Source organism: Vigna unguiculata, chromosome 11 (assembly GCF_004118075.2).
Source record: "Vigna unguiculata cultivar IT97K-499-35 chromosome 11, ASM411807v1, whole genome shotgun sequence".
Classification (NCBI taxonomy): Eukaryota; Viridiplantae; Streptophyta; class Magnoliopsida; order Fabales; family Fabaceae; genus Vigna; species Vigna unguiculata.
In genome coordinates this window covers 28,577,155-28,643,721 of record NC_040289.1, presented here as the reverse complement: position 1 = coordinate 28,643,721, position 66,567 = coordinate 28,577,155, and the positions used below count along the sequence as shown (strand labels likewise).

Genomic DNA, 66,567 nt, shown 5'->3' with positions numbered 1-66,567 from the left:
AATAATTGAAATTGAAAATTTTAATTACTAGAATATAATGTACCTTCCTCATCAGATTCATTTTCACTCATGAGAACATCTTTTCCTTTTAATTTTTTAACACCTACAAACACCAAATGTAGAATATTAGATGAGAATTCACAAAAAATACTAACAAAAAATATTAATAAATTTGAGTAACTTACCTAGATGGTTTGAGTTTCATATCCAACTTCTTGTACACATCAAAGCCTCTATAGTAATATGATGAAGTCGACTACGGTGAGAAGTTAATATCTGACCACCAGTACTAAAAGCAGATTCAGAAGCTACAGTTGTTATTGGAATAGCTAAAACATCCCTTGCAATTGCTTGAAGGGTTGGAAACTTTAACCCATTTGTTTTCCACCATGATAGGATATCAAATTCTTGTGTAACCGGCAAATTATCTTCTTCTAAGTAATAATCCAACTCTGTTTTCATAACTGTAGTTCTAGATTTTTTCTTTTTTGCCATAAACTCTAAAAATTCATTCGCATCATTATCAACATCCTTTCCCAACTCCAATGATGTAGCTCTATAAGAAGAAGTTTCATTCTTTTTTGATTGATATTCCAAAACCAAATCATAGCACATTTGACGAATCCTACTAAGTTTCAGATCAAAATCATTACCATACAATTTATAAAAATAATATTCTAACATGTCCATCTTGTACCTTTGATCTAAAACTGAAGCAATTGCCAATATATCATGAATAACACTCCAGTAACTTTCAAATTTCTTTAACATTTGTATTGCCATATTTTGAATGGTTATCTCAGGAGATTTAACCCAATCATTTATTGCAATCTTGATCTCACAAATCTTTGGGAAAAAGATGTTGGCAGTTGGGTATTTGGAGCTAGAAATGATTTCTGTGATGTCATTAAATAATTTTAGCCTTCGACAAACATCCTTTGCAAATTCCCACTGCATATCAGTTGGCAAAGAAGTATATTGAGCTTCACGTTGCTTTAACCTAAAAAACACATCCTTATAACATATGGCAATATCAAGCATCTTGTAAGTAGAATTCCATCTAGTTGGGCAATCCAAACTTAACTTTTTAGTGAAAGAAATTCGCAATTGTCTAGCTGTTTCCTCAAATTTTTCCATTCTTTTAGGAGTTGCTGTCCAATATGCTACACTTTCTCGAATTTTTTCCACCCCTTCTTTTAGGACGGCTAACCCTTCTTTCACAATCAAATTAAGGATATGTGCTGAACAACGCATATGAAGTAAAGACCCTTTCTTAATGAGTGTGTCCAACTTCAACTTATCCTTAATTTTTTCAATCATGCTATCATTTGTGCTGCAGTTGTCTAAAGTGATAGTAGACAATTTTGTATCAATATTCCAATCGAACAAACAATCAACTAATACATTGCAAAGTCGATCAGCTGTGTGAGGTGCGGGAACATAAATGAACCTATAAATTAAGCAATATTTTGTAAGACATATAATCTTTCTAGAGGTGCATAAAAAAAATTACTGGAAAATTTATAAATTAAAAAAGGTGTACCTCAAAATTATATTTTGCAATGTCCAATTGTCATCAATATAGTGAGCTGTGATAGACATATACCCTTTCTTTTGATTGCTTGCAGTCCACATATCCGATGTAATTGCTATTCTTCCTTTATTTGTATCTATCAACTTCATAACAACTTGTTTTTCATGTTCATAGATGCCGAGTATCTCTTTCTTTATCGTATTTCGTGAAGGAAGTTGAAATAATGGTTGAATTGTTGTCACGAATCTAATAAAACCAATATGGTCCACTATTGACAATGGATATTCATGCAATATAATCATTGTTGCAAGTTCCCTCTTGGCATTTTCTTCATTATAAGCTCCACAAGCCAATTCCTTTTTGTCACTTGAAATCTTAGAAAAAAGTGTTTTTTGTCCCCCTTTTCCTTTTGCTAAAGCCTTCTTTTGAATACATATGTTTGTATGATGGTGCAAGTGCTTTGTTTCATTCTTTGTTTCTCCACCAAGCAGTTTCTTGCAATAGTTACATTTAGCTTTGTATTTTCCATCAACTTTTATCTTTTTAAAGTGTTCCCACACAACACTTTTCAATTTCCCTTTCTCAGGCTCTACTTGTGTTGTTGAATGTATTTCATCATGAACTTCTGAAGGTGTTTGCGTAGATGGATTCAATGGAGATTGATTGTCATTATTGGAACTTTGAAAGGGAGTTGGTTGTTGTGAACACTGTGGTGGACTTGGTACCTGCAAATCTTGATCTCCTGTGCTCATTTTCTCTAGAAACTAACATACGTAACAAAAAAAAATCAAACAAAGTAAAAAGGTTAATTTCTTTTTTAACAAAATATAAAAGGAAAACCAATAATCAAGTTTAAAAATATTTCAAATATTTTTTATACTATTAAAAATTTATATTATACCACTTAAACGAAATAGCACAAATAACAAAATTAAATTAATAATAATTCAAATTTAAACATAGATTCTTCATCTTTTGATCTTGAATTAAATTAAGGATTTATGCAATTGAGCACTTAAAATTGAGAATTAAACATTATCATGAAACAAAAAATAAATAATAAATAAAATTATCATAAAGGAGTAAAGATAATTAAATGTGTGACCCAAATTTGAGAATATCCATTTGAACATAACATAACGGAAAAAAAAATGTATAATTAAGATTATGATAAAAGGAAAAGTACCTTGAAGATCTGCTTAAACCTTAAAGAACAAGTCAAACAATTAAAAGAGAGTAAAAAAGTGTATAACCAAAGTAACAAAAAGAAGAGCTACAAAATAAGAGTCAAACATTTTCATGAAAATAAATAAATAAATAAAGATAATCAAATGTGTAACCTAAAAATTATTTCATAGAATGAAATTGAGGAACACCTATTTGAACATAACCATGTACAGAGAGTAAAAATTATGTAATAAGAAGAAGAAAAATTAACTTCAAAATTAAATCTTGAAAAACAAACCAGACAATTGAGAGAGTAAACAAAGTGTATAACAAAAAACAAAGAGAATGAGAAATATGTTATATATATATATATATATATATATTATATTATATTATATTATATTATATATTATATTACTATGTATATATATATTATATGTGTGGATATCTTATGTTTATATATATATATAATTATTTATATATATTATATTATATTATATATTATATTATTATTACTATGTATATATATTATATGTGTGGATATCTTATGTTTATATATATATATATATATATATATATATATATATATATATATATATATATATATATATTTTATAGATATATATTTATTTTAAGTATATATTATATTATATTATATAATAATATAAATATAATAATATATATTATATTATTATGTATATATATTATATGTATATGCGTAGATATTTTATGCTTTTATATATATATATATATATATATATATATATATATATTTCTTTTAAATTTTTATAAATTTGTAATGTTATAAATTTGTTTATAAAAGATCTCACTAGTTAAATGATTAATTTGTTTTATACGTATATATTATATATATTATATTATATTATTATGTATATATATTATATATATATTATATTATATTATATTATATTATATTATATTATATTATATGTGTAAATATATATATATATATATATATATATATATATATATAAGTATATTTTATTTATATGTATATATACTATATTATATTATATTATATTATATTATATTTTATGTGTAAATATATTATTTATTTATATATATTTTTTAGATTATTTAATAAATTATAAATAGTTTAGTAATTTAAGCGGGGACGGGTATTTGGGCGGGTATATATATATCCCCATCCCCATCCCCATCCCCAGTTGAAAATTTCGGGTATTACCCATACCCATACCCATACCCAGTCAAAGCGAGGATTCCCCGTCAAAACGGGGACGGGTTCGGGTGATACCCACAGGCACGGGTTTATTTGCCATCTCTAATCCCTATATATAATCAATATCATATGTTAGTCAAAATTTTAAATACGCTCAGTGTCCAAATAATGAGTTCAATGTGCTTGAAGCAATCATAGGAAATATCCCTGTATAAACCCCCAACTTTACATCATATTGATTTAAGGCAAAACATTGGGTACAAACACCATTTTGGATATAAAAGTCTAAACTTTAAATATTTATTAGTCATTAGTACAGAAAAGTGATACTACATCGGTTATTTGGACCCTATTACATCGAATTTTTCACTGATGTTGTATCAAGCGATGTAGAAAGTACATGATAGATTATATCAATTCCACAATCCAATGTAATAACATTAACATATAACCTCGTTTAAACTCGAACCGCTTTAATATTGAAAAAAATAAGTTGCCAAAAGGAGGGAGATATTAACATTACTTTGATTAAAGTAACAATTAATGTAATAGGACGTCATTTAATTTTTAATATTGGTTCGGGTTTAAGACTTATTCAATGACCTGCAAAAGACCAATACATTCCAAATTCAAAACAATTCAAATTGTATTATCCTAAGGTACAATAAAGTACTAAAGCATATCAAAACTATTTGGCTAAATGTTAAAGCTACAAAATAACATTAAATTAAAATATTCCTAATGGCTAAGGAAACTAATGTTTTCGCCTAAAAAGTTATCTTGCCCATTCCATGCGAATTTCTTCAAGTTTATCTTCTCTCAATGGTTCGACACCTTAAAAATCCTGAAATATGAAATATATATTAATTATGGTATATTATATCATAGGAATCAAAGTTAAACGTCAATAATCGAAGAAACTCTTACATCGTCCCATGAATCAACAATGTTAGCACGAACTATGGTTCACATCCAATATATAACGTAGTATGCACTCTCAAAGCTTCCATGTTGCCTATTGCACTAATATATGAAATTTATATGATTAATATATGAAGAACTAAGATAATTTAGTTGAAATATACATAGATTCAATGCAAACTACATACCTTAGGATAAATCCAATCAATAAGGGATGAAGATGCATGTACCATCCAAGACATCAATGACATTAATAGCACTAAAAATAAAAGTCATTATTAATTTATAATATAATCATGATAAAACACAATAATTTTGTAATTAACACATACCTCTAAATTAAAGTTTTCATTTATTTGTTTTGCTTGTTGTGCAATGAACAAAACTATATGACAATACGATCTATGGGGAAAATAATAACCAATTGCCAATGAGACCTATTAAATAAGAATTTTAGTTAGTGATATGAAATTAGTTAGATAATAACTAAAGTGAGAGTTCAACTTACCTATGAATATAAGGGGCGATGTAAATTCTTTTCTTGGATGGATGAATCCAGCGCTATATATAAGTTTGAGTGTGCATTGATTTTTTTCTCAAACTTTTGTATAATTTGAGGCTCAAGGAAACTATAAATATTATCGTTCTCCACTTTGACAATTAATATACTTGCATTCATACAAATTCACAACGTTTAGGTTAATTTCACAAAACATAACTTAAATACAAAACACAAATTTAGAGTGTACTCACATCATCCAAAGTTGAATTACTACAATGTTCAACATCTGATTACGTTGGATTATTTCAAAAACATCTGTATTTATATACAAAGGTATATCACCATTGTCAACGCAAAAAATTGTTCCATCCTAAGGAATGACATAAGGTCACTACAGCAAAAATGACTTTAGGCAACACTAAATTGTCCATGACTATAAAAGTGTTGCCTAATCATAGTATAGGCAACAATTTTACATGCATGGCTTAAAGTATTCCAATGGCAATGCTTTACAAAATGTGGATACTTTATGCCACATTTATTTCCATGTTGGCTTTAAAATGTGTGGGCTATACCATAAAATCATTGTCTATAATAAATTTTAAACAATAAATTTAATAATTTCGGAAATATAAGTTTTAGCACCTAAATATCAGTATGTTAGTGAAATCAATATGTAGGGAAAAATGGAAAGGTTGTAATTCTTCCTTCGACTTTGCTAATTCTTAGTTCCCACTCACTCATTGTCCAAATTAAAACCTATTTCCGTAACGGTTCCGTCTTCTCGACTCCATCACCACCAATTGCGAAACCCTTCACACCGTCCATCGTCAACCGCACACCATCTTATCGGCCATCGACTTACCACCGTCGTCGTTGTGCGATTCACCTTCGTCGTCACGTGATTCACCTTCATTGTCGTGCGGTGATCAGTTTACCTTCATCGTCGCATCATCGTTAATTCTCGTCGTCGGCACGCTATCATCAATTCACCCTTGTCGTCGCGCTGTGATCGGTTCACCTTTATCGTCGCGCAATCATCATTCACTGTCATCGTCTTAGCATTTCACGTGTCTTTGTTCTATGGTACGCTCCACTTTTAGATAAATATTTCATTTCAATTCCAAAAATGCAAATATATGCTAGCCTGAGGTAGTTTAAATGTGGGAAAAAAAGGTTGTGAATTGAAGGCACTTGGCAATGTCGTTAAAGGCCAGCGATATTCTGTGAGAGATAAGTATTCATCTGTGATGGGTATTCATCTGTTGTTTCTTCTTTGTGCTGACTTAAGGGTGTACCATTGATGCACATAAATCGTAATTCTTCCATCTTTGCTCTAAATTAGAGTTTTTCTTTGTGTTTTTCTTAGGACTTTGATCTTGGGAAGGTCACGTTGTTGTGGGGCTGAATTAAAAACGTGCTTGTGGGCACTTTCTGCAACTATATGTTTTTGTGCTTGGGGTCTGTGTTTATGTGCATAATCTTTGTTTTTTAGTTGGGGGGTATGGTTTACGTTTGTAGGATTTAGGTGGTATATGGTGAACGCATAATGTAGTTTCGTTTTAAGTTTTTTCATTATCCAATCAGGTCGCAAGTTTCATGGTTGGTGGAGGATTCATGGTGAGTATTTGGAGTAGTTTTTGGGTCACATTGCAGTGGTGTTATGTTTAACCAAACCTTTTTCTCTTACAAGGTTTAGAACATATAAATCACTGGATGGAAAGGTCGTGCATTGACAATTTCATGTGGAAGGTTTGCTTCAAACTTTACGAGAATACTATGTAGCTGGGGTTCCTTTTAATGACCATATTACGTAATGGTTTACTTCCCAAGGGTTGCATGAAGCTAGGGAATTCCATGTAGGTTGCATTCACGTGGGTACTTCACGTTTTCCTTTCTCATTTTGGTTTTAAGGAAATTGTGGTGGATAATTTGACATCCATGTGTTAGCATTTCTCTAGGTTCATCTTTACGCATGGATGTTATGTTCTTGTTGTTTAATCTCATGCTTCTTGTTTGAGAGTTTTATTGTGTTGAGTTAAGCTATTATCATTCTTTCACTTTTGTCACAAAATTGTTACTTTTGGGTAGGGATACAAATTCTTATTTCTATCTTTTTATGAATATTGGGTGTATCATTAAAGAAAGTAAGTTGTTATACTCTATGATTTTATTTTATAAGTTTGTGGATTGTGTACTTTTGGTGGACTTAAATTATCATTTCCATTTACTTTTAAGTTTGATTCTCATGTGTATACCTTATGGAAAACCAAATGCTGAAAAATATTTAAGTTTCTTTGGTTCATCCTCTCCACATGGATGTTAGTTACTTGTATTAGTTTCTTTGGTAGGATTTTACACGCGATGTATTTGTTACTTGTATGAAATTATGTGTCTTTTTCACACAGTTTCAAGGTTTTTACCATGGCTAAAATTAAATCATTTATTATATATATTGACTCAACCTTTACGCAACCTGGTCTAAACGGAAAAAAATTGTTGCCTCTAGTATAGGCCACGATAACCTATACAACGACTACAAATTCGTTGCCAATTCGTTGTCTAATCTTCAGGCCACGAATTTATTACTTTAGGCCATGATTTTTGGTCCATTGCCTAAAGTTATTTTTCCTGTAGTGGGTGCTTGATACAAATCAGATGAAGCCATAATCAACCTCTAAATTGGATTAACATTCTAGTCAGGTTGGGGCTCATGCTCCAGCTCATCCTCGGGCTTATGGCTTGAATGAGATGCAATTAGTACTTTTGCCTAATCCTAGGGTCTTGTAAAATATACTAACAAACTTAAATATGATGTGTGTTAAAAGTTATGCAATAATATAATTAAAAAACGTACCTTCTTTGTTGAAATTGACTTAATTAATTCTTTCGACCATTAGATAAATGCTCCAAGTGCCTCTCCTACTACTTGCACATCCACTATGGGTATTGTACTGGAGTAGTGGCATCTCTAATTTCTTCAACCATTATTCTAACAAAATCATCGAGCATCAGCATAATGTGCATGGTGGACCCAACTGGATAAACTCTCTCAATTGCCACAAAATGAGGAACATCTCTAACAAAACAGCTAATAGTTATAGGAGATTAGTCTCTATGTGATCATCTTCATCCTCTACATTACAACTACATTTGGTGCTATGAGGATTCATTTGATCTGGATGTAGAAAATTATGGTGGGATGGTGGGGCGGGAGGGGGGGACATGCTGTCTAAATGACTTCATCATCTCCTAAGTCATAGGTGCCGCAAAAGTCTTGGGTCAAGGACATGATCAAAAATATTGCCTTACACCCACACCAAAACTAGCAATACACACACGACTAGGGTGTTCTTCAATACCAATAACAATGGTCATGTCACGATGACCATGAAAGAAAAAACTACCTTGTGAACTTTGTTCTACAAGTTCATCCTGTAAGAAAGAATACAATGTTAGTCATAATAAAAATTGGAATAAATCATTAATTGCTCCACCATCTATATAGTAACTTACAATTTGTTGACCAATCATCAATCATTTCTCATATGTCATTTGTCGTCCTGCTTTTGTACGAGCCATCTTCCATTTCTCATGTCGGCTAGGAGGAGATGGAGGAGAAAGAACTTCTTCACCAAAAGATATCTCCATTTCTTTCTTTAACTTCTCTTCCATCATTCTCTTTTCTAATAAGTCACACCCTCCTCGAGAAAGTTTATGTTCTTTTGTTGGATAACTTAAGTTTTCTTTCTCTTTTCCCGTGAAAGAAATAATATTCACAAATAGTGAATGGCACTCTGAGTTTAGCAAAGTGTAATGCGAACAAAAAATAAACTTGCCAAGAAGGATCTGGTCGACTCTAAATAAACAATTGTGATGTCTCTTCATTTATGCCATGTTTTTCACAAGGGCCTTGGTCTTTATATTTTCCAAAGATGTAAAAGCCAATCAAATTTTTCTTGAATTGTCTCCATTTTGCTCTTACTCCTTAGGGAATTGAAAATCTCAAACTAAAAGTTTGTCTACAAAATAATACATTGGTCATAACTAATTAATATTCAAGTCATAATTAATGAATTAATATATATAAGTTGAGCAAATAACTAACACAAATATCAAACCAAATCATATTTTTATATGCTTTTATCACATGATCCCAATCAGGTTCTAAAATGGACACCTTTGACCGAGCTAAGACACCCAAATAACTAAAAAAATCATTTTGATTAGCCACGTGTGAGGGTCTATTACAACTGGAACTTTACCTTCAATCAATCATTTAAGAGCTAAATGTTTTATACATGTAACTTCTAGAGTCTTCTTAGATGACTTAGCCACGTTAACAACAAAATAAAACTATCAACTTAAACATAATATTCAAAAAAATATTGCTTACTATAAGAAATACAACAAACTTTAAAATTTAAACCACAAAACTACGTAACCTTGATTTATCATTTTGAATGAGAATACGTAGAACTAAAGTCAACCCTTGTTGGGCCCAAAAACAAAAAAAAAATTGTTTCCTTTTAGTATTATTTGTCTTATTATTTTTGGGAAAAAAAATAACATTTTGAAAACCACATCAACTTGCATGTTTAATGAAAGGTACCGCCTTGGGTGGGCAATGTAGGGTGTTAACACCTTCCCTACGCGTAACCAACTCCTGGATCCAAAAAATTGGTTTTTCGCAGACTTGCTTTATCTTTGTGTTTTTCAATAGTTTTCCAGAAATAACTATGGTGGCGACTCCAAATCTTTTTTTTTTTTATAAACTTGTTTATTTTTTGGTTCATCATCCTGTTGTGATTTCGGTTGCGACAAATTGTATTATGCAATTACATTTTAACAAAAATAAATAAATCTCACACTATCATAATAAAAGAATTAAGATTATAATACCTAAAAAATATAACTACTCTTTTAAAATTTATACATACAATGAAAGAAAGTATATAATTTTGGGTGTGGCATGAATTGGTAAGTGCTAAGTTGTATATGTAAAATGCAAATAGTATCTTTACAAGATATTATGGAAAATATAATATCCCTAGTGTAAAATTGTTTTTTATACTTACATATTATACTTGTTAGAAAAAGAATGTCGGTGACAATTTTGTAAATAATATAGTTTTTTTATTATAATTGTTAGACCTAAAACATGTATAGAAAGTGATCCAATAGAATTTTTGTAATATTGGAAAAGAATTTTTATACTTGTTCTACACTATAACAAGTATAGAATATTGCATCTTTTCTCCGACCCTTCACGCTTCACACTCCATTTGCTTCTTCAGACTCTGTGTTCTCCCTTTTTTCCTTCTTTATTTACTCGCTACATTGGGGTCTCATTGTCTTCATCCGTTGCCACTAAGTTTTCATCACATTCATTGTTCCTCTTCGACCACTAGTGTAAAATTGTTTTTTATACCTGCATATTATACCTTTTAGAAAAAGAGTGTCGGTGACAATTTTGTAAATAATATAGGTTTTTTTTATAATTGGTTGACCTAAAACATGTATAGAAAGTGATCCAATAGCAGTTTTGTAATATTGGAAAAGAATTTCTATACTTGTTCTACACTATAGCAAGTATAGAATATTGCATCTTTTCTCTGACCCTTCACGCTTCACACTCCATTTGCTTCTCCAGACTCTATGCTCTCCCTTTTTTCCTTCTCTATTTACTCGCTACATTGGGGTCTCATCGTATTCGTCAATTGCACTAACTTCTGGTTGCATTCATCGTTCCTCTTTGATGTGCGAGTTCACTTTTGCATTTGCCGTTTGTTGTTCACCATTCACCGTTCACCATTCATTGTTCATCATTCGTCGTTCACCATTCATCGTTCGTGTTCGCCATTCACTATTCTGTCGTCGTGTCCTCCATTCTTCTTTCCTTCACCATTTGCATTCGCTCCTCCATTAAAGTAGCTCTCCTTTATTCACGTTCGTGTTTTGCTCCTCTAAATTTCCCCCAAATTATGAGCACAACAATTCGTGACTAATCATTTTTTGGTGTTTTGTTCATCAATCATCAATGTCGATTTGGTGGAGAAGGGAGTGAAAGTTGTCAGCAAAGGATTCCGATAAGGAAGGTTCGATGTAGACCTAATTTAAAACATTGGATCCATGTAAGTTTATTTCTTTTCGAGATTGATGCATTCATGGATTCAATTTGTTAACTGATTTAATTTTGTTAATTGTCTATGTATGTTTTGTGACATTCTTTGTTTAGGTTTGATAATTTTCTTCATTATTTGTGGTTAAATCATCTTGAATCTTTTGTAGGAAAACAAATTTTTTGTTATGGTTATCAAAATGTTGAATTTGTAAAGGATTGGGATGCTATCAGGATAGTGCTTAACGTATTACAGGTATAACATTGAAATCAGTATAAAATTTTGGTGTGTCCGTGTTGAATGTTCTTTATTTATCTCTCTCCATGTTGTTTACGTAATTTGGCTTTAAAAGCTTATTTATTATTTTGTTACATGTTGATTAAGTGATGGAATCAACTAATTTCTTGTTTACTAGTCATTATTTTTGTGATATTTTACTAGACACTATTTTTTTTTCCATTCTAAAACACATCTTGTGTATGAACTTATCATTTATGACATGTTTATAATACTAGGTGAATGGGATTCCAATGGTGTCCTCAGAAGAGAAATCTTAAGTGGGAGCAAGCTGAAAGAACTCCTATATGGTTTGGATTATTCACTTCTCACTTAGATTCCTCTTAAAGCTTCATCTTAGTTATAAATTTAACGTGCATGGTGGTTTGTGATAGAATAAGATGTATACTCTTTACTCTTTTACTTTTTTTACTGTTTTTGGGATATTCTTATATATGCATTGGTGTTTCATGAACCATGATGCATGGGATATTCTTATATATTCTTAAAGTTGACTTTTTCCATTTGGAGCACTTTATGACACTAAATGTGTCTGATTTAGGCCTTGGGATTGTAAAAAATCTGAGAAGGGGCTACACATTGGAGTTTGGGCTCAATTGGTGAGAGGTGGCTTAGTTTAGGGTAGGTTTTAAGGTAGATTTGTGAGGTGGGGACACGACCCAACAACCTTCCATTATGTTTTCTTCACAATCCCTGGACCATGGACACTAGTTTTTGATAGCACCATACCACCTCATATGGCAGACTCAAAATTCCATCAAAAGATACCTATTTTCACTCCATTTTCGCTTTTGAAAGCATGGATAGTTGAAGCCTCAGTGATAGGAAGGTTGGGGCAACTCCTTGTACTCATTTTTGGTATTATAATATGGATTTGTACTTCAATGAATGAAAATTTTAGTATTGTTCATTTGGTCTATGGCTTCATAATGTTCATCATCATTTCCACTAAACCACCACCTTGGCTACCACTTTTTGAGCTTGAACTCCACCCCACCGTACCAAATCTAGGTTATGGAACCAGGCCTATGAATTTGTGTGTCCAAAAGACCTTTATATGATCATTTGTGTGCCCAATTTGAGGCTACCATACACTTTGTTCATGAACATGTTCTTGATTTTGGGCAAATTTCGAGTTTAATGAATTTGGACCAATTTAACCATTGCATTAGCTTACTATGATCATTTAACATGTTTTGAACATTTAGGATTAGCTAATTCATGATTCCCTTCAATTTTTGTGCATTACATGTCATGCATTCATTCATAGTTCATAGCATTTTTCGCATTTGATGATTATGACTTTTATATTTTTAAATCTTGGTTTTGAATAAATTTCCCCAGCACAATTCATTTGACTTTAGCGATGTCCACATATTGATTCCCAAGGTTCTCCTTATACTGCATTTTTAAGGGGAAATTGGTTTTGACTGAGTCATTTAGGCAACAAAAAGGCTTTATCAGGGGTTCATGATTTACTAGCTTTTGTTTGTTATGGATTGTGATGGTGTGTGTGGTGAATTTGTTGGGTGATAATATTGGATGTGGAAATTGGGTGGCATTGAGTTCAATTTCTCTTTTTGGTAGAGTGGTTATAATATGAGGTAGGCGGGTATTTTGAACATGGCAAAGCTGCTTAAGAAGCAGTTCGCTTAAGAGTAGTCGAAGATGACACTAGAAGAAGCTTTCATACTTGCTCATGCCTTCAGCCATTATCTTACTTTAATGGGAATAGTTAAGACCCATTATAGGTAATTTAGTCACAAGTTAATAACATTTTTAATCTTATTACTTGAAGAGTAGTCTATTCTTGCTTTTAATGATAACATCAATGTAAAATTTGAACAATTATATTTTATTATAATACTTAAAGAGTAGTACTAAGCAGGGTATTCACTTACTAAATTTGTGCTTTTACAGGGTTCGTAAAGGAGGGAACATGGCACAAATTGCAAAATCTTGCGATTTAATCATGTGGTGCAGGGTGGAGATTCCTCAAAACAACTTTATGACACAATCTACAAGCATGTTATGTTTTTGTTCTTTACTAGCAAAGATGAAACTGAAATCAAAATCCTGATTTTAATTCAAACCTAGAGATAAATAATGGTGAACTTAATCCAATTTGTACAATTTATACGGTAATATGTTGACTCATAGGATATGGTAATATGCACATTTTATAAATCACGTATTTATCTATAAAAGATTGTTGACTCAAACTGTTCATAGTGCAGCTTTTCAATGACGCTTTTCCAATGGAGTAAGGATTCTTGAAGGAAGTTCGTAAGTAGTGGGCTTCATTTCTTTTCAGTGTTTATAAAAGATGATCTTAGGTATTTTATGAGTTTTCATGTGAATCTTAGTTGTATTATATTTCATATATACATTAAATTCTATTTCCCGTAAATATTTAATTGAATGAAATTTATTGTGTAAATCTTTTTGGTAATTATATACAAGTTTTAAGTTAAAGGAAGCATAAACAATTTTTTCATAAAAAAATAAAAAATCATTTTTTATATCGGTTAAGGTCACAATCGGTATAAAAGTTCTAACTTTTTACACCGATTGTAATTGTAGCTGGTATAGTAAGTCACTTGTTATTACAAAATTTCTTCATCCAAAGTGGAATTTTTATACTAGTATTAAAAATAGTATAAAATTTTATTTTTTATACCTGTCATGGAAGTGGTATAGAAAGTTGAAACTTTCTATACCGCTTGTATATATTTCGATTCCAAAACTAATATTGTCCCTATAGAGAAAAAACAAGATAGGTTAGGCACAAGCGTCACCTTACCCACGTAGTCCGCTATCTCTTCAGTTGGTCTCTTTCCGGTTGATACATGTCGGCTTGGACCCAGGAGGGGTTACCTACAGAAGGGACTCTGAAGCTCAAGTGAGTCAAAGCTCTCAAAAGGTCAAATCAGGTGATTAATAGAGTAATGAATGCGTACCTTCAATTATTGGGGTCCACGTGTATTTATAGAGTATTAACTATGTCTGGTTATGCCATGGGCCAGGCCTTGGCTTAGGCCTTAGTTTGGGCGGCAAGTGGGCCTGGGCCCTAACCCAGGCCCTTAGGTGGACCCCTTGAATACTAGGGGGGCTTTGATTTTGCTTAAGTATATTGGGGTTGTCGGCCTAAGCCGACTACTTTCCTTGGCAGTTTGTGTTGCTCATGTGCTGTCTTAGGCAGGTTGTTCCTCTAGATGTTTAGGTTACCAGTTTAGGCCGGTTAGGCTTAGGCCAACCCGGCCTAGGCTGATTACTTGAATGCTTTGGTATATAGGCATCATTTTACTACTATTTTGTTGAGTTGGCTTGGTGTGGTACACCAGTCCCCCAGCCTTGGCCGATATAGGTGTCGGTCAAGGGTGACATGTGTTGATATGTTAGCGGGGCCGGCTAGGTGTGGTACACCAGTCCCCCAGCCTTTAAGTGTGATGAACAATGTTAAGGCTAAAGGCGAGAAAGGGTTGATGGCAGGTGAAGGGATGTCAAGGGTCAAATCAAAGGGGTTTTTGCGCTGTCGTTTTTAAGACTCGTGTCCTGTGGAATAATTGTGTCGATTGGCATGGGTTGTTATTTTGGAGGGAAGGGGTTTTTGCCATTTGGGATTCTGGCCTCTAAATGTGGATTTTAAAACGAGTAAGGGTTTATTGGTTCATTTACGAGAATTTCCAGTTAGAGATCTTGTGTGTGTTTTCTTGTCCGACTAGTGTCCAATTCCAGCCGACATCTTTTCAGAAAAGGTATGTCTAGTAGTGATAGCGTGTCATTGTCTACGTCTAGTAGTGAGAGTATAGAGTCTAGGAGGAGTAGAGGTAGACACGTTAAGAGGAGAGCACCAGTTCTGGGGGTATGGTGGGCAGAATCCCTATGGAAACGGTGAGGGAGGTCCGAGAAGATCCCCCAGAGGAGTTAGCGAAGAGTAACTGGCCGGCCAAGGGCGGTTACGGGTGGGTGGCTGCTGACGTTCGTAATCAATCATCCTTATTTCAGTGGTCTCGCCTGTTGAACTCTTGGCTGAATTGTACACCTGTTATCGCAAAAGGTGTAAGAGGGGGTATTGTTTCCCTGGAGAGGGTGAGCGCCATCAACCGTGTGTGTCACAGGCAAGAGGGGGCAACTGAGAAGTTCTTCTATATGTACATGTGCCACTTTTCTCAGCTACATGTGCGGTTGAATGTTGCACCTACGCAGCATGGGTGTGTTGCACCGAGAATGTTGCACCGAGAATGTTGCACCTACGCAGCTGCACCCAAACAATTAGGCTTACATGCAAGCCTTCCGCATTTTGTGCCAATCCCTATATTTGCAGCCTTCTCCTTACGCATTTCTATACTCTTATGACATTAGGCCCCGCCAACCGACCACTTGGCTATCTCTGATAAGTCGTCCCAGCATCAGCAGATTAGACGCATTTTCCCAGTCCTTCAAGCATTTTAAGGATGGATACTTCAAAGTTGTGTTGAAGGAAGAGGGCAAGCCTTATTTCTTGAACGCCGATGGGAGTACGAAGTTCCCATTCAGCTGGACGGGGACCCCCTCTCGGTATAAGGATTTGGGCACCGACGAGTTGTTGGCGGGGGATAAGGAGGTGATGGAGACCTTGATGAAGTTTGTTGATAAGTTGCCCACTAAGGACCTAGTTAGACTTTATAATTCAGTGCACCCGATTATTGATATTGAAGGTATCTGTTTGTTACTTAAATTGTGTTAATGATTCTAAGTTGTTTTAACTAGGGTTTAATATGTTATTGTAGGGCACATGGCGCAATCGGGGAAGAAGAATTTGGCGCTCTTCCAGTCGTTGAGGAAAGCAATGGCTGCTAAACCCAAGGCAGCTGGGAAGACTGATGTTCCCAACCTGGAGGAATCGGTGGTCGAGGTACACATGCATGGCGGAACGAAGAGGAAGGTCGAGTTGCCGCCTCGAGCCAGCAAGGGGAAGGATGTGAAAAAGGTGAGGGCGACACTACTCGGGGCGGGGTCGGCTAGTGGGGTGAAGGGATCGGAGTTTGGCTTAATCGAGTTGTCGGAGATATCTGTCAGGAAAGATATTGCGATCAACCTTCCAGATACCATTATCAACTCTATTGACGGTATGGAGGCAGATCATATTAAGTCGTCGTGTTGGGTCTCTCTATCGACGGGAAGTGAAGGAGGGAGGTAGGGAGAAAGTGGAAGAGTTGCAGGGGAAGGTGGAAAAGTTTGATGAGGAGAGGGCCGCGTGGAAGAAAGAAAGGGAGGGTTGAGAGGAGGAGAGAAAGAGGTTGGGAACATGGAAGGTCCGATGTTTGGACTCAGAGGGAAAATTGAACAGGAGGATAGAAGATTTGGAGGCGGACTACGATGAGCTGAAAGAAAAATATAATGGTGATGTAGGTGAACTTGATGACTTGAAGAATTGCATCATCCAAGAGCATATCAATGGCTTTGCGAAGGGTTTACGGTAAGCATCCTTTTTTCACCAAGATGTTTACGCCGCAGACTCAAAATTTGATGTGAACAAGGATGTTGTTGATGGGAAGCTGGTCAAGGAGGATGAGAGCAGTCAGGACGAGGAGGCAGAGTAGAAGGAGGCGGCTAAAGAGGAGAAGGAGGCGGATGATGCCGCGAAGGTGGCCCCTGATGCGACAAAATAGGACTTTGATTTTTAATGATTTGAAAATATTATTGAGCCTATGTTTGTAATAATTGGTACATTATGTTACGTTGGTACACTTCTTTGTGTTTATGCTTAATGCGATTAATGCTTTGTATGTTATTGTGTATGCCGGGTTTTGATGATTTGTGGTGTATGTCATGTATGGCGCAATCGATTGTATGTTAAGGGTGTTCGACCCAGGCCTCTTACTTGTGGTAAGGGTGGAGAACCTAAACGAATTAACCACGAGTTAGAGGTGTTCGACCCAGGCCGCTTACTTGTGGTAAGGGTGGGGAACTTAAACGAATTAACCACGAGTTAGGGGTGTTCGACCCAGGCCGCTTACTAGTGGTAAAGGTGGGAAACTTAAACGAATTAACCACGAGTTAGGGGCGTTCGACCCAAGCCGCTTACTTATGGTAAGGGTGGGGAACTTAAACGAATTAACCACGAGTTAGGGGTGTTCGACCCAGGCCGCTTACTTGTGGTAAGGGTGGGGAACTTAAACGAATTATCCACGAGTTAAGGGTGTTCGACCCACGCTGCTTACTTGTGGTAAGGGTGAGGAACTTAAACGAATTAACCACGAGTTAGGGGTGTTCAACCCAGGTCGCTTACTTGTGGTAAGGGTGGGGAACTTAAACGAATTATCCACGAGTTAAGGGTGTTCGACCCAGGTTGCTTACTTGTGGTAAGGGTGTGGAACTTAAACGAATGCGAAAGTTAAATAAAGAGTAGTCGTACAGTTGAGAACCCTCTGTTTTATTTATTGAATCTGGGGTGACTCGTTAAAATCTCCCTGGCCAAAACCCTCCTTAGGGAGAAAAGACCAGGTGAGGAAAAAAGTACACCCAGGGTTACAAGTATTCGGTTCAATACAGTATACATTTAACTGAAGTAGAATTTGAGGTGGGACACATTCTAAGTATTGGGTATCTCTTCCCAAGATAAATGTTCAAGGCGATAAGCTCCTCCTCCTGCGTCTTCACGTATGCGGTATGGGTCGTCCCAGTTGGCAGAGAATTTGCCATTCTTCTTTCTTGCACTGCTGGCCATTCTCCATACTAAGTCCCCAATTGCGAACGATCATGGACATAGGTTTGCGTTATACTTTCTGGCAGCTCTTCGTTTGGCGGCTAAGTTGCATATTTGGGCTTTTTCTCTGAGTTTGGGTAGGAGGTCGAGATGAGTGGCCGTGTTTTGGTGGTTGTGGGTTGGGTCGTACAGTTCTCAGCGTAGGGATGGTTCGCCAATTTTAACCGGTACCATGGTGTCTGCACCGTAAACTAGACTGAATGGGGACTCGTTCGTTGATGATTGAGGGGTGCACCTGTAGGCCCATAGCACTTCTACCAATTCCTCGGGCCATCAGCTTTTGGCATTATCTAATCTCTTGTGCAATTCCACTAGGATAACTTTGTTGGTCGCCTCCGCTTGTCCATTTTTTTGTAGGTGCTCTACAGAACTTGTGATGTGTTTGATGCCCAGACCAGTGTAGAACTTGGCTAGCTCCTTATCTATAAATTGTCGGTCGTTGTATGTGATGATAGTATGTGGAACACCATATCTGCATATAACATCTTTCCAAACGAACTGCTGAACTTGCTGGGTCGTGATAGTGGTCAGCGGCTTGGCTTCTATCCATTTGGTGAAATAATCAACGGCTACAATCAGGAATTTCACCTGCCCCTTGCCGGGGGAGAAGGGGCCGAGGATATCCATTCCCCATTTAGCAAAGGGCCGTGGGGATAGTATGAAATAGAGTTGTTCTTGTTTCTGGTGGATGAGATTGCCATGTTTTTGGCATGGTTTGCACTTTCTGACGTAGTCCTAGCAGTCTGCTTCTATGGTCGGCCAGAAGTAGTCGGCTCTAAGGATTCTAGTAGCCATAGTGCATGCGTTGAAATGGTAACCGCAAATGCCTTCGTGTAGTTCTTTAATGATATATTGCGCTTCTTCTATAGTGACACATTTGAGAAGCGGTTGGCCGTATCCGCGTTTGTAGAGGTCATCGCCTATCGTGGTATACCTGGCGGCCTTAGCCAGCCAAGTTTTGTCCGCATCTTGTGGGAGTTGCCGGTTTTTAGATATTGGATATAGGGGGTGGTCCAATTGTGGTTTTGGGGAGGGGTGGTATTGTCGGCTTGGGAGTGGGCTAGGTTTTGGCAAGTATTTGTTATGGAGGGTGTAGATAATGTTTGCTGTAATAGGGACCGGTGGCGGCTTTTTAATTTGGTGCTGGCTAATTTGGAGAGGATGTCGGCTCTGATGTTTTTGATCCTAGGGATGTGTTCGATGCGGACTCGTTCAAAGGCGGATTGAATGACTGCGCGGACCAGATGGTAATATTGTAGAAGGATGGGGTCTTTAATATGGAATTCGTCATTTAGGTGTCCTACAGTCAGCTTGGAATCGGTTTTGCACGTTAACGTCTTGACACCAACTTCGCGGGTAAGGGAAAGGCCGGCGAGGATGGCTTCGTATTCGGCTTGGTTGTTTGATGTTTTGAAGGCAAAGTGAAGGGATTTTCAATGAGGATGTCGTTAGGCCCTTCTAACACGATGTCAGCACCAACACCTTTTGGATTCAAGGAACCATCTACATGAAGCGTGGGTGTGTGCTGGAGGTCATTAACAAAATCTAGGAGGCATTGGGCTTTAATGGGGCCATGGGGTTCGTAGCGCATGTTGAATTCCGACAGCTTGACGGCCCAGGATGACATCCGTCCTGCTAGATCTAGTTTTTGCAATATTTTTTGGATTGGGTAGTCGGTTTTGACGGTGATACTGTGGTTTTAGAAGTATAGGCGGCGAGCTGCGTGGACCAAGGATAGGGCCAACTTCTCGACCATTTGATATCTGGTTTTAGAATCTTGCAGCGTTCTGCTAACGAAGTAGATAGGATGCTGCGTGCCCTCTATTTCTTGGACAAGCGCGGTGCTGACAGTGTGGTCGGTGACTGTGATGTACACTAGGAGGGGTTGGCGAGTGTCCGGCTTGTGGAGGATAGGTGGCAAGGTTAGGGTGGTTTTTAGTTTTTGAAAGATTTGTTCACAGTCGTCAGTCCACATGAACCGGGTGGATTTCTTGAGGAGTTGGACTATGGGTTGGGTTTGTTCAGCTAGTTTGGGCAGGAAGTGAGAAATTGCAGTAAGGCGGCCTTTGAGGCGTTGGACCTCTTTGATGGTAGTGGGACTGCGCATTTCGATAATTGCCTTGCACTTTTCGGGATTTGCCTCTATACCGCGCTGGGTTTACATGAATCCGAGAAATTTATCGCAGTCGACGCCGAATACACACTTGTCAGGGTTGAGGCGAAGGTTGTATTAGTGTAATGCGGAAAAGACCGCCGAGAGGTCCCAGGCATGTTGGTGGTGGCTTAGAGACTTGACAACCATGTCGTCAACGTATACCTCGACACATTGTCCCATTAGATGGCTAAAAACTTTGTCCATCAGCCGTTGGTAGGTTGCTCCAGCGTTCTTAAGACCAAAGGGCATGACTATGTAAAAGTAGTTGGCGTCGTCCGTGATGAAGGTAGTCTTATTCACTGCCACGTCGTCAACAAGTCGATCAATATTGGGTAAAGGGTAGGCATCGTGAGGACAGGCCTTGTTTAGATCCGTGTAGTCCACGTACATCCGCCATTTGCCATTGGCTTTCTTCACCAAGACGACATTAGAAAGCCAAGTGGTGTATTGAGCTTCGTCGATGAATCCTGCGCTCAGTAACTTGTCGGCCTCAACCTTAGCTGCTAGGCGGTGTTCTTCGCCAAGTTTGCGTTTTTTCTGGGAGATGTAGCGGGCTTCTTTGTAGATGGATAACTTGTGGGATGCTACTAGAGGGTCTATCCCAATTAAGTCAGCGGCTGACCAGGCAAAAATGTCCGTGTTGCTGACAAGGATAGGTGTGATGATGGCACGCTCGTCAGAGTTAAAACCAGTGCCTAAGTTGATGGAGTGGCCATTGGGAAGCTCTAGAGGGGAGGTCTCTTCTACAGGTTCGAGATGAACATCCCAACCCACTCTGGGGTTTAGATCCTCGCCTGATAGGGCGATGTCAGAGCCAAGTTGTCGCTCAATGTGGTTGGTTTGCTGGATGGGGAGTTGTGGGTGCAGGCTAGCCATGTAGCATTCGCGTGCCAAGCATTGGTCGTAGTGGACGGTGAGGATGTCACCAGAAGGGGATGGGAATTTCATGGCCAAATGGGGGGTGGAGACGACAGTACTGAGGGTGTTAAGCGAAGGACGGCCCAGGAGGACATTGTAGGATGTAGGTGTGTCAACGATAAGGAAGCGGATGGGGATGGTTTTGGTTTGGGTTCCATCACGAAACACGGTGTGAAGGTCGATGTAACTGCGGGTGGAAACTTGTTCGCCAGAGAAGCCATAGATTGGTTCGTCATATCGGACCATGGCCGTGTTTGGGAGCTGGAGTTTTTGATAGGTGGCCCAGTAGAGAATGTCAACAGAGCTACCCTGGTCGACGAGGACTTTCTTAATGTGTAGTTTTCGATTTCAACAGTGATGACTATGGGGTCGTCTTGTTGGTGGGAATGGGTAATATGGTTGATGGATTGAATATGGCAGAGGTGTTTCTTTCTTGCAGAAGAGGTGGATCCTTCGCTAGCGAAGCCACCAGAGATGGTGTTGATAGTGCCACGTAGGGGAGGGTCGGCGGGGGTGATGTCGGTGTGGGTCGGTTGGGGTTCCTGGTTAGCGGGTTGGGCTGGGCGTCTGTCGTGACGGGAGTCGTGTAGAGGGTGTTTGTGGTTGAGTCGAGGGGGGTGGCGGGATCGAGAGGAATGATCATCTCTACGGATGAAGCGGCGAAAGTGACCAGCACAGACCAATTCTTCTATTTTATCCTGGAGTGCTTTGTAGTTTTCTATAGTGTGGCCATGATTGCGGTGGTAGCGAAAATACTTGGTCATATCAGCATTAGGAGGAGTGGTTGTCTTGCGTGGTGGAGGAATGAGGTCAGCTTGTAGGGCCTCATCAAGGATGCGGGATCGGGCTACAGTAAGAGGGGCATATCTGGTGAAGTGGGGTTGGCGGGGCTCGCGTGGGCTGGTATCGGGGCGGAGAGGTTGTGGGGTAGGGTTGAGGTGGTGGCATTTCCTCCATGCGGACATAGTCGGCCGCACACAATTTGAGTTCGTGCATAGAGGTAGAAGTTGTTAGCGAAGGGGTCAGGTTGTAGGGTGAGTGCCATGCACTAGAGGATCATTTCTTGGTTGAGGTGTGGGGTGCGAAGAGCTGCCTTACTGAAACGATCTATGAACGCTCTGAGTGGTTCGCTTTTTTCTTGTCTAATGCCCAGAAGGGAGATTGTGGTAGTTTGATGTGGGCGGCTGCCAGCGAAATGGGTGGAGAACATATGGGAGAGAGCGTTGAAGTTGTCATGGAGTAGGGTGGAAGGGTTATGAACCATTCTAGAGTAAGGCCCTTGAGGGTGGTGGAGAAGGCTTTGCAGAAGACCGTGTCTTGGGACGTGTACAGGGTGACATGGGTGATGTAGACTTTGAGGTGTTCGTTAGGGTCGGTTTCACCGGTGTAGCGATCTAGTGTGAAAGGTTCCCACTGGGCAGGAAGGGGGGTGTTGGCGATAAAATCGGTGAAGGGGTGGCGACGTCGGGGCTGGTGGGGTGGGAGCGGATGGGGAGGGATGGGATGGTGGATCAGAGTGGGAAAGGTGGAGGTGAAGTTGTGAGGGGGTATGTGGGTTGTTGGAAGGTATTGTGTGTTGTAGGGTGGAACATGTGTAGTGTGTAGTGTGGTGGGTATGTTGTAGGGGATCTGGGTGGTGGGGAGGGTAGCGGCAGGGGTATGGGCTGCAGTATGTCCTGGTTGAGTGGATGGGAAGTGAGTGGGATGGGTGGAGGGAATAGGTGTTTGTTGGGTGGTGGTGAAGGTGTAACGGGTGGGGTTATATTCGTTTTCCTCTTCTGTAGGCTGGAAGGTCGGGGACCTTGCAGCCTCAGACATCTCCTTGGCTTTTCCTTTCAGGGTGGAATCAGCCTCGATCTTTCGCCTAAGGTGAGAGTTCTCTTGCGGTAGCGCCTCCATCTCATCAGCATTGCGTTTCTTTAGATCTGCCAACTCTTGTTGCATCTTACACTAGTGCAAAATTCACTTTTTATATCTATATATTATATCTGTTCAAATTTATTAGGTATAAAAGAGGAAGAAATCACATTTTTGTAAATAATAAGAGTTCTTTTACATGTGTTGGGCCTAAAAATAGGTATAGAAAGGGATCCATTGTATTTTTGTATTATGAGAGAAGAATTTGTACACCTATTGGACCCATACCAAGTATAGAATCTTTTAATGGTCTATCATTTCCGTCACGACTTCCGCTTTCAAACGAAGGGTTCATTGGGAGCTACTGCAATGAGTAGTCAACAGAACATGTCGTTCGAGTCAAACGAAGAAGGTGAGGAGGAAGATGAAGTGAGATACAGAGGAGATAAGGAGTAGATTCCAGAGGCATTGCCGGTCACACACAGGTGGTGGCGCAAGAGGCGTTGGAGCTCGGCGGAGGCTGCCATGGCGAAAGCTCATCTTAGTTAATTTCGTTCATTGTTCTTCGTGAGAATTTTGAATTCAATGTTTTACTGCTTCGGGTGCTTTCGTTTTGGTTCCTACATTCAATTCAAATTTGTTTTCGTTCCTACACTCAATTCAAATTTGTTTTTGTTCTAGTCATGTTCTTTTCATTGGAGAAGACCACTTCATATTTCCCTTTTCATAGTTCTAACTCAATTCATATCTTTCTTTTCACATGTTTTGGCTTCCATCGTAATGGCTAACATGAAGGATGCTTAATGGTGGAATCCTTGTGCACATGTCTTCCTTTTATATTCATATTACTACTTTATTTTGTAATTTGTGCTAGTTCTAGAATTGGCATGACATTTGTACTAACTTCTATATGTTTTATCTAGTAATTCTAAGGTGATTTGGGTGCCTTATTCAGTCCTCTGGCAATGCAAGTTAAAGTACTGGAATTATTTTCGTTAATCATTAGACTAGTAGGTTATCTATTATAGACATTTTACTATCCTTTAATTTTGATATATTTCTCTTAAACAGAGAAGAAATACATGACTGAGTTGTGGACTTAGTAAGATGCTTATAACACTTTATTTTCACAGGGGAAATGCTTCGTATCAAGAAGAAAAACTAGAGGAGGGTATGAAACTCTTATACATAGTTCTTTACTGTTCTTAGTCCATGTAAATTTTGTTCTTCACTTTTTATTTTAGGTTGTTTGACAAATGTGTGGTTGTCTTGGTTCATTTCAGATCGTAGTGTATATGGGAGATGACTTCGTGTTCCAGTTGTTTGGGAAGCACAAAGATATGGATGGATGTGGGGTTATGTCCTAGTTATTATGTCAGACTTGATGGAGAAAACAAAGGTCTTGATAAAGGGAATATGTTTAAAATTGATGGCTATCAGAATTTGTTTGGTTTAATGAAACAGAGGCTTGTGAGTTTCAAGAACTAGAAATACATGTAAGTGTCAAATTATACATTATGTTCAAGAAAAATTGTCTCTTGTTGGTATAATATCTTATAATTTAAATTTCTTCTAGACAATAAAGAATTGGAGCATTTTCAAGCTCTTGTTGAAGCTCAATCTCCAAAGGTGATAAAAAAATGTTTGAGTTGTTCATTTTAGCTTAATTTATTGGGTATGCTGATTAACTGATGAATCCAAATACAATTTATGGTAATTGTTGTGCAAAATTTAGTTCTTTTTATGGTCTCAAATAAATATTTTTGTTTAAATGGATGTACTAAGTACATGTATTTTTCTCTTTCTAATAGTTGATGTTAAAATGCATAGTTAAAATCAATATATAGTTAGATGAGTTGGATTCAAAAGTTTTTGTAGTAAGCAAGTTATTGGCAATATAATTACTAACATAGTTACATGAGTCCTTTTCTACATTTTGAATATTTCAAACTATTCAGCAAAATTAATGCTTAGTTTTTATATTTATTGATAGACTTCTCTTATTATAACATCTTGTTCAGGGTGAACCTTCACTTGTTTTCACTACTAGATTTCTGGCTCTAAAAGCATTGTTAGGGTAGAAGGATTGGTTAATGTCCTATAATTATTTTATTTTTGTTGTGCAGGGTGGAAATGATCATGAAATCTATGAATCTGAACGGGCTATCGAACACACAGGTTAGTACTTTGACTTTGTTATCATTTGTGCAAGAAATATGTTTGTTTCAGTGCCATGGGTTAACAATTCAAATTCAATTTTTTTTAATTAAGACCCAATTTGTTTCAGATTATATTACTCAAAAGCCATTATTTTAGGAAATGCAGTAACGCTTCTCCATTTATGGAATTACTTACAAAATATTTTAAAAAAGAATCAGAATCTTCAAAAGAAAATCTTTTTAACTTATTGTTCAAGAAACTGGAAGTGTACGTTTTTCTAAATCTCAAAAAATAATAATTATAGTAACCTTTTTCAAAAATTTTGTATATTTATTTCTTAAACAAACCAACTAAAGTTAACACCCAAGCCAATGTAGGGTAAAATAATTAACGAGAATCATTATCTCTACAAGCCAAAGTAGTGAACTTCAGGAAACCTTAGTGCTTCAGGGCGAAGTACACATAATGCATATTACACATAAAATGGTTGTTACAATTACTCACATGTTATTGTCTTTACATATTTAGTTGTTTCATTATGATTATATTCTATAAGCACAATTTAAGAGATTAAATTAAAGACATAACATGTTTTTAAACAACTGATTTCTTTCTGCTATCTGATATGAGATTTTTTAAGTATATTATGAATTAATACAAAGGTGTTCTCAGTTCATGAATATAATAAGGCTATGGGAGACTATATTGGTAGTGTGATGCTTTTCAAGCCAATTGAAACTGTTTCAAACTTCTCGATACCTTTATGTATGAGTTTTTGCTTCCATCCTCTTATCTAAGAAATTTTTTTAAGTTGTTTGACAATTTGTTTGGGCTAATGGATTAAAGTCTGTGACTTGATGAAATCCTTGCAGCAAGGCAAGTCGTTCACCATCCAAGAAACTTTTTTATCGAAAGGCCTATGCACGTCAAAAGCCTACTATTAATGCAGCCACATATTTTTTTGGTACTAGTCCATTCTTCTAAAAGAGATTAATGAACTAAATTTTTAACTACAGTACAAGTATAATGAATCACCACAATTGCCCAATTATTATGTACAAGTCTCAGCAAAACTCTCCTGTCGTAATTTTATACTTCAGAAAATTTCTTTGTATTTCTTTTTTTTTGGAAAGTTAATTATGTAGTCATGCCAGTGTGTAAGATTCTATAACTCGGTCATTTATATTTGGCAAATAACAGTTATATTATGTAGATCATAGGATGGTATATTTGAAAACTTTGTCACACCAAATCCACATTCTACAAGTTGTTGACCTGACTTGAACCTTATGTGGAACGAATAAGAAGCAGAACAACAACAAAAATAAGAAAAAAGGAGAATAACACGAAAAACAAAAAGGGGTTCAAAAAGACCTAACCTAAACTGGGAAAAATAAGAAGCAGAAGATATTAAAAAGAAAAGGAAGGAGCAGGAAATTAAGTTGGGCACATCCATCAATCATTTTCTTCATGTCCATCGAGTATAGTGATATCAAACTCAAACGCGGAAGGGAAGAAGCACCAAACATTAAAATACAGAAATACCACTACAAATAATGGCATGAGAAACGTGAAGGTGAGGATAAAATGGTCCATTGGTTGGGAAACATTGAAAATGACAGAAAACCCACACTTGAGAATAGGTGTCATAATATTTGAATGGGTATTAAAGGAAAATGAAAATTGGAAATGACTTAAAAACCATTTATTTGGACAATTGTCAAAATTTTAAGAAGAAGTAGTTAGGTATATTCAATGGTAGTTGATTTTCATATATTGTTATAGATAATTTGGACATAAAATATGGTGAAGCTTTAACCCCAAAAAGTGAATAGATGCGAATATCATGGCTTGAAAATCAGGATTTTAAGGTGCATAACGACAAAGTGATTTCAAATAACATGAATTGCTCTATCGTAACCAATAATGAAAATGAAACTCACCTCTTCAATTAAATTTGCTCATGATGCTTTAATTTGTGCAAATTAGGTACATAACAATATTTCATCCAGGGGCATTCCATTTAAGTGACTTCATCCAGGGATGGGAATTTCAACTTAAAAGGCCCAAAGTAGATTCGTACTAGGTTTGGCAATGAAGTAAGAGACATATCTCTTTATCATTGGATTAATCATCTTCCTCATCATTCCACAGTATATATTGAGTGATAATATAATCAAAATTATATTAATCATCACGAAACATGAATTGGTTAAATGGTTGAACATTGATTTGGCTTTGGCATGGTGAGGGGTTCAAACCTTGGTGAAACCAAATTAAACTTTATCTATGCCAAAATGTGTATGTATGATTCTTCTCTAATTGCATTGAAATTTGGGTTTCTAGAAATTTTCCAGAAACTGCCTGACGGGCTATTCATAGCCGCTAGACGACTTATGTTAATCCTGGTGTTTTCTGGGATTCTGAAGAGGAACCACCTGACAGTACATCCCTGGCAGAGCTTCCCATAAGCATAATTAGCAAAGTTGAGAGTTGAATCAAATCGAGGTTTAGTTAAACATAGAGTATGTTAATGATAATGTAGGAGAAATATAGTTGTGGTGTTGTCAGGGATGAGATATCGAGGATCCAGGTTGCTCTCCTCAGTAGTTCGCTGACGAGTTTGGTAGTCTTGGGACGTCGCGAACTATGTTCGTATTTGGGAACTCAAGTTGGCGTTACGGTGTATGATCTGTAGCAATGGTTTCCCGCACGTGCTCTATCGGTTGTGGCCGATAGGTATTGTCAACACCCAATTTTTTCCGGGTAATACCTTTTTTTTATTTTTTTTTCTCACTCCCATGTATATTGAGCCTGGTGGTCATGTTTGTTTCCTTCCCAGACCTCCATTCTTATTATCCTCGCGCACCACCGTTTTTTAATCTCCACACACTCTTATGTCCTTTGTTTGTTTTAGACTCGCTTGCTTCTTGTTACTCAATTCAGCCCATGTTCACTACACACACCTCCATTGATTGCTTGTTGCACCCCATATTTACTGACCCCCACGCCCTTTGCATTTTTATTGTCACTTTTGGGCTTGTTTTATATTTTATTTATTGCACTCCCATTTTTATTGTACACCTGACTTGCTTCATGCACCTCACACATTACTCATGCACCCTATTATTATTATTATTATTATTATTATTATTTTCTTTCTTTCACTTTTGTCCTTTTTGTTATTAAATTTTCTTTTATCCTTTTTTTGTTATTTATCTATTATTATTTTTTTTCCTTATAAAAAAAAGAGAAAACAAAAATGTTTTAAATTATAAAAATTACAAAAAAATAGAAAAAAAAATCTAAAAAATGAAAATATTCTCTTTTGATTTATTGTGTCTGTCCGGTCTCCCGCACCGTGTGACACTCATTTTCAAAAAATACCAAAAATAATTTTCTTTCCCTTTTAGTGTCTGTCCGACCGCTCGCGTCGTGTGACACATATTTTCAAGTAATTCAAAAAATACCAAAAAAAAATAAAAAATTTTCAAAATACAAAAATAACAACATTTTCAAGCAAAAAGTCTTTTAAGAACTACGTGATCCTTGATTCTCCACTGTGAGATACGTAGGAGCATGGCCAGTCCTTGTTAGGTCCACCTCTAAATAAATCAAATCATTTTCTCAATTGTTTTTTTCAAATATCTTTTTAAAGAACTACATAACCCTGATTTCTCATTTTTTAATGAGAATACGTAGAACCAAGGTCAATCCTTGTCAGGGAAAAAAAAATAAAAAAAATATTTTTGTTTCTTTTAAAATTTTTGTCTTGTTATTTTTGGGGAAAATTAATATTTTGAAAACCACATCAACTTTTCATTTTTAATTAAAGGTACCGCCTTCGGGCGGGCGTTGTAGGGTGTTAACACCTTACCTACGCGTAACCGACTCCCGGATCCAAAATCTAGTTTTTCGCAGACTTGTCTTATCTTCATGGTTTTCCATAGTTTTCCAGAATAATGATGGTGGCGACTCCCAAATCTCTTTTTAATCCTGTTTTCGTTTTTCGGTTCGCCTTCCCATCGCGATTCCAATTGCGACTGGTATGGCAATAAGACACCTTGAGGTACTCCTTAGAAGATGTAGAACACGAATAACATGGTGGTGGCCATGTGATGTGATATTAAAGGATAGAATTCCTTTGGTGTGATTGTGTTATGTGTATAATTGTGCCATAGATATATATATATATATATATATATATATATATATATATATATATATATATATATATATATATATATATATTATTTTGTTAGCTCACCCTATCTGCTTGTGTTTGGTGATGATCGTGTATACGGTACACAGGAGCAGATGATGTTGCAGGTGGATCTGGTGAGGCTTAGCAACGGAGCCCGAAAAACTTATGGGAACAATTTTATTGAGTTTTTATCACTTATGGTTTTGGAATAAAGTTGTAAGCTATTATGAGACTGTTTTAGTATTTTGTTGAATTTTGAGAAAGTTGAATTTAGAGTTATTTTTATTATGAAATAAATTATTTCAAATTTCCCGCATTTTTGGGAAATGGATTTATAATTAATGCGATTTTATTTTCTTATTTTATTTTATTATTTAAACCCGTAGTATCTGGTCAGGATGTTACAAAATCAACAATATCTAAATTTTAAAGCATGATCATTCTTACTAGTCACTACAAAAATTTGGTATTTGTGAAGTGTATAATTACAAATTTTAGTGGTCATCAAAATGAAAATTTTCACGATTACCCATGTCAAAAATGGTTTGTGAAAAAAGTATTTTAATTGTCCATATTGTTGTCACAGGAGAAAAAAAATAGTAGCGTTTCAAAATCGCTACAAAATGTAGTATAATTTAATTATATTTTTTCATATTTTGACAATTAAAACCCATCACAAAATATATTACATTTTGACAATTAAAAACTGTCAAAAATTATTTAAAATAAATAGTCACTACAAGAATTCAATGAGTTAAAGTTGAAATATTAACGTCAGTTTTATCTTGCACGCCATTAGGGTAAAAAAAACGACAAATAAATGACACAAAAGAAAATGCGAAGCTTAGCGTGGGTTGTGCGACTTTACATAATCACCCTTAGTGTACCTTGAAGGACGCTAGTTGTTGAATATTAAAAGAAAAACATATTAAATAATAAATAAATTTTAGAGCAACGACTAGAGGACACAATAGTATTTTAAATCAGCATTGCTCAAGGGACGTTTTTGCCTTATTTTTGAAAAATAATGGAAAAAGGTAAATTAAGACAACCAATAGTGCCAGTTAGCCAACATAAGTTAACTATTATTTAATAGAGGATAATGTAGGTTGTTCGATGCTTTTACCTTATTTTAAAAAAATAATGGAACACTTTAGATGAAGATGGTAGGAACGGCTATGTGGATGCAATCAATATCATTAGTTAGATGACACAAGTTAATAAAAATAAAAAAGAAAAATTAATTTTGCCGAGATGGCTTGGCGTGAGTTGGCTAATGCTTAAAGAAGTAGGTGGGAAGTTGGTGGAAATATTAACTTTACCAATTATCTCATTTTAACTTTACCAATTTTAACTCCATTTTCATTTTCAATCTCGTGCACTTAGTGCCTCTTTATCTCTGTTTTCATTTTGCTTTATCTTTTCATTTTCAATCCCTTTGTTCACCAAGTTTCAATATGAGAGTCTCCTCTTTATCTTCTTTGGTTGGCGCTAAACCCAAAACTGACTTCATGTTTGTGTTCTCTTCGGTGTTGGATAAGGTGGGTAGTGGACACTGAAAGAAAGGCGGTGGCTTCAATATTTTTCTCGCGTTCTCTATGAAAGGAGCTAGTGAGTTCCAATCCCTCACATTTGAATAGATTTATTATTTGAAGAAATTTGTTTCGCAACTAATTGAATAATTGTTTAGTAGCTATTTTCCCAATTGAATACCCTATTTAGCAGCTTTTTTTATTTACCCAAGTGAATGTGTGGTGGTGGGAGGCCAACTGAAAAAGAGGGGTCATTGTAGTGTCCAAGTGGTGGCCCAACAATGTTGGAGTGGTGGTGGTTGTGGTTGTGGTGTAGACCATAAGGTTGGGCGAGTTGGTCCCTTTTTGTGGCCTTGTAGTGTTTTGTGATTTTACTTAAGTAACTTCACGAACCCCTAGACTATATTCGTCAATAATTACCGAAGGGCATAGTCTGTCGATAATTGCCTGCGTCAAGTGGTGAATTTTCCGACAAATGTGGTGAGGAATTTATCCGTTGGTATTTTCAATGTCATTTTCCAGTGCATTCTGCAATTTCGGCTTCCCAATTTCAGATAAACAATATTAGACCTGCAATCTCACAGATATACAATCAGACTTCGCAATCTCATAATTAATCCTAGCCAGGTAATCCAAACAAGTATCATACAATATATGTCTACATATACCGTACAAACATCAAGGTTCTAAATGTCTAGAAATAATAGTAAAAACAATATAAACAAACATCAATCACAATGTCATAGTGTGTGTTCTCCAACTAATGGATCCAGACATAATAAGTAAGAAAGGTAATATAAAAAGAAGTCCTAATAATCTACATAATTATCTAAATGATTTTTTTCTTCTTTAGGATCTTGTTATTGTTGGGACTGTGGTTGGACTACGGTGGGCTAGATTGGAGTGGGCTGAACAGGAGTGGGATTGACTATAATGGGTTATTGTTGGGATGGTGTTAGGCTGAACTGGTATTGTTGAAGATGAGTATGGGCATCAGGAGACAGAAAGGCCATGACTAGATTTTGAAGGCTTTGAAACTCCTGGCTCAAATTTTCATAAGTCTGATCACGTTCTTCTAGTTGTTGTGTGAGTCAGTTCACGACCTTCTCTGCACTGCTTGAAGATGATTATGTTTGTTTGTGGATACCTATTCCAACATTGTAACTTTTGCCAAGTTCTTTAGGCCCATAAAGTCTTCCTTTATTTTTTCCACCGATAACATCAACCCAGCACTGTGTCTAGTGAAGTATTTCTGATCAGCATCATTATTATGCTTAGACGCATTAGCACATGACCCTTGCTCAAATCTGACCTGTGAGAGTCTATTTGAAAATTCTTCCGTTTAAACAAAACAATGATAAATTAGGTAAATATGGTATGATGGTTAAGTTTAGAGGAAATAGTACTAAAAGTATTTTCTTACATGTGTTTTACGAGACCTTTCATCAACAAACTAGCCAGATCCCTTGCAAAGATGAGCTTGGTAAAATACCTCATCAATATACGCCTCCCGCCCCAACTCTTTTGCCCTTAACAAAATACAAGGTTATATATATGTACACTAGTTTTAAAAGACATAACTTATATCATAATATGTAAATAAAAGGAATTAAGATTTATACCATACGAAGGGAATGCTCATGAGTGGTAATAGAACCACTAATGTGTAGGGTCCCACCCTTTTCTGAAGCTCTATTCCTTTGAGCTATAGCACATTTATGGCGATGATTGGGAAAATTCTATTGTTCTAGCAATTGATTCCAGATACGGTCTCCAATCTAATAAGAGTGTTCTCATACATTCCTAGCATCTCTAAACATCTCATACAACCTATGAGATGCTCTATTGTGGAATTTTTTTTAATTTGAGCTTCATCTTGACAACACAATATGCATGGAATTTAAAGTCTAATAGTAGTGAACATCTATTTTGCATTAGACTTAAATATATGAACAAAGAATGAAAATAAGTTTCATGACGTTTTATCTTAAATCGCTGCGAAAAAGGTTCTTTGTGTTTTGGAGGTATTGCTCCCCATGATGGCCAAGATGAAAGGAATTGATGCTTAATAGATCTTGTGATGGCTTGAGAAACAACTCCAAAATGAACAAACATAAATATAAATGCCCAAAAGTCATAAAAAAGAAGCCAAGGCAAATAACAAGTCATCTAATACAAATTAGTTTTTAAGATTATTGGATATTACCCTCGATTAAAAGGCTCAATCATTGGTTGATCATGGAGAGTAGGGTTAATATCATCAGTAGCTAAATCAGGAGCATATGATGTATTAGCAATACTAGGAGAGAGATTTGAGGATGAAGAAGGTCCTGAAGTAGTATGAACCATAATAAGGGATGGTTTGTATGGGAAGGTTGTGGTGTGGATGTAGATAGTGGGGAAACCATAGTAGGGCCTGGTGTGGGTACCATAGTAATGTGTGGTGTGGGTACCATAATAAGGTGTGGTGTAGGAACCATAGTAGGGGATGGTAACTGAATGGGTGTACTGTATCCTGGTCCTGTAAGGGAAGGTTGTGGTGTGGATGTAGATGGTGTGGTAGCCATAGTAGGGTGTGGTGTGGGTACCTAATAGGGGATGGTGCCTGAATGAGTGCACTCAGTGGTATTTGTTCAAGAACCTTTATGATATAGTGTGGCTGCCTTCTTGGTTTTTCTATCTTCTTTCCTTTATCGAAACAAGATGGACGTCTAGGTGACATTGCAACAATCAAAGGCTATAAAAAAACAAAATTCAACATCAAGTATCAAGCAAATAGTTATTTTATAGTTTCAAATGATAAGTGTTATTTTACAATATCAACCACAAAATAATACTTTTATAAGTGATATATTTAAAGTTTGCCAAAACATAATTAAGACATCTTTTACATAAATTTAACGATTGCAACAACCACAATAACATATCACAAATAACCACATAATACAATCATCATCGTCAACCTCCTCCTAATCATTTTTGTCATCATCGTTATACTTGTCATCATTGTCATCATCTTCATCATCTACATCTTCTTCTTCTTCTTCTTCTTGGTCATCTAGATCTTGTTCGTCTTCTTCTTCTTCTTGTATTTCTCCTTCAAGTTCTTTAGCATCACGATCAAAGTCAAGCAATGTAGATACACCTTCAATTTCAATTATTTAATGTGTATGTGACATTTCATTAACTTGATAGGGAATATCCTCTTCCACCTCATTTGACTCAATGCGACCCTTGGGCTTAGTTTGTATTGCAACACACCAACCACTTTTGTCGATGCTGGATATGGGACATAATAAACTTGTCTAATATTATTTGCTAGAATGAATGGATCAAATGGTCGGTATCTTTTAATCATTTCAAGTTCAACATATTATACCTAGGATGAACTCTTGTACCATCTCTTGAAGAATCAAACCATTCACAATAAAAAAACAAGTACTTTCTTTGGAGAAGTATGACTGTTGTACTCTAACTCATATATTTTATGAATTATCCCACAAAAATCATTATCACCACCCTTTGTAAGGCCCTTGACGCACAAACCACATTTAATTGTCTTCTTTCCTTTGGACCATTCATTAGTGTGAAACTTGTACCCATTGCCAAAGTATGTATGCCATTCTTTGATGCATCTCATGGGCCAATTTTCCAAATCCTTTAACTCTTGATTCTTGGGACTTAATGACGTGTTATAAACCTACAAATATGCGACAATAAATAGTTAAGCAGCAAATTTTGATAACAACAATTTGTTTAAGAAATAGGACAATACATACTTGATGTTTGAACTATTAGGAAACTCTAAGTTGTTAGATATTAGATAATAAGTTCCTTCAAGTACTTGCTCATCCACAATGAATGAGCTATTAGATAAGAATACAATTAGTAAGTATAGAAATTTCTTAATTAGAGTGTAGAGAATGAGATTAGAACATACTTAAGGTATGGTTTAACTTCAACATAAATGATTAACACATGGATATGTGTAGATTTGAAATTAGCATCAGTTAACCAATGAGTAAACTCCTTGCCTGCTTGACGACCAACGTGTCAAAACAGTGACAATGATGAGTCACATGTTTCATTTTTCCAATGTGTTTCATTACTAACGGTCTTAAAACACTGGACTTTAACAGATTCACAAATGATTATTGAAAATAGGAAATGGCAACAAAATTCAAATTGCAACAGCATGCATACTAAAATCAAATATGCATGAACCTATCACATGACAACAACAAACAAGTATAAAATAGTAGTAGGAAGAAAACTCAATTAGATCCATCAAATTGGCCTTAAACACATAATTAAATTCCAAATGAAAATGCCAAGTACTCGAGCATAGTGATAATGTTCATTTTTACCTCTTTTTGTGTGTTTATTGTCATGAATAAATCAACTCTTTCCTAACTTTTATCTTGTTATATCCTTAAGTTTAGTGTGTTTTGTTTTGTTTTCTATTTAAATTGTTTTATGCTTGTTTTGCTTCTAATCTCTCTTTTAAGTGTGTTAAATACGTTAATAGGAAACATTTGTTGTGGAGGAAAACAAGCAAGAACTCAAAGGAGCATGATTCGATAAGAAAATATTGATTTTGAAGTAAATACATGTGTTAGACGCCATTGGAATCATGCCTAGTGCTTCAAATACATAATGTTGTCAAACTGCCCAAGGCTGAGCGGTGGAAAATTGGGGTTGGGCGCCACAAGGCTGAGCAGTGGAAAGTGGGGCTGAGCACAATTCAATTCTTAAAATATGGCGTTGAGCGCTACTGAGACAAGGCTGAGTGGTGGCGTCACTAACAAGTCAAAAAATGGGCTTTTAATCTTGTTTCGTGCGAGGGTTTAAGCCATTCCTCATTTTTTATAATAAAGAAACACTTTTGGATCCTTGGAGAACCTTTTGGAGGTTGCTAGGAGTGTTGGGAATCTCTCTCACTCCTCCTTGGGTCTTCTCCTCCATTCATGGTGGTTTTTCCCTTTTTTGGGGTTGGAGAGGAAGATGGGTTGCGAATGGGTGATAGAGACGTGAATGGGAGGCACAATTGGAATATGAAGCAATTGCCAAGAACCTTGGGAGAGGGCTTGCATCTTCTCTTTGGTTTCCATTTCTTCCCTATCTCTTCAATTTGTAAAACCTAGGTTCTCCACCATGGTGAGTTAAACCTATTTATTGAGATTAGATGTAATGAACTGAATTCTTGTGTATTGTGTGATGTTAATCCATATGCTTTTCCATTTCTATGTTAGTATTTAATTTCCATGCTTAATGCTTGCTTTGGTTTGGCCACCCATGCATGATGAGTGGTTCTTGAGGTGTTGGAAAATGTCTTTTGAACCTAGAACTGAAATTGAATGCCTAATGGAGCTTGTATCTAGGGATAAAACATGATTCATTAGTTATCTTAAGACTCTTGATCTTAATGCATAATTTCACATGTTGAGGATTCAAGGAATTGGAACTTGATGAGTTTTCATAGACTCAAAGTCACTAGGAATAGGATTTGAGTATTCTTGTGAGTTGAATTTAACATGAAATTGGAATTGAAATGTTTATGAATGCATGAGAATAAAGTGAATGAAATCTAGTCTTGACAATTGTAACATCCTGTCAGGATATTACGGGTTTAAATAATAAAATAAAATAAAAATAAAATAAAATCTCATTAATTATAAATCCATTTTCCAAAAACACGGGAAATTTCAAAACTTTATTTACTTCAATAATAATTCCAAAATCCTTGAATATAATTACTATTACCAATATCAAATAATCAAGTGATATTAATAATTACAACCGATTTGAAATCATAAAGACAATGTAAAAACTTTGAGAAAATTTCCCCAAGACTAGCCCCACTCCGACTCTACGCCTCACCAGATCCACCTACAACACCATCTGCTCACGTATACCGCGTATACGATCATCGCCAAATACAAGCAGATAGGGTGAGTTAACAGAATAAACATATAAATATAAACGCATTTATATATATCAAACAAACACACCAAAGGAATCCCTTCCCTGGATTCCACACCACATGGCCACAACCATGTCAATCATGTTCTACGTCTTCTAGTGAGTACCCCAAGGTGTCTTGCTGCCATACCTATCGGCCACAACCGATAGAGCACGTGTTGGAAACCATTGCTACGGATCATACACCGTAACACCAGGTGGAGTTCCCAAATACGAACATAGTTCGTAACATCCCAAGATTACCAAACTCGTCAGCTAACTACAGAGGAGGGCAATCTATATGGACCCATCCGTACTGGCCACAACTAGCACACTCACACCAGAAACACTCGCCAACCCGAGCTCAACTCAAGGGTTCCCCGTATTCGTCCGCCATCCCGAGCTCAACTCGAGGGATGCCATTCCGAGCTCAACTTGAGGAATGCCACGTGCTTAACCCCTATCCCGAGCTCAACTGAAGGGATACGTTCCAAGCTGAACTCAAGGAACACCAACAAGCCGACCTTTAAGATATCCTATAAGCCTTGTAGATCACACACATCATAGCAAGCATAACACCAATCTACTGAAGCAAAATCGCCTGACGAGGGACACATACCGACAAGCGTTGCCGCTTCAAGACCGCCTGGCGGGGGACACACACCGCCAGGCGCATCCACATTAAGAACCTACTGACATGCAAACTTTGCCTGGCAGAATCCTTCTCACCGTCATGCGCCACTTTGATCCAGAGCCACTGTTTTTCTGCTGTCGCCTGGCAGTTCAATCACCACCGCCAGGCACCACACCAGTACTTGCGCAGTACTGGTTTTCGCTCTCGTCCAGGCACTTTTGCACAGTCCACTATCACTTGCCCCATTCCAAGATGTCTGTAATAAATGCATGGATTCCTACAACATTTCCAGCCGTCATAGCACCTTCCATGTGAGGTCATTCTCTAAATATGTTCTTAATACAATCCCAATCCTTCACACTTATCATTTATAACCTGGATCCTCAATACCTCATCTCTGACAACACCACAACTATATTTCTCCTACATTATCATTAACACACTATATGTTTAACTAAACTTCAATTAATCCAAATACCTTAAATCAACTCTCAACTTGGTTGATTGCGCTTATGGGAACCCCTGCCAAACACTGTGATATTCTACACCTCACCCACAATACCATTATAATTAATTCATTTAACATAACTAAGTCATTCCTATTTTTTTTCAAGTTTAACTCATACATAAACCACCCTCTTTAATACCATATCCAATAGTTTTCAGTCTTATTTTTGCGTACCAGGACTGACCCTATTATGCAATTTCACTCTCGCTACCAAGCTCAGGTTCACTCTCACTATTTTGCGCCTACTGTCTGGTGGCATGATATGCCCCGCCAGGCGGCGTATCAGTTCTAGAATTTCCAGAACTTCCTCCTACATTGCGCGAATCCAATCCTTAACTTTCCCATATTACCCAGAGTGCGTTCCTTCATTAACTACCATAATTCAATTGGCCAACCTTCATCTCATGCTCTTAAATATTCAAGTTAACTTTTAAACCTACATTGAACCAATGCACTTCACAAATTACTTTCCAATGTTGTGAAATTCCCAATTGCCTAAACCCTAGCCATGTTCATATGTTTTCTTCCAACTTAATTCTCCCAGCACAAGTGATTTTATCCACGTATGACGTCAATTCATCAACAAACAAGTAGGACTTGATTTCGCTCCTACCAGAATTTTCCCACAACACAAAAATACCCATAATCGAGCCAAGGAGCTCGCATCGCCTGACGGCTCAACCACTGCCGCCAAGCCTTTCATCAGGGAAAATCCAAAATTGGGTTGTACACACGCGTCGTCTGGCGGGCCAATTAGTGCCGCCAGGCGGTTCCATCTTTGGAACCCATAATTAACATAGTGTTGATAAGTCGCCTGGTGGGAATTCATCAGCCACCAGGCGGTTTCTGGAAAAATTCTAGAAACCCAAAATTTATAAATTGCAATAGTATTTATACATCCAATTAACATGCTTTTCATACAAATAAATGGTACAGGTAAGGAAACGGGTTCAGCTCCCCTAACCTGATTTCCTTAGCTTATTTGGAATTGTTGTGAGTTCCCCTTTGATCAACAATGATCTTCCTTTGACTCTCTCAATGCAGCTCCTTTCCTCACTTAATCCTCACAAAACTCTTAATTTTCGTACCCTATTTTCTAAGCACAATGATAGCCTTGCAAAACCCTTCATCTAACCTAAAATTGGCCTTTTAATGGTGCCTTAATGCTAGGTTAATGACCAAAAACGAAAATGAGGCTTAATGGTAATGTTAATTACCATTCAATGGTTCATTATAGTTTGTTTTTGGCCTTGGTTTCTCCTTAGCCTTCTAGGGTTTCCATGGCCTTTCACCTTCAAGCTAAAGGAAATTTTGGCAAAAAGAGAGTTTAATTTGGGTTCACCAAGGTTTGAACCCATAACCATGCCAATGCCAATTCAATACACAATAATTCAACCAATTCATGTTTCGAGATGATTAATATAATTTTATGATTATATTATCACTCAACATGCTCTAGCATATTATTAAAAAAAAAATAATTAAGTAACACACAATTTGGCACACATAGGACTCCCAAGTCCTCTCACATAATTAAGTACTCTCAACCACTTGAGCCAGTACTTTTCCACATCATAACAATCTGCATTAAATGCTTTAAAGGCTCCTACTACCTGCATTTATTAAATAATTATTTAATTAATTATTTAAATTTCTCGGGTCTTACAACAATTGTATATAATCTATGATAAATTTCTGTTGCACACAAACTTTTTGATAAAATACCAAAAGAGTTTCTTTGTGCTTTTGTGAGCTTTGTTGTCTATTTGAGTTGTGAATTGTAAGATTTGTTATGTGTTGCACAAGTCCCTGTGGAGAGAACGACATATTTATTACTTTCTATGTGCGATCGATGCACTTGCCATTTTTCACCTAGCACATAGACAACCACCATGTATAAGACAAGTTCTCTGGACAAAAGTATGGTTCAAATCACAATACTCTATCAAATTCAATTCAGATGCAAAAATGATAGTAGTAGGAAAGAAAATTAAAGTACTGCTAAATACACTTGAACAATGTTGTTAAAACCCATTTACCTCGATACCAACCCAGTAGTACTAAAGCACCAAAGGTATTACGTTCCCCTTACGGTCGAAGCGCCTCGACAGTCGGGGTGGCAGCAAACACAACTAGCCTCCCTCAACAACAAGCCCCCCTCAACTCATGCAGATGCCTTATGTAGGCCACGAATTCCCTCTTGCCCAAAAGAAACGGAGGCAACTTTCAACAACAAAATGAATCTTAACAATGAATTAAAATGTTGGATTGGTACAAGATCTATTCAAACCAAAATCGCCCTTACATTGCTTCTCTATCGTTATCATGATGGGCATGCAATGTCACGAGCCCGTGAGCGTTACTAGAAGAAGGCAGCCTCACGATGACGATCGACAATGGTAAGGCAATGTATAACGAAGTGGCAAGGCAACCGTGGTGGCAACAGCGAGATACGTCACATGATTTGGGGGAGAAGGGGTCACGAGAGAGAGAAAGGTTGGGAGAAAGTGATGAATGAATCTTAAATTTTTTTAAATTATTTATGTGAATTTACCGACAGATTGAATCTGTCGATAATTTGAAATTGCAGACGACTTATATTCTGTCAGTAATATGTCGTCCGTAAATTATAGATTTCTTATAGTGAGTAAGACAAGTCACCCAAAAATCTACTACAGCTGATGAGAAAGCTGGTACAACATCTGAGGGCTTGGTTGAAACAAATAAGAAATGTGCTATGATGGAAGAAGAAATAAAGTTGATGAAGCGACAATTAGCCTTAGTGTTAGAAAGATAGAGTCCAAACACTTCAATAAGTACTAGTAACGTGCATCCACATTATGATCCCTTATTGGATGATCAACCCATCCCTTGAACATGGACTTGATGAGGTAAATTTTACTATAACTTTGTCCTAGTTAAATTTCAATATTTGATGTGTATCACAACTTTGTTAAAGTTAAATTTTTTTTATATCCTTTTCTACAACTTGTATTGCTTAATTACACTACTAAAAAAACTCATATTTCTTGTAAATTTTGTTTTGAAATTTTTTTCGTAGGAAATACTTACAAATTTTGTTGTGAAAATAATTTTGCAAGAAATACCAATTTTTTTGCAAAATATTTTATATAAAACACTTTTCGCAACAAATTTTGTAAGAAATAATATTATAAAAAATGACAGAAAAAAGTCTTTTCTTGCAAATTTTCTTAACAAATTTGCAAGAGAAATCCCATATAATATAAGAATCAAGTAGTGTTATAGGGTGTACATTATTTGTATGTTTTATATATTTATGTCTTACATATTGATTTTTCATTTCACATGTACTATTTCAATGGACTTTTTGTAGAGTTGAGTGACCATGACTTCAACTTCCTCAAATTCATTTTCCAGTTTTAGTTAGTAGGCTTATTTTTATGGTGAACACTTTAAACAAATTATGACTTGAACTTTGTACACTTTGGTACGTTATCCACCTGCCTAGGTTTTATAAACTTATGTGTTTTGTAATTTGATATCTATGACTCAATAAAGGATGAATGTAGTTTAATTAACTATTGATTCTAATTGGAATGGCTTCTAGATGGATAACTGAGATTATATTGATTATGCAATTGTGAACATGCTTGTAGATAAAATTTGGGTTGAGAGCAAAAGAAATCGAACTTGTCATGGGTAACTGTAATAGTGTCATCCAACCCTCAATATATGCATCAGCAAACCCATGCACTATTTAATAATTTAAAAATTTTAAACGTCCTCTAGCCCATGCATTCAACAAGCATTTTTAATTATTATTTGCTATTAGCATCAACTAGCCCACACATCATTTAATATAAAACGTCGAGTAGCTCACACATTAAACGAGCATTTTAAATTATTATTTTCTATTATTGTCATATGGCTCACGCTAGTTTTAGTATGTAGTGTCCCCTGGCCAACGCTAAAGCTTTATACTTTACATTTTTTATTCATTTAACTATACTTGTTTGTGTCACCAAGACGACGTTACTACACTGCAATTTGCGTGTGTTGGACGACACATATAAATTAGCCTCCATGGTTTTTTCGTGGTTGGCTTTCCGAGGCTAGACCGACAATAGATATAAATTTGTGTCGACTTTGGACTATTGGTGTCGGATTTTGGCCGATGCTATTTACTTGAATTCTTTAGTGAATAGTGGTTAAAAATCACTACAAAATGTGGTCTAATTTGATTTTTTCTATCATATTTTGACAGTTAAAATCACCACAAAATACATAATATTTTAACAATTAAAAACTATAAAAAATATTTGGTATATTTTTAAAAAAATTTAAATTCCAAAAAGTATTTATTAATTATTAGACTGATTCCAAAAATTTTCTATTGCACTATTATAGAAAATCAAGTTTTAATTAGTTATTGCATGAAAGATCTATGGTTCGCATTATAAAATTTGATTCAAAAAATCATGCAAAACAAATAGGCTTCATGAAACTGCGAAGTACAAAAAAAAATCTATTGCAATTAGTACAGTAACTCAAAGGTGCCTTCAGGTAAATAAGCTCTTAACACATTAAGGGTTATGACATAATTTTGAGTATGAAACATAATGGAATAAACCAAAAAGAGTGCAATAATCACAACTGCATAGGTAGTGATCAAGGACTGATACAAATAGAACCCATACAACCAAGACTTGACTTTTCACATAGAAAACAGAATTGAAGATAAAAGACACCAAATGATATGCTTATAAAATCTCTTTCCCTTCAGAACTCATTAACCATTTAATTTAAAGAATCATAACATAAAAAAAAAAAAAAAAACCTCGAAATAAAACTTACCCATTTTTTTTTTCTTTCTCTTCCCATGTAGGTACAGGTCCCGTGAGGATATTTCTAGTTAAATATCTAACATTGAAGAATTTAAAGAAATTATGATGCGTAAAACTTGTGATTTATTCAAGTCCTAGAATCATGGCGAAAATTCTAGTAATATTGAATCATGCTATTGCTCCTAAATGAAAGTGAAACAACAGTAATTGGTAACCAGAAAATGTCAGCCCAGTTTGGAGTATAAGAGAAAAGAAATTAACAACCTCTTCCATATAATTTGTCTTTCTTAGGCCATACTGATTAATGAGATCATAATCATGGGAAGAGATTATTTATCTGTTAGCTGCATGTACTATGATTAGTTATATCCTTTTTGGCTCCCCATAGCCTCCAATTTGTAAGACTGACTTTATTTTCTGCCCTTCTTTTTAAAGGCCCACCCTAATCAGTTGGGTCTAAAGGCTGACCCATAGGGTGCCAAGGCCCCTAAAGTAGCCAAGGTCCTTCATTCTGCACTCACTTGCCAAAATCAGTGCTCTCACTCCTACCTTTCCTCTCCACAGAAACTCTGTTAGGGCTCGGTACCACCATGGTAAAGCTAGTTCGAACTCATTCCTTCTTCACGTAAGTTATCCCTCATCTCGTACTTCCTTTTTTTCTAACATTGTTGTCTTGGTTCCAGCAAGGGTCCCTCTTGGTAACCTTGTTTTCCTATGTTCTACCAATTTTTTCCAGCTTAGTAAGTTGTTCTCAGAGTTGTGGTGCTCACTGTTTGGGTATACGAGTCTTTTGGCTAACTCTTTCCAAGTAAGGGAAGCTAGAATTTTTTTTATGCTTTTATAAATAATGTGCTTGCTTTGGTTCTGTTGGGTGCTCTTGATGATTTGATGTGCTTTTGATGGTGTGAAAATAATTTGTGTATTGTTTATGGATGGATTTTTGGCTTGGCATGCGTGAGAGCAGGTGAGATCTGCTATGCTTGCCTAAGCGAGCTGTTTTTTGCCCAAACGAGAAGCTCTCGCCTAAGCGAGGAGCTCTCGCCTAAGCGAGAATGGCAGTAACTCGCCTCCCTTTGGTTTCGAGTGCTCGCCTGAGTGAAGGCCTCTCGCTTGAGCGAGATGGGCTAGCTTAAGTGAGAACTCGAAGTGCTCTCTGTTTTCAATCTCGCTTAAGCGAAAGCTTTTTGCTTGAGCGAGAGACCCCTATTGCTTGAGCGAGCGCTCCTTAGCCTAAGCGAGATTGACAACAAAGTTGTTTAAATACTTGTATGCTCCCATGATTGATTTGTTTACTCTTTTAAAGCATGAAAATATGATGCCAACATTTTATGCAACGTGTTTGTGTTTTCTTTAGTTTTTGTTGTTAAGGATTTTGTGTTCTTACATGTTAAAACCAGTGAAAAGTTGTCAGTTTAGCTTAAGCGAGAGATTTTAGCTTAAGTGAGATCAATCTAGCTTAAGCGAAAATTTCTAGCTTAAGCGAGACCATTCTAGCTTAAGCGAGACCAGTTTAGCTTAAGCGAGAATTGCTGCAGAATTTTAATTCCTTACTTTAACTTTAACTTGTGGATTGATTCAATTACTTCTAAAAGCATGAATTGGGCGAATGGGTATGAGTAGAATGATTTATGGTCTGTGATATAAGTTTAACATGACCTTGGCATGTAGCATGTATAAGATGATTGGTAATTAAAGTGGCATGGTATTGGTATGAGATGAAATTCTATATTCATGGTTTGGGAAGGATGAATTGGTATGGACTCCACATGTGATGGGAATGAGGATTGGTTATAGAGGTTGACATGAGATTTATGTGCATGATAAATATTACTTGATTGATGGAGTATCATTGGTCTGTGGTCAGTACGTAATCCCATGAGCCTCTAGGTGAGACCCCATGGTGGTGCTTTAGTGGTCGGGATGTAATTCCATGACCCCTGTTAGTGGGAGTTCATGGTGGTGCCCCATCTATATAACTTGGTAAGGATTCAAGGTAAGGTTGCATCCTGACACTCTATGGAGTCAGTTAGTCTCACATAGAGCGGACTGACTCTTGTGGTGAGAGTAGCAGGAGGCCTAAAACTCATTAAAGGCTAACCTTGTGTGGGGGGATTGAGACATTGTAACACTTGTAACACTTGTAACACTTAGCTCGGGGGTGAGCAGGATAATCCCCCACAAGTGCAAGCATCTGTTGAATCCAACTAGATTATATGTATCCGGATGAGTCAAATTTGAGTCTAATGTATTGTTTGAGAAGTCATAACATGTTTTGGATGATATAGACTGCTTGGATTGTGTAATAGCATGTGACTATATGATAAACTTTTTTCTACTCTAGCTTACTCTGTTTGCTTGTTGGTTGCCTTGTATGCGATTCTTCTCCTTTTGCGATGATCATCAATTTATTGATGTGAGCAGATGCGAGAGGTTCTCGCAGTCAACAGGGAAATGGTGACTCTGCAGCTTAGTCCGCCAGGGCTGGTTCCTGCTTAGTGGATTTTCTCTTAGGACTATAGCCTATGTATTAACTTGTTTTCAATCTTAATTGTATTACGGTTGGATTATGTATCCTGTGCATATTATCGTGATGTGTCTTATGATTTTCTTTTAAAACTCTTTGATATTCTTAAAGAGTGAGTTATACTCCGAACCTTTATTCGAAATATTGTTTGTGTGACGTGTCATTTAATTAAATCTATTTATTAAAATGGGACGTTACACAATTCCCCATGACAAGTGAGTGCTTGCAAAATTTTCTTTTCCATTCTCTTACAGAGATTAACTAAACCACTGCAGGGCATTTTACATCGGTACTGATTTGATCGCTGAACTTAATGGAGAGTGGAAGCTCTGGAAAGCATTCGAATTCCGAATTTGCAAGTTAAGATCATATGAAGAACCAAGGATAAAAAAAGTTATAGCCAACAATGCTCAGATTAAGAACTTCAAATTCACATTTACAAGTAAAGATGACGCACCTTCTTGATAGATGAAATCAAACCATGAATAAATTTGGAAGCAGTACACTTAACTCCAATCTGCGATCAGGGAGACTCAAAAGTTTGAAAAGTATAAAATAAATTAAAAAAAAAAAGATCTTCTATTTAAAATTTATTTTTCAAACTTTATTTTATTTAAAAAAGTTAGATCTTTAAATATTATAATTAATTTAATAAAAAATATTAATAGTAAAAAAAATTGAAACTTTTTTTCTTAAAAACCAAAAGCGAGAGTGTCGGTCCTGAATCCAATTGCAACAACAATTTGTCTGCATGAATCAGCTAGCTATTGAAGCACATTCAAAGATAAAATCACCACTAACCACATCTTTTTCATCCTTGCAATAAAAGAAAACCATGCAGGGATTTCCATGCCTTCTTCGTCGAGAAGTTCAGCATAAGCCTATATATTAAATCGTAAGCAAAATCAATGGCATTGCTTAAAATCAAGGTGAAACTAAGACAAAATTGCAAAGGTGGTCCACAAGTTTTTATGATATTAGTAAATGATAATTGACATTAAAGCATGCAGATTTATGTTCACTTTATAACTTACAAGGCATCAAGTTCGAGTCCTGACCCTTTTTGTTTCAAGAATTTCAAGTTGCGTATGTTCATCGAATTACAATGTGAATATAATCACCACTCAAACCATTTAATACTATGATTTATTTTTTTAAAATATTTATAAATTAGTGGTATTATTAGTTAAAATTAAGACGACCTACTAAACTGTTTTCATCACTATTAATCAGGTTACTTCTCTACTTCTTCTATAAAACGATATAAAGAGGTAGGATTATTTAACAATGACATGAAACTTAGAATCCAATGCATAACAATAATAAACTATTGGAAAGCAATAGCCACCAAGAAAATTTAGAAAAAACCAAAGGCCGACAATTAATTTAAAAAAAAAAAAGAGTGAAACCAACTTAAGTATATAAATTGCTTTACTCCATAGTTCACCAACGCACAATTGGACCAGTAATTCTTACCGACAAAAAGGTTGGAAAGCATCCCCTCTGGCACACGTTTTAATCCTAACACGAAAAAAAAAATTTAATAGCATCAATCATTTTCAAGCTGTTATCAAAACTAACTTTATTTTATTAAAAAAAGTTAAATTTACATAAATATTTATTTGTGGTCATCTCAAAACTGACAAGTTTATTTCTATTTTTTTATTTGTTTACATAAATATTTTATTTTATCTCAAAATTGACACGCTTTACCTGGAACCCTTATCTGGGACCTTTGCCAGGAAGACTTTCGATACTAGGACCATACTGCACTCGTCTGAGCCGATATTAACCATCGGCTTTGATACCACTTGTCAGGTTTATCGAGGATGGGTATTACTGGGGAGATACAACTTCTTCTGATACAGGTAGTCCTCTATCTGCATCTTCCAGAACCTGAAGTCACTGTCATCAAACTTCTCAATCCTCACCTTCCCTTCTTCCAATGTCATTGCTCTTGCTGCTTTGACGAAAGCTCATGCTGCTTTTGACTAAAGCTCCTGCTGCGGCTTTTGACCAAAGCTCCTGCTGCATTTGACCAAAGCTCCTGCTGCGGCTTTTGACCAAAGCTCCCACTACTTCTCTAAACTGAGATCCCCAAGAAGAAAAAATAGAAACCAAATCTTTTCTGATGTGAAAGATCAGACAATGCTGCAACCACAGAGCATACTAAGAAAAATGGCTCTTGATACCAATTGTTAGGAACAAGGCAATAAAGGAAAGAATAAAGGAGAGAAAAATAGACACAGAGAATTTAACGTGGTTCGGCGTACAATGTGTATGCCTACGTCCACGACTACACTAGAAAGTATTTGTATTTTTGGTGTATCTTAAAGCTTTACATAGAGTCTCTTATATAGTAAAATAGAGAACCACATCTCACTATTCTAGCCAATGTGGGACTTAGAATCACACTTGGATTCCTAACACCCTTCAATAATGCACTCTCTTCGCAAACAAGTGAGATGCTTCCTTCTTATTGAGTTTTATGTGCATGAGCTTCTCACCGAATCACAATGACAATGCTACAGAGCCATCATCTCTCCGCTCATCTCTCCATGCACAAATCATCATCTCTTCTTACAGTTCAAATCATTTTCTCTTCTGTTAGAGCCATCATCTCCACTCATTTCCTCGTGAAAATCCTTATCGTAAGTGTTTTCTCCCTTGAAATTTTGTATTCAGGTGATAATCAGTTGTTGATTAAAGTTGATTCATGGTTTTATGCTTTTTTTTTATTTTATTTTAGATTATGCCTATTTATGAAATTGCTAGATATGTTAAGTTATAAAGTATACAAGGATTATGGATTTAAAAAAATGTTTGTTGTGTCTTCCTTAAAAAGTAGGGAAAACATTTAGTTTCAAAAATAGAGGTATAATAGGTTTTCTATTTTTTTTTTTTACTCTAATTAATAATAGCTCCATCCCACAGTCATGAAACAAAGAACAAAGATTCGAGAGTTAATGCAATTGAAAAAGTATTGTTAAATTTCTATGCATGTTACTAACTTTTGCTTTGAGCCTAGACTTGAACTAGATATGGGGTTTTTTTCGTATTAGGCAAATTACACCGGATAATTACGAGAGTAGGCAATTTTTTTTAAAATTACCAATTTAGGCAAATCGTGTTGGCACAAGACGTTTTCTCATGAAGAAATCGTAAGACCCCTGTGCGTTTTTGGGTCAAAGACAAAAATCATGGAGGGGGGGGGGAGGGTTGGCGACATGTAAGAAAAAATTGTGTGGGGCCAACACGTTTTCAGCTAAAATTGTTTTGGGAGGGCACAATTTCTAAGTTGTAATCGATTACTTTACGATGTAATTGATTACAAAATGAGTTGTAGTATTTCTGGGTTAAATGTAATCGATTCAAATATATTGTAATCGATTACAGTCATAATTTTTTTAAAAAAAGTTCATTAAATTTTAATTCGATACAAAGGCAATCATAATAATTTTAATTGTTTTTATAGATTTTTGTAATCCATCAGAGAATAAAGTATATGAAATTATAGTGGATGAACGCATAAGATATGGTAATGTCATAAAATTTGTGTTAATTTTGACATTCAAGAAAGAAGAATAGAACATTGAAAAGTAAATTTATTGAAATTAAAAATGAACAAATTATTGGCGAAATGGTCATTGGCCCTATGATGACCCTCAATGCGACAATAAGAACATTTTTTTGGTTTATCCATAATCAGTTGATCCATTTCATTATGGATCCTTGTTGTTGTTGGTTGTTCGGAACCCTTGCACCAAGTTTGTGAGTCTGGAATGAAATTAGGACTTGTATATGTTGACTAATAGTCCTCATTTGGTAGTAGGTGGAATTGGACTTGATAAGCCTTATTTATGTAATTAAGACTGTAAACTGGATCGATAAAATTTATAAGTGGCAATTAGCAAAAGAACAAACAACTATGATGTGATGACACGGTAGCCGACTAGCTTGGAAGTGACCACAATCACACCACTAATAATTTAATATGATAGTGAATGAGATTGGTTTTGGATGATATTGATGAGGGGTCGATATCTCTTGCACCTCGAATTCAGAATTATCTCGATCGTAGCGTTGAACATGACAATATGTGGATTTATGGTGATTTTGTTGGAGCAAGGCAGTGACATCTTCTGGATATTGATGACCTGCTCTTAACATAGAGTCTGCCTTCAGGCCACGTTTAACAAAGCACGCATTTATGTTTTGAAATGTTATTTTCAATAGTGCACATATAGGTAATGATTAATCCCCTTTAAGCACATAGTTCATGCACTCCGCCAAGTTTGTTGTCATGTGGGTGTACCTTCGGCCCCCATCATAGGCCTAAGACCACTTGTGTAAGGGAATTTTATCAATCCAAAGCTATTGCTTGCGGGAATTGGGACCTCATAGCTAAATGTTTTGCTTGCACTGTAGGTTGTTTAACTTCGCAAGTTCTAAAAAAGAAATATAAAATTAAATGAAATAATATTTAGTTTGAAGGAAAAATTTTCTACATATGGAATGTAAGGTTAGGAAAATGTAGTACCCAAGTTAAGGAAATCTTTCTTCAGATCCGCATTTTTGAACTTGTTGTTGAAGTTGGAAGCTAGATGACGTATGTAGTAGACAGAATGAAGATTGTCTGATTCTCAATCAACTTCTTCCGAGCGTAGGGCTGACAAAATGCCCTTGCCTCTATTAGTAATTTGGCATAGATTTGGTTAAGGAGTTACATGCTCTCGTAGTAGTTGAAAAAATCAAATCAATGCCTCTTTTGTCTCACCTTCTACTATTGCAAATGCAAAAGGAAATATGTTTCTATTTCCATCCTAAGCAATTGCAGTTAGCAAGGTGACATGATATCTGCCTATTAAAAATGTTTCATCGACTTGAACCATAGGTTTACAATACTTAAAACCTTCAACGCATGGTCCAAATGCTCAGAAGCAACATTCCATAATGTATGTAGATGTCACATCCTCACCATCAACATTAACTAGAGGACCAGAAAGTTGGAAAATTGTCCCAAGATTAGTGTGTTGGGTAGCTTGTAACCATCTGGGAACTTCATTATAAGATTGGTCCAAGTCGCCATACTTCATCGTAATTGTTTTTTCTTTCGCTATCCATGCTTTTCTATATGTCACAGTATATCCGTAGCGACTTTTTATGTCTACGACCAAGCTTTTGATGCGAATGCTTGGGTTTGTTCGGACCAAATGAAAAACAATGGAAGCAATTTGAGTCGAATCCAGATTGTTGTGATCTTGTGAAATTAATGTAGAGAAACATGTATGTTAACTGTCAATGGACTTGATTTCCTAATGATGTCTGATTTTACTATAACTAGCCCTCAAATGCCATTGACATCCATTGTTGTAATGGAGGCATCGTGCAACGTAAACATGGAGTTTCGATTCCAAAACATTGAAGTTGTATCCATTGGAGATATGATAATGTTTTATTGAAGACATTGTGCCTCCTTTGAATCGAAGTGCATCCATTCCCGCAATTCGACTTCCTCATTTGGATTGTAATCCATAGTAGGGACCGGAACAATTTTTTGATCGTCTGGATTGTCTTCATAAATATCATCAGAAGTAAACTCGTCCACGATGTTTGAAATGATAGATTCATCTTCGATTGGATTAGACGAAGAAGATCCTCCATAATTCCATGAACTCATTATGTTAATGTTGATATGAAAATGAGTTGTAAGAGATAAGAGATGTCAAGTGAGTCGTGTATGTAGAGAAAATTTAGTAGAAGAACAAATGGTGATGTGTTTCAATATAGAAGCAGTTAAAAGCAAGTTCACATAGCATTAATAACAAAGGAATATGAGGATCCAAAACCAAAATAGACGAATGGGAGGTGCGCAAAGAAAAAAAAAACTATAAAAACGTGCCCCCAAGACGTTTTCTCTAAAAAACGTAGGGCTTCCACACGTTTTCAAATAGAAAACGTGAACCCTTGACATTTTCTCTAAAAAACGTGACCCCCCTCATGTTTTCTTCTTTTAAAACATGCCCCACCCCACGTTTTCCATACCCACCCCTGCACCTTTCTTCTTTCACGTTTTCTCTTGCCATAATATTATTCACCTTTCACACCTTGCACATTATGCATTCATGTTCCCTGACAGTTTGAAAATAATGAAGGAATCTCTACCTATGACTGTTCATGCACTACACCAATGAGTTCCATTGCAGAGATTCTCATACCTCCATTATTCATTGAATTTGCAAGGTGTGTTTAAAGCAATTTGCCAGCTGGAAATATATGCATGCGTGGTTGAGAAATAGGTGCCTATGAGAGAGATGAAGTTATGCAAAAGCTTGACTTATGTGACAGAAAAATGAAAAGGCAGCTTTATCATTGATTGGTGGTGGGTCCAAATATATTATAATGTATCATGGGGTATAAATAGTTGTTCTAAAACATGCATAAATAAGCATACACTTTGCACCATGGGCAACCAAACATAGAATCTTTCTCATACTCCAAGTTATATTTCAAGTTGCAACTACTACTATTAGCGTAAGGAAAAAAATAATTATAACTATCATCCGTCAACTTCATCGGTATAGTTAGATTTATGAATGTATTTTGTTTAATATTTTTTTGCCCTTAGTTGATGAAGTGTGTTGTTAATGGTTTTATTTTGGTTTTTACGTAGTTCATTATAGTTGAAATCAACAACCTTCCAACAAACATGTCAGTGTTGCGTCATCAAGAAAATGACATCACAAACCAGATCTGGGAAGGAAACGAGAGAGTACTCCGGCCAAGACGCCATTCAATTTGGATTTTGAAATATATTGATCTGATTGAATCTAGGGTCAGAATGTTAATTGATCAAGCTGGTTTTGGCCACGTTTTGAAGGTGGATAATATGGAGATTAATCACCTCATGGTAATATCACTTTGTGAAAGGTGGAGGATTGAAAGTCACATCTTTCACATGCCACTAGACGAAACAAATGTAACCCTGGAGGATTTTCACTCCAATTGGGGGTGCCAATAGATGGTGAACCCATCACCAGTTCTAGTTCTAGGAACAGGTAACTGAATAAAGTTGTCGTGGCTAAATACCAGATTCCGGGAATTACCAGCTGACGCCAACCTAAGAACAATTGGACAGTATGCACACGCTCACATCCTCATACTAATTGGCAATATGTTGATGGCAGAAACATCAGCTAGTCTCGTGCATTTTATGTACTTTCCATTGTTAAGAGACTTGGCTAATGTTTCAAACTTTAGTTGGGGATCAATAGTGTTGACTTGTTTGTATCGTGCACTGGATCATGGTACTAAGTTCCAACAAGACAACATTGGTGGATGCATGTTACTACTGCAATGTTGGGCGTGAGAAAGATTCACATGTATTTCTCTATAAATACAACAAGTCAAGGATGACGAGATTGTGGCTGGCCTTGCCTTCCCCTTAAGCGTAATGTGGTGTCGACAAACACGTTCCATCTTCCATGACCAAACAACTATGGTCGAGTTCAGGAAAAAATTTGATAAAATTCAACCAAAACAAGTTCATTATCACGATTGCTCCACTAATTTGTTGTACAAATTCGCTTTGTTTTTCCTGATGTTTAATATTAACCTTAATTTTTGTAGTTCTTATGGACACCATATCGACAACCCTTGGTTAGTCGCTTGATCATCATAAATGTTTTTCCAATAAGTCAGGCATTGGTTCCTCTGTTCTGTTTTGCAATTGTGGAATTTCACCAAGTATATTGAGTCGTGAGAAAATTTGGTTGGCAACAGAGCATCCTAGCCGACCCGATTAACCTGGATGAGGTTCACAGAATTGATCTTCAAGTAAGGGTGGACATTAATTGGAGGCAATATCATCATCGATATATAATACTATGTAATAATCGTCATAATTCCGTTGTTCAAAGCGAACCTTTCAGCAAGAGTGGCCATCTGCGTGATAACTCTCCGTACATGCAATGGTACATCAATCATACCATCCGTTACATTTCGCCTGTTGCCTAATCATCCGATGATGAAGTAAAAATTTTTTATTTTTGATATTTCATAAATTATAATTTGTATTATTGAATTTCAAAAAAGTCAATTAATTATTGTTCTTGTATCAGTATGACATGCTTGAACAATATCATAATCCACCTTCACATCACTAGCTTCGTACGGATAGACCCTTTTTTGGCCTCCTTCATTCATAAAATTTGACTCTGGGTTATGGAAATTGGGATCAAATAATGCAACCTCCATCATCTTCTCATCAGGTCCCCACTTCGTATTGATTTTTCCCACCGTCGTCTACCTTTAGAACGAGTCCATCCCAGTTTTATGGTGGTTCATCTGGTCCACAATTTCCGAGCTATGGGGGTGGTCCATCACAAATGTTTGAGACATCATCAATGATTCCACCATCTTCATACCAAGGGCCTTCATCTTCACAACAATATTACAGACCGGAAATTCCATTTCATGCTTCGGATAAAGGTTCTCGATCTGTAGAAGTGGAAGAAACTAATGACGAAAGTGAGTCACCGCCTCCTCCCACACAACCAAAGAGACGACCGCGAAGACCCACACGAAGGCCACCATGTGGAACATGCGGCCATCGCTAAAGAATGTTATTGTATAATAGAATTTTCTCATTGTGGGATCATCTTGTACTACGATTTTATACTATTTAAATTTGACCACTTCATATGTACGTTTGCAAAGGAATCAATAATTTTTTTTTTCTTTTCACTCAATAATAGTACCATTATGGTTATAAATACCACCCCCTCACACTCTATCAATTGCACATATTCAAGTCTCCAACATTACCATTCCTTGCCATCTCCTTCTACCTTTTCTTTCTTAATTCACAACACAAACATGGATAATTTCTCCACTAAAATGTTTGGCATCACCGAGTCTCAGGATTTCACCAATTCTTACATAACAACCTTATTTACAAATCGAGAAATGAAACTCTGTGAAGATGAGGTCAAGTTCATATGTGAGAGTCCTAAAATATTTCGCATTCCATACAACTACACAAACAACGTGCTGAAACAAAAAGCTTGTGCAACCATTCCATGCCTTTCAAACACATCCATAAACAAACCTCTACTTCATATGACCCACAGTCACTTTTGAAGGACATACTATGTATGACGCATTTGAATTGAAAACGGATGAAGATTTTTTTCAAATATTGCAATGTATGTCTTCTTTTTCTTTAAACACAATGATTGAGTTGTATGTCACGTTTACAAGATCAGTTGAAGAAATTCTTTCTCTTTTAACTACAAACACCTCATCGTCATCCTCAAACTCCGTCTCAACTTCACCAACTATTATTTACTATGGTGGACCTTTAAGGGGCGCTAGTATCACAGAGAGTCCATATGGTTTCGGTCTTGAGTTCGATTCGGATGCCACAAAAACCTTCTCCATCAAACATGATTGCACCTACAATGAATTATTACAAACCATAACTAAATTAGTGGAGTGTGGTGACCATAGAATTGTCAAAGAAATTGACTATCGTCATCCTACAATAATACGCAACAGGCGACTAGTGCATGACACCGTGAAAATCAAATGTGACTTTGACGTATCACAGATGATCAGTCGTTGGAATCACGTACAAAGTCTAGACCAATCTGTGAAACCCTGTATTTCTTCGCATATCGAGCTTTTCATCCAAACTAGAGATATCAGACCACCAACACCTGCCGAAGAATACGAAGATATCAATTTTGGATGGTATGTGCATAAGGGTGGGAGAACAAAATACAAATGGTTACCCTAATTGATTTTGCTTATTTTCTTTGCTTTTGATTTTAAGTAATGTGGAAGTTCTTAATAATTTTATTTTTATTTAATTAGTGGAATATCTTGAATTTTTTTTATGGATCCGACACTTGCCAATCTAACTAATGAATTTAAACGCATTTCATTAAGGGACCCTTTTAATGGAGTAAAAATCATTGGAAAAGAAAATGTAATGATGTAATCATTATATGGACCTCGTAATCGATTAACAGTAGGTTTGTGATGCAAAAATACTTTCTGTAATCGATTACATACATATTGTGATCGATTACAACTTAATTTTCTTTAATATGACGTAACCGTAATCGATTAAAACTTCATTTAATCGATTACAACTTACTGTAATCGATTAAATTGTGCCTATAATCAATTAACAATAGGTTTTCCAAAAAAGATTGACGCCTGTAATTGATTACACAAACCTTGTAATCAATTATAGGTCATCTTCCACTATAAAAGTTGCATTTTCTCTCTCTGTCGCTGCTACCCACAAAAAACCCACGTGCCCCCCACTCCCTGCACCATTTTTTCAACATTGTTGCTTCGCTTCTTAACCAAATCACGTCTCGTTCATTGCAATCTTTCGTATTTTCAATTCTCTACAAAATCCACCGATTAAAATCGTGAAAACCCCCCTAAAAATGGCTGAATCTTCAAGAAAATGCAAGACTCAAACTGGTGCCCGCCATCGTGGTGTCCCCACCAATGAACCTGATGAAATTATCACCCCGTCACAACTTCAAAGACTCTTCTCTTCTATAGCACAATATGAAAGGTATTCTTCCAAATTTTCCAACAGAGATAAAATTGAACCAAGATACCCTGATGAATTTATTGTCGAGCAAAACTTTTAGTTCTATTATATACTGGATAATTTGGGATTATTACCTTTTTGTCTAATCGTCAATGTTATTATTCGGAATTAGTTAGTGTCTTTTATTCCAACTTGCAAATTACTATTGAAGGGGTTATTATTACTGAAGTTAATAATATACCGATTAGAATGGATATAAATATGTTTTATCGTATAACTATGTTGGGGACTCAAAGTGTTTGTTTTGAGTGAATATGGGGAGGAATGGAGAGATGACTATTCTAGTCACAATGCAAAATTAATGATTTGTCATGAAAATGTCAATATTGGAGGAAGAATACAGGAAGGGCAAATGACAGTAGAAACATGTATCTAGCACTACATCATATGTTGATGCTTGCTGCCCCGAACAACTGACCTTGCCCAAGCTATGGAAGAAGACATTATATTAATGTGGGCAATGTTGACCGAAATGGAGCTTAAATGGGGTCATGTGGTTAGATATCAGATGAAAAAGGCATTAAGAGACAATGCTCATTTACCATATGCAAACCACATTACTGACATTTTAATTAAGTTTAATGTTCCTCTTGAAGATGAACCATTTAAGGAGGTTAATTGGAGAACAACCACAATTGGTGCTAAAGTAATTCATTCCTTTGGTTTTGTAAAAAACCAAAATGATCAATGGGTTCATAAACGAGATCTGTAAGGTCAATCTATTCATGATGAGCGCACACCATCTCCACTCCTTCAGCCTATCCTGGATTCATCTACTACTATGCTCAATGATATTATCCACGAGATCTACGACCTTTAGGCTTTTGTTGGTTCAAGATTTGACAGTATGGATTCTCGGGTTGGTCAACTTGAGGAAGACATGGCTTACGTGCGGTGCCAATTTGTTTAATGCATCGTGTACTTCACATTGACATTATTATTTCTTATATTAGTACTTTAATTAATTATAATGTTTTTTTCTACTTTCTCCCCTGTTTTTAATTTCATATTCGACATTATTATTATGATTGCCTTTGTATCCAATTAAAATTTAATCAACTTTTTTTTAAAAAAAAATTACAACTGTAATCAATTACAATATATTTGTAATCGATTACATTTAACCTAGAAATACTGCAATTCATTTTGTAATCGATTAAATCGCAAAGTAATCGATTACAGCTTAGAAAACGTGACCCCCTAAACGATTTCAGCTGAAAACGCACTAGCCCCATACGATTTCTTCTTACATGTTTCCAACCCCCCTCATGATTTCTGCCTTTGACCCAAAAACGCATATGGTCCTCACAATTTCTTCATGAGAAAATGTCCTATACCAACACGATTTGCCTAATTGGTAATTTTTTAAAAACTTGCCTATTCTCATAATTATGTAGTGTGATTTGCCCAATACGAAAAAAAACCTAGATCCTTATTATCAACAGCTACTATTGGGAATTATGTCCAAGGTTTCTACTCATTTTCTTATGTTATTCTTCAACTATTGATTTCTTAAGATTTTAGTGTTTTCACGATTCATACAACAAAATATTCTTCCTAATAAAACTACTTATTTCTGGATACGGGAAATTACCATAGCCTATATATATATATATATATATATATATATATATATTCTAAAATAATAATAACACCAACAACTTATGTTAAAATCAACATCTTCAAGACTCATTCCAACATTCTTATTGTCTCTAATTCCATATTCTTGAATTTCCTTTTGATTGGATTCCAAAAGTATACCCAATAGGTCATTATTACTTGTTTCACCTGCGTTTAGTGCTTTCTCTTGTAAATCATATCCTTGAGCGAAGCTTTTATATCTCTATAACTCTCTTTCATTCTCCTACGACTTTTAGTAGGCAAAAACCTACAAATGTACATTTTTCCATCCATTAATTGTGTAAATGAATAGGATGGTCTTTCCTAGCTCAAATGCATTTATTTGATTTCTAATATATTTATTATTTGCTAATAATTGTCTGCTACTTGCCATATCTAGTAAGTTTAGTTTAGTGAAACAAAACCCATTTAATAAGCTTGAATTTTCTTTAGTCATCAAATCAAACAAGTTACCTCCATCCAGGGATTTGAATTTTTAATACAAGTTGCAATGCAACTTTATCAAAATCATTTTCTATTGTTCATTACCTTATAAAGTTGAGTGCAACATGAATAGGTTTGCACTAATTCCAGGTTAAGTTTGAATTTAAGAATAACATCAACCCCATTATTATAGCTTTGTTCTCAGATTTTTCTTCTCTACATTTGTTGTTCTTAATAAGAAAATAAAGATATTTTATAAGTAAAGATACTATATCTCACTACAATATTGTAGATGCCAAAAATATTTTGACTTTTTTGTTGCCTATAAAAAACTAATTATATGGTTTATATTATACTAGGTTTTGCTCTACTAGGTGCGTTGGAACACGAATACAATGCTAACCTATAGATTGAGGTAATGTATGACATAAAGTTTTTTGTATAAGTAATTTAAATTGTTTTGCACCATCTTATATCTCTTATTTCTATATTCACTTAATGATTACACGTGTTTATATTTAGAGATGGATAAATCTTGGATTAAGTTGCCACGTAATACACCAGAGTATTTAGTGGGACTAAATAACTTTTTGGATTTTGTCTTTCAATATGGCGCCAGTAGTAAATGTGGCTTTAGGAAGTGGAGAACTCGAGAAAAAGTATATGACCATTTGCTTTGTAAACCCTTTCCTTAAGGTTACACATTTTGGTGTCGTCACGAAGAGCCAATATCGAGGGAGCTTGTATTGGTAAATGGAGATGGCATGAAAAATACAGAATATGAAGATCCAATGCAAATAATGATAAATGATGCATTTGGATTGTCCAACATGTACACCAATGAAGAGTCATTTACATCATCATTTGAACATATAGATGACGTTGAAGGAGGTGTATTAGAATCACAACATGGAGGAAATATTATGTCTCAAGAGTTGCTTGATTTACTTAAAGATGGGGAGCAACCATTCTACGATGGATGTGAAAAGTTTTCAAAATTGTCTTTCTTGGTGAAATTGTATCACATTAAAGTTTTTTGTCGAATTAGCAACAAAGCAATGGACATGGTCCTTCATCTAATTACAACGCAAAGAGGCTCTTAAATAAGCTTAGCCTTCATTATGCTAAGATTCATGCTTGTCCTAACGATTGTATGTTATATTGGGGAGAGGATGAAGGTAAAGAGGAATGCAAAACATGTAAGAGATCTAGATGGAAGCAAAAGGGGCATGAAACTACTAGTGATATTGAGAAGCAACAAAATAAATTGCCAGCAAAAGTTTTACGGTACTTTCCATTAATCCCACGGTTGAAAAAGATGTTTATGTCTTCAAAGATAGTTAAGAGTATGGTTTGGCACATTGAGCATAATAACAATGATGGGTTGATGAGGCACCCTAGAGATTCAAAGGCTTGGAAGACTTTTGATCTAAAATATCTTGATTTTGCTTTGCATCCTCAAAATGTACGATTGGCCTTAGCTAGTGATAGTTTTAATCCCTTTGGATCATTGAGCATTAGTTATAGTATTTGGCCACTAGTAATCACTCCATACAACACTCCTCCATGGATGTGTATGAAGCAAACAAACTTTATTCTCTCAAGCATAATTCATGGAAAGTGAATGCTAGATAATGACATTGATGTCTACATGCAGCCACTTATATAAGAGTTGAAAGAATTGTGGGAAAAAGGTGTTGAAACATATGATGCTTCAAAGAATGAAGTATTCATGATGAGAGCATGTCTTTTATGGACCATTAGCGACTTTCCTGGTATTGGGATGCTTTCAGGATGAATTACGTATACTGGCCTAGCTTGTCCATCTTGTAATTTTGATGCAACTTCATTCCGGCTTCCATTTAGTAATAAATGGTGTTTTATGGGCCATCGACGATTTTTGTCTCGAGGGCATAAATTTTGATTGAACCGAATCTAGTTTAATGGAAACATTGAGGATAGGGACCCCCCAAAATAATTATCTGGCATGGAAATTTTGGATCAAGTCAAGATATAAACATCACATTTGGGAAGAAACCGAAATTATTAGATAAACGAAAGAGAAATTGTGGAAAAAACACCACTACATATCAAACACAACAATGGAAGAAGAAAAGTATATTCTTTAAACTTCCATATTAGGAGTTTAATTTGTTGTGACACAACTTGAATGTGATGCATATTGAAAAGAATGTATGTGACAATATAATTTTCACATTGGTAAATGACAAAGACAAAAGAAAAGATCATGTTGAGGATCGAAAAGTCTTGCAAGCAATGGGTATAAGAAGAGAACTTTGGCCACCAAATGATGGGAAAGAGGTTCCTGCAGCTTTGTTTACACTACAAAAAAAATAGATAGACATTTTGTTGTACACATTGAAAAATGTTAAGGTGCCAGATGGATATTCAATCAACATTTATAAATGTGTTGATGTAGATCAAAGAAAGATTTTTGGGTTGAAAAGCAATGATTGTCACATTTTAATGGAGCAGTTGTTGTCGCTGTCCATTATAAATGTGTTTTCTGTCCAAGTTGCAACTATATTGGTTGATTTATGCAAATTTTTTAAGTTACTATGTGCTACAGTGTTAAGCCATGATGAACTAGACAAATTCTTATAATGTATCATTTGGAGATGTTGTTTCCTCCATCATTCTTCACAATTATGGTTCATCTAATGGTGCATCTAGTTGATGAAGCTAAATTTGAAGGGCCAGTACCTTAGAGATGGATGTATTCGATAGAAAGGTATTACGATTTCTAAACTTTAACATGTTCAAATCTTTATTTTTCTATTTTTTTGAAGTTCCTAAATGTAATAAATTATTCCAAGTTGTATATTTTTGGGGAAATTAAAGTCTTATGTGCATAATAAAGCACAACCTGAAGGCTCGATAGCTAAAGGTTGGCCTTCTAAAGAGATACTAACTTTATGGTCAAGGTACTTGGGTAATGCAATCGAGACAAGATTTAACTGAGGAATTCATGTTGATGATGTTCCAATTGAGTCTTCATCAACTCTATTTCCCAATATAGGCAACCTATTGGAGGTTCATCTTATTTCACTTTGACTCCAATTGAATTGCTTGAAGCACATCAACATGTGTTAATTAAGAAGTACAACACTTCATTGAGTAAGCCTTACTTAAGCAACTTATATGTACACACACATTATAATGTAAATAATATTTATATATATTACTAACATAATTTTATATACAGGGAATTTAGAATTATTATGAAAAGGAGGTTAAGAAATCAAACAAGGTTATCAGGTGTGATAGAAAAAGAAGTTCATCGATGCATTGTTGAGTCGTTTCAATGTTATATACGTAATTTTATATATAGGGAATTTAGAATTATTATGAAAAGGAGGTTAAGAAATCGAACAAAGTTATCAAGTGTGATAGAAAAAGAAGTTCATCGATGCATTGTTGAGTGATTTCAATGTCATGCGAGTAATGAAATATCATTTTTGTCATTTTTAAATAGTTAATATGAATTGCTAATGATTTTTGTTTTTGTTTTTCAAATAGATAATGAACAATAAACCTAAAGCTTACTTTGATGATATTCGTGCTCTTGCACAATGTCCACTTCAACAAGCCAAAAGGTTTACTACATATAATATTAATGGGTATAAATTTCTAACAATGCAACGTGAGCAAGGGATGAAAACTCAAAATAGTGGTGTATTTTTGTAGCTTTGGAACTAAAAGTTATGCAAGTACAAGTGATAATAGGGCAATATAAGGCTTAGTGCCATATTATGGGAAGCTAGTTGACATTATTGAATTAAATTACTATGGTTTATTCATGGTGCATTTATTTAAATGCCAATGGAGTAACACTACAAATTCTAGATATATTAGAAAAGATGCATTGGGGTTCACATCAATCACTTTTTTCATTTGATTCATACGGGTGAAAAGGAGGATGATGAACACACATTCAAGCTTCTTAAGCTCAACTTGTGTATTATGTGGAAGACAAGAAAGATGAAGGATGGTGTACCCCAGTTCACTTAAAGTCGAGAGTGAAAGCGAGTCTTTGCAGCCACATTTAGCCTTATTTTGTTTAGATGACAATTTTGAAACTCATATGTCATGGCCCGGTGTAAATGTAGAATTTGATTAGGTGTCTAGTCTTGAATTAAAGTCATAATAATTTCATTTTTTGTTTGTCTTGGATTAAATTTTACTATCCATATTTTTAAACTCAAATGCTTTTGGATGGATATTCATAAATATATTATTTCGTAAGTCAAGTTTGGCAATGAGGAATAGAAGAATGTGAAGGTATATTTTCTAATATACTTGTGCAGCTGCAGGTTCATCAAGAATGAGAAGACAATATTTCATATTATGTTTCTATGGTACTTTTAATGAGTTATCTTTTATGGTAAATAGGTATATTCTACTTTCTTTATATGGAGACACCTCAAAATTCTCATGATTCAGCCAATGATGAGTCATTTCTAAATGATCATCATGATGAACTATCATCCCATCCGCATAGAAATAAATCAAAAAGAAAATATTGGATGATTCAAGTGAGAAGTAAGTCAAATAATGTGCATTTGTTAATCTAAATATTTGTTTATGCATTACTTGAAAGGTTTGATAATAATTTGTTAACAATTCTTTTCTTATTTATAACTAATGAAGGTGAGATAAAAGAACGTGGTTTAATGGTTAAAGAAATTTATGACCTTCCATTGGGAGATAAAGTTGTGATACCTTTTGATGGAAACCAACCAAGTGTCACAAATGTAGATGGTCTTTTACGAGGAGTTTTAGGTCGATTGGCAGCAGATTCTAAAATGTTTCCCATATGTTTTAACAATTGGCATTTTGGGCTTAACAACTACAAAAATCGAGCATGGAATAATGTCATTAAGGTAAATAGTACATATTTTATTGTTACTTTTATATATTGTCATAAAGAGTTACTTTTATTGTTACTTACAAATATTAAGTTATGGTGGGATCCAATCTACGAAACTACAACAAAAGTATATATGATGAAAGACATAGGCAAAAAATGGAAGGAGAATAGGCTAAAATTGTTTTATACTTACTATGATGATAAAAAGAGTTATGATGAAAATGTAAATAACCCACAATTGTCAATTCCAGAAATTGAGTGACAACTTTCATAGACTATAGATTGAAAGAAAACACAAAGGTACTTTTCTTACTCAATATTTATAATTTGGTTGCACGTGATTATAAAGTTCATTTTTTGTGTATGTGTATTTGTAGAAAATGTTCGAAAGAAATGCTGAAAATATATCCAAACTCAAGATTAATCACACTGGTGGATCTAAAAACTCAAAAGAAAAAGAGCAGAGATTGTAAGTATTTAAAAATAAATCCAGTCTATTTTTTTTCTTTTTTTGGTAAATTAGATATGCTTAACAAATATAAATATGATTATTATAAATAGATGATGGAAACTGGCCAACCAGTGAGGAGAGGTAGTTTCTATATTCATACTTATATGAGAGCTGATAGGACATACATAAATGAAGAGGCTTAAATTGTTTGTGTAAGTGATTAATCTTTTGTATGTTCGGTTCATTTTTTAAGCTATATCTATATCACGTAACTTTAATTACACAGGAGAAGATTGTTGAGATAGAGAATCATGGAACTACTTCTTTGGAAATCTCACCCAATGATTCCTTTGATCATGTGCCTGGAAAAGAATATCCAGGTCGAGTACAAGGTGTGGGAGACAGAGTTTGTCGATCCCAAATTTTTTGTTCATCCAACCCATGATATGGTGGCATTCCTACTGCTACTAGTTGTATTCAAGAACTTAAGATTGAAGTTCAAGAGTTAAAAAATCAAATAGAGACAAAGGATTGGAATATGAAAACAATGGCTACACTTCTTTCTCAACTGCTAAGGCATTCATCAATGATGGTTCCTGCTGAACTTCTTGATGTTATAGTAAGTTTTTCTTATCATATCCCATGATTAACTATAAAAATTCAATATATTTGTAGAAATAATTAATTATTCTTTAACTTTTTTTATTGTAGCAACAACAAAGTTCTAGTGACCATCATTCCTCATCAAATGCTAACACCAGTTAACCTTAGAACTACTTTCATGTTCATATTCTACTTTTGATGTTTTAACTAAACTATGGTTTAGACCTTATGCTCTATTAGAATGTTTTAGATTTTGTGCTTGGTATTAGGAATGAGGGAATGATGATGATATAGTGACTATTGTAACGTCCTAGCCGGAAATTACTTATTAAAATAAAACAAAAATAAAACTCAATAAAACAACCTTATTTATTAATCATCAATTTCCCAAAACGGGAGAAATATTTAAAACCTTACGTTTAACGCGCTAAAAACAGATAAAATGTTTCGCATTAAGACTGTATTACAATTGAAATGATCTATAAAATTATTACAATAACACCATAGTCCAAATACGATAAACTAGTGAGAAAATCCCCAAGAGATCCCCACTCCGTCTCTATGCACATGTCCGCTCACCTACATCAACATCTGCTCCCATGTAACAAGTTACATGATCATCGCCACACACACACAGATAGGGTGAGCTCATTTAAATAAAATCAACCAATAAAATATGAAATACAACATCAAACATTTAAACCCCGGGTTAGTATTCTTCTCCCTCTTCCCTTACTTCTCCATTTCCAATACTTTCATTAGACGTCTATCATTTCTATACCCTTTAGGTGAGAACGATGATCGATCTTTGCTGCACGAGTGTCTACTCGCCCCTCCGACTACAGGCCACCACCTGATAGTCCACATGTGGGAATAACTTTGCCACAGCATCTCACCGTGACACCAAGTGGAGCTTCCCGAAACAAACATAAAGTTTGTAGCTGTTCCAGACTACCAAAACTCTATCAGAATCACTCTGAAGAGGGCAATCACCTGAACCTCGCCGTACGAGCCAAAACTCGCACACTCCACTGGACTTCCTAAACCACTAGGCTACAACCTAGAGTGGTCACGTGTTACCCCCAATACAAGATTACACTCGTAACTGGGTCCCCAGCCAAAGCATCGCATCATGAACATCCCTTAAAGCTGTGTAGAAACTTTTCCCCGCGCACCATCACTGAACCAAAACCGCTTGGCGCGCATCCCACGTCGCCAGGCACACACTAGGTTCAAATCGCCTGACGGGCATCACACATCACTGCATCGTCACCGCCGGGCGGACTCCACAACGCGGCCAGGCGCCACTCGCCGCCACCGCCTGCCGCCAGGCACCACTGCACCTTTAGGACCTCTGCTATACCATACCGCCTGGCGAAACTCCCCCTATCGCTAGGCGCCAAGCGTCAATAGTGGCCACTGCCACTGATTTGTGTTTCGTCCGCTTGGCGGCTCGCTCTCGCCGCCCGGTGCCATACCAGTAGCACAATGCTACTGGTTTTTAGCATTTAAAACAGATCCCAATGGATCTTAAATCATACCACACACAACTTATAGAACAATTAGGACACACCAAGCATAGTTCTATTTCTAGAATATCATACCCACCTTTTTAATCATGTAAATTATAATTACCAATGTCGCACAAACTTCTGAAAATAACACAAACCATGTACATATTATTTACACCACCTACTAAACATAAATCCCATTCATCAGACATATTCATAAATTGATTTACACTTCCATACCCTGTACTAGGCATTTTCTCATTTAATAGTATACCATCTTTTTAACATCAACACCACATACCAAGAACATACTGAACTCATATGCACACTAACTCCATACCACAACTCATCCAGGAATTACCCATTTCACAATTATTCATCACCAAGCCTAGCATGCTCCTAAATCGCAACATTTCACACCATTCACCACAAGATCATAATAATGTAATTATAAATATCCAAACACCTCAAGATTTCACTCAAGTATTTCACTGACGTTATCCAAACCACGCAACTCATCACAACGCAACGAACATCGAAGAACTGGAAAATCCAATTGCTGCCGCTAGGCGAGCAGAAGCTCGCCGCCAGGCGGATCACCAGGAAACCCAGAAAAATGGAGATGCAAGATGTGTCG

At 35.9% G+C, this 66,567-nt stretch overlaps 1 long non-coding RNA gene across 8 annotated transcripts; it reads left to right on the top strand.

The window, feature by feature from the left end:
• The first annotated feature begins 23,777 nt into the window (after positions 1-23,777).
• LOC114169087 lies at positions 23,778-30,087 on the top strand. 8 transcript variants are annotated; one of them, XR_003600828.1, is made up of 8 exons: positions 23,778-23,992; positions 24,221-24,231; positions 24,349-24,435; positions 24,559-24,596; positions 24,709-24,921; positions 25,002-25,054; positions 25,552-25,603; positions 29,897-30,087. It is a non-coding gene; the product is annotated as an uncharacterized LOC114169087 (long non-coding RNA). The 8 variants fall into 8 exon arrangements; XR_003600824.1 differs by lacking the exon at positions 29,897-30,087 and adding an exon at positions 26,458-26,797; XR_003600823.1 differs by lacking the exon at positions 29,897-30,087 and having other exon boundaries at positions 23,778-23,969; positions 25,552-26,797.
• The last annotated feature ends 36,480 nt before the right edge of the window (positions 30,088-66,567 follow it).